General features: G+C 43.4%; 1 protein-coding gene, 1 long non-coding RNA gene and 2 pseudogenes across 4 annotated transcripts; 2 read left to right on the top strand and 2 right to left on the bottom strand.

Moving 5' to 3' along the window:
- Nucleotides 1-33,466: 33,466 nt before the first annotated feature.
- On the bottom strand, nucleotides 33,467-36,056 carry LOC141410137 (uncharacterized). Its single transcript, XR_012434052.1, has 2 exons — nucleotides 35,855-36,056; nucleotides 33,467-34,030 (listed from the first exon to the last, which is right to left on the bottom strand). It is a non-coding gene; the product is annotated as an uncharacterized lncRNA (long non-coding RNA).
- Nucleotides 36,057-36,549: 493 nt separating this feature from the next.
- On the top strand, nucleotides 36,550-39,144 carry LOC102145054 (patr class I histocompatibility antigen, A-2 alpha chain-like). Its single transcript, XM_065544252.2, has 3 exons — nucleotides 36,550-36,692; nucleotides 37,182-37,423; nucleotides 38,869-39,144. The coding sequence occupies exons 1-3, from the start codon at nucleotides 36,652-36,654 to the stop codon at nucleotides 38,961-38,963; spliced, it is 378 nt and encodes a 125-aa protein (XP_065400324.1). The 5' UTR covers nucleotides 36,550-36,651; the 3' UTR covers nucleotides 38,964-39,144.
- Nucleotides 39,145-39,568: 424 nt separating this feature from the next.
- Nucleotides 39,569-40,252, bottom strand: LOC102141837 (nucleoside diphosphate kinase A pseudogene; annotated as a pseudogene). Its single transcript, XR_012434046.1, has one exon. The product of XR_012434046.1 is annotated as a nucleoside diphosphate kinase A pseudogene (transcript).
- Nucleotides 40,253-49,890: 9,638 nt separating this feature from the next.
- LOC102142486 (HLA class I histocompatibility antigen, alpha chain G) lies at nucleotides 49,891-57,448 on the top strand (annotated as a pseudogene). The gene is made up of 5 exons (XR_012434505.1): nucleotides 49,891-50,458; nucleotides 51,589-51,859; nucleotides 51,973-52,089; nucleotides 53,036-53,143; nucleotides 56,967-57,448. The product of XR_012434505.1 is annotated as an HLA class I histocompatibility antigen, alpha chain G (transcript).
- Nucleotides 57,449-61,024: the final 3,576 nt, after the last annotated feature.

Raw genomic sequence — 61,024 nt, 5'->3', positions numbered from 1 at the left:
ATCAAATCCTAAGGCTTAGGAGGCCCCTACGTAGGACTCTTGAGAGTGCAATAATCCCCTTTGCACCTCTCGAGACCCCTCACTGCCCAACTCTGGCCTTGTGCTGGATCAGGGTCCGAGGGCAATTTGAGGCGAAGGTGGCGCTTGCCAGGTGCTCAACATTAAATACGAAGTCCCTTCCCCTAACGTGGCCTAAATTTGCATCCAGGACAAAGCAGGATTTTAGCAAGCTAATACTCTGAGACTTATTTACTAAAATTATAACTTCCTAGGTAAAATAACGTTCAATCAGACAGCCATTGTCGCCATTCGACGGAAGGAAAAACTGAGGTTCCAGGAGCTTAAGGGTCTGGGCCCAGTTCAGGGGGGTTGTTTCCGCTCCTTGACGCTGAATTTAGAAACCAGAGGCTGCAAAGCGGGCCGAGACACGGGTTCCCAGGGTCCTTGGTGGGGAGGTTTCCACGAGGCTCGGGCGCGCCCCCGCCCACGGCCCCGGAAGCTGACGCCGCCAAAGCGTACGCCGCTGCCCAGCCTGCGCTCGCTTCCTGCTCTGCCTGCAGCCGCCGCGTCCAGTCCAGCTGCAGGGCCATGCCCTGTGCTGCTGTTGCCGTATCCCAGGCACCGCTGCGTCAAGATCCCCGTCTTCCCCGGCCAGCCAGGCGGCAGCGGCGTTCAACTCGTGCACTGGGCTGGCAGCAGGCTGGGAAGAGGCGGCGCAGGTTCTCCGGGTCAGCCAGTGCCCTGCTCCTAAGGGTGGAGATCTAGCTGAGGACACTGTTCGCCCGCCTAGGCAGTGGTGAGAGGGTGGGCTACAGTTGTTTGGGTATTCATGAATGGAGGAGCTCAGGGTCCTAGACCCTAAAACCTGCCGAATCTTCACCCCTCCTCCGCTGGGGGTAGGGAAATTTGCACTGTATTTAAGCAAAGTGTGGTGGAGTGGGCGGGACATTCAGAAGAAACCACGCCCACATTTAACATCCCTTGTCCTTCCCTTCTCCCTCAGCCCTGCATTTTGTCTTTTTCCCCTTGGTCCAGCAGTATAACTCACGCTGCCTCTCCAGGTTGGGAGTAGTGTAGACTTCACCTGCTGAGTGCAACTCTGGCGGGCCTGTGCTCTGGAGGTGGTCTCAGCACGTCCTACCTAGACCCTCTTGATACCTGCTTTTTTAGTTGATGCTGTGGGAAGAAAGTGTGTTTAAGATGCTCCTTAAATAATGCTGTGCCGCCGGGCGCGGTGGCTCACGCCTGTAATCCCAGCACTTTGGGAGGCCGCGGTCGGCGGATCACGAGGTCAGGAGATCGAGACCATCCTGGCCAACATGGTGAAACCCCGTCTCTACTAAAAATACAAAAATTAGCCGGTTGTGGTGGCACGCGCCTGTAATCCCAGCTACTCAGGAGAGGCTGAGGCAGGAGAATCGCTTGAACCCGGGAGGTAGAGGTTGCAGTGAGCCGAGATCTCCCCACTGCACTCCAGCCTGGGGACGGAGCAAGATTCCGTCTCAAAAAAAAGTAATAATAAACTTTAAAAAATTGCTGTGCCACTAAGCATTGTCTCCCTGTTCCGAGGTCTTTGGCCCATTCACAGGCCATTCTGGGCAGATTCCAGCCACAAATCCACCACCCCCCTTAAAATTCTCTATCCTCTCAGCACACTTAGAGGGGCATGGAAGACCCTTGGAGGGGCTGAAGCTCCTGACATAACAGCCCCGCTTAACTCTCTCTGACCTACCTCAGGCCACTTCTCCCTTGGTACCTGTGCTTTCATCTTTCACCTGGTCTTGAAACTCCCTGCCCCAGCCCCTTTCATGGCTGCCTGCTTCTTGTCAGTCATGTCTCTGTTTAATTGGCATCTCAGAAAGGTCTTCCTCCCTCACCCAGTTGAAACCAGTTCCCCATCATGCATTATTCTGTTTCCCTTTCTTCATGCATTTGTTACCACTTGAAAGCACCTTGTTCATTTCTTTGTAAATGTGTTTATTTTCCATCTTCCTCCCCCTCAATGTAACCCCCAAGAGAGTTGAGACATCACCTGTCTTCCACTCACATGGCTTCCATGTAAATAAATGTATGTTAAATGAAATGTGGGCATTTCTAAAGCTGCCTGGCCCTGCTTGGCTGGGTATCAGTCATGCACTGAGTCCCTCTCCCACCACACTACATCATGATTGGTGCAGCTTCTCAAGTCCAAGTAAGGGTAACAGCAGTGGACGCTGGGAACACAATTTCTGCTTTGTGGTGGAGGAGACAGCTTTGTAGCAGCTTCGTAGCTTTGTGCCCCTCTACAGCTTCCTGCTTCATTTAAGGTTCTGAAGCAGAGTTGAAATTCCTTCCTCTAGCTCTCCAGTTCTGTGGTCATGCCAGATGGAGGCCAGGGCAGCATATGGGGCTGGGTAAGAGCGAGCTAAACTACATGGGGTTGAATTCTCCAGTCTGCCACGTTCTGTGAGGCTTTGGGGCAGTTGCTCAACCTCTGTGTGCCACAAGTTCTTCTTCTGTAACATGGAAGTAACTAGATCTGCTTCGTACGGTTGTTATGAGGCTTAAATGTAAAGCTTTGAAATAGTGAATCAGTGCTGACTAGGCCAAAGGGTATGGTATAATTATTTGCATTTGAAATAAATATCTTAAATGGAGCAAGATGATTTAGTAGTTACATTCCTTGAGCAGCTCTGGTTTAATCTAAGGAGGAACTAAAGGCTGCTGTCTGAAAATGGGTTTGTATATGACAGGGTACAGGAAGTGCTACCCCAAAATATGGCACCTTGGAAACTGAGAAAACAGCAGAAACAGGAAGGTTTCTCTGACCTTCTCTTGCTCGATTCTCCCCTGAAGCAGGCCATAGAAACTAGAGTTCCCCTTGCCCCTTCTTCCCTGAAGCAGGCCACAAAATCTAGGAAGGTCACTGTCTGACCTGCTCCCTCCTTCTCCCTCCTTAATCTGAAGGCCCTCATGTGACAAGCATCCTCTCCTATGCCCTGAGGGAGGGACTGTCACACAGGTATGCCAAGAAGAAACTGAATAGACAGGCCTTGCTAACTTTTCAGTTTATCACCGTTAGCTCATACACTTTTGTCCATGCAATCATACATCTGCCTGACTGTCCATACCACTACACAAATGTCCCCATTTCTTTGGGTTTTCGTTTCTGAAAGTTCCCATGTCATGTAAAACTTGAATAAAATAAATGTGCATGCTTCTCTCGTTAGTCTCTTCTTTTTTATTGGAGTCTCCACATAGACCTTATGATGGGTAAGGAAAACATATTAGTTTTTTCCCCTACGTTTAGCATAAATATATTGAGCTAAAATATAGCATTCAGAATCTCAGGATTTTAAGAATACTAGAGTGCTTGGAAAGAGGCCTCCAAACAAAAAACAAGCAAACAAAAAACTTGAAAACATGAAACTTTCATTGGTAAAGATGCAAAGAATCTGTTTGAATCTTTTGTGTGAAGGATACCTTGGTATTAGGGCCAGAATGAATAAATGAATATCTGTAAAGGAAAAAGTAAAAGTTACATCAATGAAACAATTTTAAGCCAACATTTCTGTTTTCTGGTAGAGGCATAAGCTAATAAATAACTTTTGTGCTGCTAAAATCTGCCTGCTTTGTGCTAAGAATTGGCTGCAGGGTAAAAAATAACAGGTTTAACTGTCCTTTTTAAAAGGAAAAAAAGGCATTTTGAATGCTAATAGCATTAACTACTGGGTTTTGAACAGAAAGCGTAGGCTGAACCAATCTCTTATATGACTTGGAATGTCATTTAAAATACTTTGTATTCCAAATTTGGTGACTTTTAAATGTCTATTAGCTCAAAAGTTAGTGAAAATATATTGTATAATATATAATGACAAATTCAACTTTAAAAAAATTTTTTTTGTTGTTTTTGAAACAGGGTCTCACTCTGTCACACAGGTTAGAGTGCAGTGGTGCAATCATGGCTCACTGCAGCCTCTACCTCCTGAGCTAATGTAATTCTCCCACCTCAGCCTCCTGAGTATTTGGGACAGGTGTGTGCCACCATGCCTGGCTAATTTTTGTATTTTTTGTAGAGACAAGTTCTGGCCATGTTGCCCAGGCTGGTCTCAAACTCCTGGACCCAAGCAATCCTCCTGCCTGGGCCTCCCAAAGTGCTGGGATTACAGGCTTGATCGCCTGAACGACACTGTAGCATTTTCTAGTAGGCCTACATAAAAATTATCAAATTCTCTAGGGTAGTTTAACTTTGATTTAGTATTTTAGGGTATTTAGAGTACTCTTTAGGGGTAGACATGAACTTGTAGAAAAGTGATGTCAATGCAAATGATTTTTGATCAATAGCAATGTCAATGAATTTTGTTCAGTGGAGGTATAGAAGATGTATGTCCAGTGTATGTATATTCAATCTTCTAAATTCTCTTTGAACTAGTTCTTTTTTACTAGTCTCTTGTTAGTACATCTTTGATACATGCTCACTTTTTCTTTGTATAGGATACTGTCATTGACTCTTAAAGATTATACTTTGGCAATATGTTGCATTTTATTATTATGTCTCTTAATCTTATTATAACAATCTACCCTTCCCTTATTTTCATTCCATTAATTTGCTGGAGAAGCCAGTTCATTTATCCTGTAGAATGTTCCCCATACTGGATTTAGTTGATTGCTTCCTCATGGTATCAATTAACTTGTTCCTCTATTTCCTGTGTATCTTAGATTAAGTTTCATAAGATAATAAAGGATGCTATGTAGTCATCTCTCATTCTAAGCAATCAAACATTTTCAATATTTTTCACCGTGTGTCCCTAACCCAGATACTACTAGTCGATCTCTCTCTGCTGTAGAGGTAAGTGTCAATCTGCATTTTTGTGATCATCATTCCTTAGCTTTTATTTTTATTTACTTAAGAGGCTTTATCAGATTTGAGCTTTTGTGTATGTATGGTTTTTTTTAGATGGATTCTCGCTCTGTCACCCAGGCTGGAGTCCAGTGGAGCGATCTTGGCTCACTGCAATCTCCACCTCCTGGGTTCAAGTCATTCTCCCACTTCAGCCTCCTGAGTAGCTAAGATTACAGGCGCCCGCCACTACGCCAGGCTAATTTTTGTATTTTTAGTAGAAACGGGGTTTCACAATGTTGGACCAGGCTGGTCTCAAACTCCTGACCTCAGGTGACTTGCCCGTTTCGGCACCCCAAAGTGCTGGGATTACAGGTGTAAGCCACTGCTCCCGGCTGGGTTCAATTTTTTAAGGAGAATACTTCAAAAGCAGTGCTGTGTACCTATTGTATCACATTTAGAGGTATATGATCTCATCCCACTTTTAGTTATGGTAGATTTGATGGAAGATTCAGGTATTGTCAGCCTGATCCTTCCATTCCCCAGTTTGTCAGTTATGGATTTACTGCCTCTCAGCTCCAAAAATGATCCTGAATATGTTAAATATGTTTTCTTTGCAAACTGGCCCTGAAGCTTTGTCCGTAGAGGGCACTGGAGAGTCATTGCAGGGAAAAACGATTTTGCTTCCTGGTTCTCGTGTGCTGTTTGCCAGGTTCCTGCAGCGAGTACATGGTTTCCCAGCACCTGCTCCAGCAGCACCCAAAACTTACCTAGTATCCAGTTACTTCAGTCACAGTCAGCAACACCCAGCAGCGAGCAGCTTCGTTAGGCACCCCTCCTGAAGGGGTTTTATACTGGAGTGTGTCTGGTATGAACAGCTTTTGCCTGCACCCTAGAGAGTGGGTTTCCAGCAAGTTCTGCCATAGTAGAACTACCTTGATGTCTCTACTCTCCCTGACGAGGTTAGATCCCATCCTCGCTTGTTTTCTCAAAAAACTAACCATCTATAAATATCTACTCTCCTGCTTCAGCAATTTTTTTTTTTTTTACCATTTCACTGAATTATTCTCATGAGCATACAAACATATTATAATATATTGCATTAAAAAACAAAACAAAACAAACTCCTTGATACCATACTTTTTTTTTTTTTTTAAATGGAGTTTTGCTCTTGTTACCCAGGCTGGAAAGCAACGGCACAATCTCAGCTCATTGCAACCTCTGCCTCTGGATTTCAAGTGATTATCCTGCCTCAGCCTTCCCAATAGCTGGGATTGCAGGCGCCGCCCCCGCCCCTGCGTCCACCACTCCCGGCTAATTTTGTATTTTTGGTAGAGACGGAGTTTCACCATGTTGGCCAGGCTGGTCTTGAACTCCTGACCTCAGGTGATCCGTCCCCCTCCCGCGCCCCTCCCCCCCCCGCCCGGCCTCCCAAAGTGCTGGGATTACAGGCGTGAGCCACTGCGCCTGGCCAGTAACACCAGTTTTTAAAAGGATTTTGCTTCAGGTACTCTCCTACTTTCCTGCTCTACATTTACAGCAAAATTAGAAAATACTGTCTGTACTTGTTCTCTGTTTCCTTTTCTGCCCTTCTCTACTCAAAAACTGTGAAATATGTGTTCAAAAGTGTACATATAATCCATATACACATTTTAAAATATTGAGATAATAAAGGATATTATGTAACCATTCTCACTCTAAGCAATCAAATATTTCCAATATCTTTTATTATGTGCCCCTAACCGATAGATCACTTTCCCTCTCTCTTTGCTAGAGCTGCATTTTTTCGTGATAATCATTTCCTAGCTTTTATTTTTATTTTTATTTTTTGAGACAGAGTCTCGCTCTGTCACCCAGGCTGGAGTGCAGTGGCGCGATCTTGGCTCACGGCAACCTCCGCCTCCTGGGTTCAAGCAATTCTCTTGCCTCAGCCTCCTGAGTAGCTGGGACTATGGGCACGTGCCACCACACCCAGCTAATTTTTTGTATTTTTAGTAGAGACCGGGTTTCACCGTGTTAGCCAGGATGGTCTCAATCTCCTGACTTCGTGATCTGCCCCATCAGCCTCCCAAAGTGCTGGGATTACAGGCATGAGCCACTGCGCCCAGCTTTTATTTTTATTTTTAAGAGATTGGGTCTCACTTAATCATCCAGGCTGGAGTGCAGTGGCACAATTATAGCTCACTGCAGCATGTGAACTCCCGAGCCCAAGGGATCTTCCCACCTCAGCCTCCAGAGTAGCTGGGACAACAGGCTCATACCACCATGCCTAGTGAGCTTTTCTTTTCTTTTCGTTTCCTTTCTTCTTTTCCTTCTTTTTTTTTTTTTTTTTTTTGAGACAGAATTTTGCTCGTCACCCAGGCTGGAGTGCAATGGCGCAATCTCTGTTCACTGTAACCGCCACCTCCCAGGTTCAAGCAATTCTCCTGCCTCAGCCTACCAAAGTAGCTGGGATTACAGGTGCTCACCACCACGCCCAGCTATTTTTTTTTTTTTTTTTGTATTTTTAGTTGAGACGGAGTTTCACCATGTTGGCCAGGCTGGTCTCCAACTCATGACCACAGGTGATCCACCTGCCTCAGCTTCCCAAAGTGCTGGGATTACAGGCATGAGCCACCACGCCTGGCCCCAGTGAGCTTTTCTTATTGTTATTATTATTGTAGAGATGATGTCTAGCTATGTCACCCAGGCTTGTCTCAAACTCCTGGCCTCAAGCAATCCTACTGCCTCAACCTCCCAGAGTGCTAGTATTAAAGACATGAGCCACCATACTGGCCATCCTAGCTTTTCTTTATACTTCCTTGATACATGTATGTATCCCTAAACAGGATATTGTCTAGTTTTGCCTATTTTTAAACTTTGTATACATGGAATTGTAATGTACGTGTTCTTCTGTGACTTGTCTTTATTTTTGAGATTCACCATCTTGATGCATATAGCTTTGGCTTGTCATTTTCACTGCTGTGTAGTATTCCAAATTTGAAAGTCCCATGTTTTTTTCTTCCCCATTTTACTACTCTTAGAACTTGGTTTGTCTTCATAGTTTTGCTGTTATAATCAATGATGCTACGAACATTCTCCTACGTGTACCCTGGCACATACCTGCAAGACTTTTTAGAATATGTAACTAGTAGTGAAATTTCTGAGTCTTAGAATGTGGTTGCAATATATATAGTGTTATTTTGTGAGGGGAGACTATTTCCCAGTGGTTGTATAATCTACATTTCCTTTACTGGCAGATGAAATTCCCATTAAACCACATCTGCAACTTCACTTGAAATTGTCAGACTTTTGACTTTTGCCATCTTGATGTGTGTGAAATGTTATTGCATTTAGTTTTAATGTGCATTTTCCTAATTACTAATGAAGCTGAGCATTTTTCTTTTCTTTCTTTTTTCCCTTTTTTTTTTTGGCCAGTTGTATTTCTCTTTCTGTATAATGTCTTTTATGCTTTCTATACGTTCTTCTATTGGCTATTTTTAGTTTTCTTTTGGATTTGTTACCAAAATGCCAAGGATTTGGTCTAGGTTGCTCACTGCACAGTAAGCCAATCACTGAGACAACAACTATTGCGAGGGAAGAAGGCTTTATTTGGGTGTTGCAACTGAGGAGCTCAGAGATCACTCTTAACTCTTGTCTCCTATTATCAACTGATTAAAATTAAGGGTTTATATAGCCAGGAAGAAATGTAACTACATATGGGAAAACAGGATTTAGGGAGGGGTAAAGAAGGGGAGTTGGTCAACAGGCAGCCTGGGGTCAGTTAGGCAATCATGAAGGGTGAGGGGTCTGGTGTCTTACCAGATGGCAGTGATCTGGTAAGTTTCAGTTTCCTGATACTACCAGGGAGCCCTGATGGTCAATTTCCTGAGAAAGGAAGTCAGATAAGACAAATGTGAGTTTCTCAAATTTTAAGACTTGTAGGGTAAATTTCTACGTTTATTTAAAAAAAAAAAAAAATCAGTCCTACGAGTTAAAATCAATCAAACGAGTTAGTTTCAGATTTATGGGAAGTATTTGTTTTTTGTATATTTTGGACACTAATTCCTTGTTGGTTTTATGTGTAACAAACATCTTCTTGGAGTTTCTGGCTTGTCTTTTCTTTCTCTTTATGTCATCTTTTGAGAAGAGAGAAGCATTTTTTTTTCCACTCTAAAATAACTAAATATATCAATCTTTATGTTTTGGACTCTTAGTCTAGTTTAATAAGTCCTACCTTGTCTCAAGATTACAAAGGTAATCTATATTATTGACTAAACATTTTTCAGTTTAGCTGCTATAGACTGAATGCTTGTGTCCCTCCCAAAATTCATATTGTTAAAACCTAATCCTCAGTGTGATGGTATTTGGAGGTGGGGCCTTTGGGAGGTGATTAGATCATGAGATTAGAGCACTACTGAATGGGATTTGTGCCCTTATGAAAGAGACCCCAGAAAGCTCCCTTGTCTCTTCTACCATGTGAAGACACAATGAGAAGTTAGCAGTCTGCGACCCAGAAGAGAACCTTCATCTGAAACTGACTGTGCTGGCATCCTGAGCTCAGACTTCCCCTACCTCTAGCACTATGAGAACTAAGCGATTGTTATTTAAGCCACCCAGTCTATGGTATTTTTGTTATAAAGCCCTGAACTAAGACATGTGCCTTTCATATGTAAATCTTTATAGATCTGGAATTAATTTTTGTGTTTAGAGCAAAATATATATATGTTTCTCCCTTTTTTCATATGGTTGACTTATTATCTCAGTGTCCTCTAATGCACAGTCTCTAATTTTCTCCACTGTTTTGCACTTCCAGCTCTGTCATATGTTATGTATTCATCCATGCCCTCACCAATACTTATTGAGCATCTACTTTATGCTAATTGCTCTTCTGGGTGTGGGAATAAAGCGGTGACAAAACAGACAAAAATCCCAGTGAAGCTTGTGTTCTGTTGGAGGAAGGCAAACCATGAACAAAGTAATAAAAAATTTGTAACATGCCGGACACAGTGGCTCATGCCTGTAATCCCAGCACTTTGGGAGGCCAAGGCAGGTGGATCATGAGGTCAGGAGATCAAGACCATCCTGGCTAACATGGTGAAACCCTGTCTCTACTAAAAATACAAAAAATTGGCAGGGCATGGTGGCACACACCTATAATTTCAGCTACTTGGGAGGCTGAGGCAGGAGAATCGCTTGAACCTGGGAGGCAGAGGTTGCAGTGAGCCAAGATTCTGCCACTGCACTCCAGCCTGAGCAACAGAGCAAGACTCGGTCTCAAAAAGAAAAAAAAAATTGTAATATTAGATGGTGACAGGTACTATGAATTAACACAAACCAAGAAGGGGAATAGGGAGTGGGGAGAAAATGTCACAATTTTAAATAGAGAGGTTAGAGAAGTCCTTACAGAGAAAATTATATTTCAGCAAACACCTGAAAGAGGTAAGAGAGCCAGCTTTGAGAATATCTGAGAGAAATGTGTTCTAGGCAATGGGAAGAGTCTGCATAAAGGCCTTGAGGCAGAAGCATGTATAAGGAGCAGTAGGGATGCCAGTGTCTGGACCAGAGTGAAGGAGGGGTGAAGTGCAGGACATGAGGTCATCAGCTCAACAGAAGTGAGTGGGTCCAGACTGGGTAGGACCATGTGGACCATTCTAAGGACTTTGATTCTACTTTGAGTGAGATGGATGGCACTAAAACGACAAAGGACTGATAGGCTCTGACTATAGGCTTTAACTCATGTTTTAATTCTCTGGCTCCTCTGTTGAAAATGGAACCAAGGAAACAAGAATGGAGGCAGCAACACTTCTCAGAAGGCCATTGAAATAAACTAGGCAAGTGACGATGGGGGTTGTGGGAAGTAGTCAAGTTCAGAATACATTTGAAGATAGAATCAACACGATTAGGTATGGTGTGACAGGAACAATAAAGACAAGGATGATGCCCAGGTGTTTGGCTTGAGCAACTGGAAGGATGCTGAGATGGGAAAGACTTGACAGAGGGTAGGGGCATGGGCAGGGACAGACCAGGGGAGAGGATTTGGATCTGATTTTGGATATGCTAATTTTGAGATGTCTATTAGACATGCAAAACGTAGACAAGACTCTCAACTCATTTAAGCTATTATTAGTGTCTACCCTTTTATCTTACCTTCCAGATTTCTGGGCAACACTCCACTGTTCCTGATGCACACTCTAGCGTTGCAACCTGGGACTCTACATTTCAAGCAAGATATTCTTACACATAACAAAACTTGAAAAACATTGCTTTAGGCTTTCCTTTTTCTCTCCAAGTACCTCCAAATGTGCATTTAATGCTTTTATAATCAGAAAAGTGTCACAAAATCAAATACCCAATACAAATTCCCTATTTTCACAGCATACCATACAAGTACTTTATACAGAGTTTCCAGCATTTTGCAATAAAATCATTGTTCACAATTTTTCTGGGTCAGTTTTTGACAAATGAAGCATGGTATAGGATGCCTGGGACTGCGGAGTTTCCCAGGACACAGGACTTTCCATGCAAAACCCAGGAAGGTTCCAGACAAATCAAGAAGAGTTCTTCACCCCAGATGTGTGAAACCAGTGGCAAAGTGCCTGGTTTAGGCACTTTAGGGAGGGCAGAATGGGTCAGTGAATCAGAGTGGACACTGATCCTGGGTCCATTTGTGGAAAGTGGTCCTGTTACAGGAAAGAGGTCCCAATCCAGACTCCGAGAGCGGGTTCCTGGATCTCGTGCAAGAAATAATTCAGGGCAAGTCCGCTGGAGTGCACAGCAAAAGCAAGTTCATTAAGAAAGTAAAGTGGTGAAAGAATAGCTACTCCATAGACAGAGTAGGGCATTCCAGAAAGTAAGAGGAGGAACGTGTTCACTCTAGGTACAATGCTTAAATATATATATATAGGATAAAATAACATCATGGGAAGATGTGCTCTGCTACAAGAGTTTGTGATAAAGGATTGATTTCCTTAATTACATATTTTGCAAGAATCAGTATTATTATCTTTAAAGCAAAATTAGGAATGCCTTTGTTCTCCAGATATCAGGATTATCTGGACATTGCTAAATCTGGGTCAGTGTAGTAAACTTTTTTTTTTTTTTTTTTGAGACAGAGTCGCCCTCTGTTGCCCAGACCAGAGTGCAATGGCACGATCTCAGCTCACTGCAACCTCTGCCTCCTGGGTTCAGGTGATTCTTCTGCCTCAGTTTCCCCAGTAGCTGGGACAGGCATGTGCCACCACACCCAGCTAATTTTTGTATTTTTAGTAGAGACAGGTTTCACGATATTGGCCAAGCTGGTCTCGAGTTCCTGACCCTGTGATCCATCCACCTCGGCCTCCTGAAGTTCTGGGATTATAGGTGTGAGCCACCTTGCCTGGCCTAGTAAACATTATTAATCTATTCCCTTAACCATAAACGTTTAGAGGCTAGGAATACCTATGTTTCTGGAAATGCAGCCCAGCAAGTTGCAGCCTCATTTTCCTAGCCCTCACTCAAGATGGAGTCGCTCTGGTTCCAATGCCACTGACAGTCTCTATATGAATGATAAAAAGTATAGTCAATCATAAAGCTCTGACTCCCTCCCAGTTTGCCCTTTCCTTCCTAGAGAATGTCTTTCAGGCCCCTCCTCCCCTCAGAAGCTTTCAACATCCACCCCATTCCCCTAAACTGGGGACCCAGTACATTGCAGCTTTGGTGCTTCTAGGGACTGGAACAGGGCTTCTTTTAGTTGTGGATTAGGTTTTTATTGCTGCTGTAACAAATTACCACAAACTTAGCTGTTTAAACAACACGAATTTATTCTCTTACACTTCTGCAGTGTTGTGGGTGGGCCAGATTCAAACTCTGGGCCACACAAAAGAATTTGAGAGTGAGTCCAAAATAAGACTAGGCAAAGGAGTTTATTGCAAAGTGAAAATACACTCTGAGAGGCAGAATGGGCTGCTCAAAGCTAGCTCAAAGCTAGAGGCAGCAGTTAGTGCCTTAAGGGGAATTTCCTTTGTGGAAACTGTACATACATATTAATAAAATACTGGTGAGGTCAAAGTAAGCAAAGGCAGACCTGTGGTTGGCACATGAGCTACATGCTGTAACACGCATCCCATGTATCATTAGCGTATAAAATCCCCACCTGGTGGTGTGTTTTTTCCTATTACAATGAGGAAAAGGTCACCATAAGCTAAACCTTGAGCCTAGCTGTATATGCAAGACCCTGGAGAAGTTCCCAGTCACGCCTCCACCCCCACAACCAAGGCAGGAATTTGTAGCTAATAGCTTCTTGGGCTTTTGGTGCTGATTGGCTGGAGATGGGGTAGCTACCTCACGAATAAAGGGCTTTTGTTCTGTTTCCCAGGCTGTATAGGGTATCAAGAACTTGTAACCACCTGGCAGAATCCTGTAGGACTGCTTATCTTGTAAAACACTTAAGTGCCGATGCGGGAGGGTGCAAGTGAAAATAATTCACTGTAAAAGGAGCCCTGGGGCTTCACACGTGGGACAAGTTAGTATGGCCTCCTAACATTACTTATCTTGCCTCAGTAGGTCAGAAGTGTGAAACAAGTCTCAATGGGCTAAAAACAAGTTGTTAGTGTGGTTGCATCTTTTTTTTTTTTTTTTTGAGATGGAGTCTCGCTCTGTTACCCAGGCTGGAATGCAGTGGCGCGATCTCGGCTCACTGCAAGCTCCGCCTCCCGGGTTCACGCCATTCTCCTGCCTCAGCCTTTCTGAGTAGCTGGGACTACAGGCGCCCGCCACCACGCCCGGCTAATTTTTTTTTTTTTTTTTTTTTTTTTTTTTTTTTTTTTTGTATTTTTAGTAGAGACGAGGTTTCACCATGTTCTCGATCTCCTCACCTCGTGATCCGCCCACCTCGGTGTTCCAAAGTGCTGGGATCACAAGCGTGAGCCTCCGCGCCGGCCCGTTGCATCTCTTTTTGAAGGCTTTAGGGGAAAATCTGTTTTCTGTTCATTCTGGTTGTTTGCAGAACTCAATTCCTTGTAGTTGGAGGACTGAGGTTCATGTCTTTTTATTGACTTTAAACAGCTCTGTTAACAACTCAAAGGGCTGTAGAATTCCTTGGCTCTTTTCTCTGTATTCAAATCCAGCAACAGCTTGTTATGTCCATTTCATGTCCTCTCTCTCTGACCTACTTTCTGCTGCTGCTTCCTTCCATGTTTATTAAAGACTGGTGCGATTAGGTTGGACCTCATAGGGCCTAATGATCTCCCTTTTTAAAAAGTCAACTGATTAGCAACCTTAATTCTCTTTTGCCATATGACATAACATAGTCAGGTTCTAGGGATTAGGACATGGACTTCTTGGGGAGAGGGACATTCTTCTGCCTTCTACAAGTTATATGGGATATATTGAACCTCTAATATGTGCCAGGTGCTATCATAGGTTCTGGGGATACAGTAATGAACCAAACAAAGGCCCCAAACTTCATGAGCTTATGTCTCAGTGAAATTCCATATGCAAAACTATGAGTATATCTCTTTATTTTTTAGTACACCTTTAAAAATAGCTTTATTGAGTCCAACTGATATTCAATAAACTGCACATATTTATGTTTTTCATGCTGTCTCAAGATGTGGAACAAAAAAATAGCACACATATTTTTGTACCTGCCTGGCAAAAATTCCCAAAGCTTTGCTTAATTCTGTTCAGGTTGTTGAACAAAATTTACATTAGCAACAAATACCAGGGAATGAAAATAATGCACTTTTGTTGATAAAGTAACAGATTTTGCTTGGTTGTCTTTGGAGCTGTCACTCTTTGTGTGTGTTTCTGCTTCCAGAATTCTTTTTTTTTTTCTGTCCAACTTGTATTTTAGGTTCAGGGGGTACACATGCAGGTTTGTTACATGAGTACGTTGTGTGTCACAGGGGTTTGTTGTACAGATTATTTCAATCACCCAGGTAATAAGCATAGTACCTGATGGGTAGTTTTTTGATCCTCATCCTCCTTCCACCCTCCATCCTCAAATAGACCTTAATGTCTATTGTTCCCTTCACTGAGTCCTTGTGTACTCAATGTTTAGCTCCCACTAATAAGTGAGAACATGTGATGTTTGGTTTTCTGTTCCTACATTAATTTACTCAGGATAATGACCCTCCAGGTCCATATTGCTGCAAAGGACATGATCTTATTCTTTTTTATGGCTGCACAGTATTCCATGGTGTGTATGTACTACATTTTCTTTATTCAGTCTACAGTTGATGGGCAGTTAGGTTGGTTCCATGTCTTTGCTATTGTGACTAGTAAACTGCATGTTTTTAAAGTATATAATTTGATGAGTTTTGACATAGGAATCCACCTGTGAAACCATCACCACAATTAAAATAATGAATATATCTGTCACCCCCCATAGCTTTTCCCTGCTCCTTTGAATTCAACCCATCCTGCAACCTATCCCCAGGCAAATACTGGTCTGCTTTCTGTTACTAGAGGTTGGCTTCCTTTTTTAGAATTTTACATAAATGAACTCATAGTATGTACTCTATTTTTGTCTAGATTCTTTCATCCAGCATAATTATTTTGTGATTAATCCATGTTGTTGAGTGTATAAATAGTCCATTCCTTTTTATTGCCATATAGTAGCTTACTGTATGGATGTATGACAACGTGTCTATTCATTCAAATGTTGATGGAAATTTAGATTGTTTCCAGTGTTGCCTGCTTCTTGTTGCATTTAGCAAAATATTATAAGAAAGTGCAAACTCAGGCAAGAAATGACCAGATTGTAAGCAGAGATTGAAGGAAATAGAGTCCAGAGATATGAGTCCTTACAAGATTGAGAAATGCTTTTATATGTCAGATAACAGGAAATATGGCTTTAGTTGCTTGTGGTAGGCCAAATAATGACTGTCCCCCCACCAAAATGTCCACATTCTAGTCCCCAGAATCTGTGAATATGTTACTGTACATGGCAAAAGGGACTTTGCAAACGCAATGAAGGACCTTGAGATGAGGAGATCATCCTGCATTATTCCAGTGGGCCCAATTTAATCACATGAGACCTTAAAAGCAGAAGATCTTTCCCAGCTGCAGTGAGAGAGAGACATATGATGATGGGACAAAGGGTCAGAGGAATGTGTGATATTGCCGATTTTGAAGGTGGAGGAACAGGACCATAAGCCAAAGAATGCTGACAGCCTCTAGAAGTGAAAAAGGCAAGAACACAGATTGTCCCTGTGAGCCTCTAGAAGTAACGCAGTCCTACTGATACCTTGATTTTAGCTTAGTGAGACTAGTGTTGGATTTCTGACTTACAGAACTGTAAGATCATCAATTTATATTGTTTTAAGCAACTAAGTTTGTGGTAATTTGTTAAGTCAGTGATAAAAAACTAATACCTTCCTCTAAGCTTTTCCCAAAGGCCTTGTATTAAGGCAAACAGCAGGATGGAGGCCTAAGGAAACAATTAGATTAAAGGAGTTTTCTTCCCACTCAAAGTTGTTACCATTAAATTAAGAGTGGCATGAATCATTCAAGAGAGCTTAGAACAAAAGATTTAAGAATCAGTCCTAGAAAAGAACTTTGGTTGTGGTCATTCATGCATGAAACAAATAAACAAGAAGCCCTTTTAGTTTTTGAAGAAATTGTATTCCCAAGGAAGCCATAAAGCCATAAAAAAGTCTGTGGTTAAGCTTGAAATAACTCATAGGCCCCCAAAATTGCAACCAGAGAAGTCAGGCTACAAAGTCTGTATAGGGCAATCCTAAGAAATGGATACTCCTCATTTCTTCTTATATTGGCTATGGTAGATAATGGAGAATAAAGAATCTTCCAGAAGGCAAAGCCAGTGGTCAGACAGGATGACAAACAAAGGAGTTCCTCCCACAGAGAGGACCAGTGATAGCCAGATGGACTAACCTTGGAACTTACTCCATTGAGAGGGCAAGGATTATTTAGCATTCCCACTCAGTAACATTTAATCATTGCTATGGGCCAATGATTGTGTGTTTCTGTTTTTTAAATAAGAGTTTCTATTATCCTGTTCTCACTTCACCATTGTATATTATCTGTGTTTACGTGGTAGGGGGTAATAATTTGGATTTTATTACTTTACAGGTCTCTGGGCCATGAGGACTCACGTGTGTATCCAATAGAGAACTGCATGTCACCTAAAGATCCTGGATTTTGAACTGGATGTCATAACTGGAAGAGATATTTCCCTAGTGGGTGAGATGAGTTTTTTTTAAATGTGCAAATTAGAGTATACGTGGATTGTTGGTGACCATTGGTGGTCTGTGTAATGACTTCTAACTGACCACAAAATCCATTTTCCTTCTTTCAAACAAATGGAGTATAGCTGAGACCTGGCTGGATGACATTTCCTAGCCCTCTTTGCAGTTAGATGTAGCTATGTGACTAGGGCCTTGACAAAAGAATATAAGCTGTGGTAAATGAAACAGTCATCTCACAGATTAAAGAGACCTTGAACTTCAGCCCTTCTTGACACCTTTCATCATTGATTGAAAGCAAATTGATCTTGTAATCACATGTTGAAGATGGAAGAACTTCTAATAGCATGCGTCCCTAAGTGACTTCATAGAGTACAACCACTCACCATCTTGATAAATCTACCTCAGACTGTGAAGATGGAAATAAACTATTTTGTTTGAGTCATCTCATTTTTAGTTTTCTCCATTATTATAGTTTTGTTTTCTACCTAACATACAGGATAAAATATCTATAAGAAGTAGTAAATAGTTTTCATGTATCTAAATCAACATATAGGTAGAAGATATAACAGAAGAAAAGATACTATTTACAATATCAACAAAAAGATAAAATACTCAGGAATGAACTTACTTTGAAATGTGTGATATCTATATGTAACAAACATTTAAATAGTTTAAAAACCTAAAATAGTTATTGAATACATAAATTGATCATCATAAAGCTATCTGTCATCCCTCCAGGCTAATCTTAATTTAACTTGTAAAAAATAAGAAACCAAAGGTGTTCTTTTTTTTTTTTTTTTTTTTTTTTGAGACAGAGTTTCGCTCTTGTTGCCCAGGCTGGAGTGCAATGGCACAATTTCAGCTCACTGCAACCTCTGTCTCCTGGGCTCAAGTGATTATCCTGCCTTAGCCTCCTGAGTAGCTGGGATTACAGGCACGCACCACCACCACAGCTATTTTTTTGTATTTTTAGTAGAGACAGGGTTTCACTGTGTTGACCAAGCTCATGACCTCAGGTGATCCTCCCGCCTCAGCCTCCCAAAGTGCTGGGATTACAGGCGTGAGCCACTGCGCCCCATCAGATGTTCTTTTTAACTAGATAAACTGATTCAAAGATTCATGTGAAAAATAAAGAAAGAATACCAACTAAACCTCAGGCAAGAGGAGCTTGAGAAAAACTGGCTTTGCCAGGTATGAAAACATTCTAAAGCCTCAATAATGAAAAGAATGTGATGTTGGTAGATAAACAGATCAATGAAAAAGAAAAGACAGTCTAGAAATAGACCCAAGCATACAGTAATTTGGTGGACGATAAAAATGGGATCTCAGATCAGTGGAAAAGATAGATGACGATTCAATAAATGCTTTTGGGATAACTGGATAACTACATGGGAAATAATATTTAAAGCTGGGCACAACTCCAACTGTGTAGCATGATAAACTCCAAATGAGTCAAAGTTTTCAATGAAAAAAAAGGAAATATTCCTTTATAACTTTGGAGGAGGGCTATCTAACTGTAACTCCAAATCCTAAAAGCTATAGGACAGAAAATTAGTAAATTGAACTACACAAAATAAAAAGCAGTTCTGAGTAGCAGAAAATATCATTAAAAAATCAAAAGACAAATGAAAAGCTTATACAGATATTTTCTTTTTTTTTTTTTTTTTTTTGAGACGGAGTCTCGCTCTGTCACCCCGGGCTGGAGTGCAGTGGCCGGATCTCTGCTCACTGCAAGCTCCGCCTCCCGGGTTTATGCCATTCTCCTGCCTCAGCCTCCCGAATAGCTGGGGCTACAGGCGCCTGCCACCTCGCCCGGCTAGTTTTTTGTATTTTTTAGTAGAGACGGGGTTTCACCTTGTTAGCCAGGATGGTCTTGATCTCCTGACCTCGTGATCCGCCCACCTCGGCCTCCCAAAGTGCTGGGATTACAGGCTTGAGCCACCGCGCCCGGCCATATACAGATATTTTCATGCATATCACATCCAAAGAAATGATCTCTTTAGCAATTAAAATGCGCCTTAAAACTGAGAAGAAAGAGACTAGCAATCTGAAAGAAAAAGTAAAAAGAATTTCAACAGACAATTGTTGAAATTCTGTCTGCTGAAATCTTTTTTCCTTTGTCTGGGGAACTGTGAAGAAACTCAGAAAAGGAAACAAAAATAGTTATTAAACCCATGAAAAAACACTTAACCTTCCTCTTACTAAAAGAAGAAGAAAAACTACAGGAGATACCATGTCTTTCCTGTCAGATTGGCAAAAAGCTAAAAATTTGGCAACACCCTCTGTTGACAAGGCTATGGAGAAACAAGCACTTTGATTTATTGGTTATAGGAGTCCAGTTTGGGACAAACCTTTTGGAGGACAATTAGGCAATCAAAACCTTTCAAAATTGTTTGTGAATACAGCCTTAAACCCTTCAATTTCATTTTTTGAAATTCATCCTACAGGTATAATTATACACATGCAAAAATATTATGTATAAGTTTATTCAATACAGCTTGCCTTAACAAAAGATTGGAAAAATTCATGCACCTATCAATTTGACACTAACTAAACACACACACACACATGAACAATAGAATATTATGCAATGAAAAGCTAATCACAACGCAGGAGGTCTCTGTGTGCTTTTGGTAAGATCTCCAAGATATATTGTGAAGTGAGAGAATAAGGTGAAGAACACTGTATAACAGGCTACCACTGTGTAAAAAAAGAGGAGGGAATGAAGAGTCATTATTCATATTATCATGAAAAAACTGGAAGATAACCAAGCAATTCATAAAAGGGATTACCTCTTTGGGGATAAGGTGTAAACTGGACAGATGGTGGACAGGACCAGGAGTGAGATCCTTCACTGTTTATTCTCCCTTGCATCAATAAGTGTCTCTTAAAGTAAATGGACAAGTGGAGGAATGGTGTCAGCATAATGTTGAAGCTGCATTGTGTAATATACAATTTCCCCCGTATGTTAATGTTCTGCACTGAGTAATAGCAGCTGTACGAAAATAGCAGCGAAGTCCCAAACATGATTTAAGGGAGTAAGCTATGAATACAATGCTGTGCACAATGCCATTGACTCCTTCTCCACTTTACTCATTTTGGCTACACTCTCTATCTTGAAGTGCTTACTAAGTAGTTCCCCCAATTTTCATGCACTTTTTCTGAACTATTTTGAGCATGGGAATATTAAGATGCTGCCCAGTTCCATAACAACTTGTTGCTGAGATACCCCTTGAGAGTGGGGAAGAAAAAATCCATTAGGCTTTAGAATAATTCCACAAGAGCTTTCTTTTTCTACTTTAGGTGTGATTGACATGCATTTGTAGATGCGTTAGTGCAGATTGCACTTCATGGCACAAGGTCCTATTTGGAGCCATAACAGCAGCTTCTTAATGAAAGAAGGAAGGTGGCAATACAGAAAAAAAAAAAAAAAAAAAAAAAAATCAGGTTTTTTTTAAGCAGATGCAAAACAAACAAGCAGAAAATAACCATCCAGAGCTACACATCTTTGTCATCTACATTTTGTGCAAAGCTTTAACTGCTTATCCTCCTACAGCTTCTCATGGTGATGTCCCTCCACCTTTTCTCCATAAAGCAGCAGCTTCCATCTTTCCTTATCCCCTTGTATCTTTAGTTCCCCCTTATTTTATTTTTTCATTTTTTTAATTTTTTTTTTTTTTTTGAGATGGAGGCTCGCTCTGTCGCCCAGGTTGGAGTGCAGTGTGGTGCAATCTCGGCTCACTGCAACCTCCACCTCCTGGGTTCAAGCCATCCTCCTGCCTCAGCCTCCTGGGTAGCTAGGACTACAGGCATGTGCCACCATGCCTGGCTAATTTTTTGTATTTTTAGTAGAGACGGGGTTTTACCATGTTAGCCAGGATGGTCTTGATCTCCTGACCTTGTGATCCACCCACCTCAGCCTCCCAGTGTGCTGGGACTACAGGCACGTGCCACCATGCCCAGCTAATTTTTGTATTTTTAGTAGAGATGGGGGTTTCACCATCTTGGCCAGTATGGTCTCTATCTCTGGACCTCATGATCTGTCCACCTCGGCCTCCTAAAGTGCTGGGATTACAGGCGTGAGCCACCACCCAGCCTAGTTCCCCCTTTAAAAAGTCTTTCATCTATTTAGAGTTTAACAAGTCTTTTTTTTTTCTTTTTAAAAACTATGCTAGTATTTTTATTCGGATTGTTACTGTTTTGTTAGTGTTAGGGGTATGAAGATGAATAGATTTTGAGTAGCCTATCAAAACCCTGTTTTTCCTACAAACACTGTTTTTTTTTGTGAACATTTCCATATGAATCCAAGGACCTGCTTTTCCATATCTGTTTAAAAGGTTGTTGAAATTTTTTCAGAGATTAGTTGAGTCTGTAGATCACTTTGGATATTATTGACAACTTAACAGTTTTAAGTTTTTCTACCCATCAACACAAGAAGTCTTTCCATTTATTTAGATCTTCAATTTCAGCAATGTTTTTTAGTTTTCAGTGTACAATTCTCACTTCAGTGTAGATCCTCACTTCTCCCTCTCCTCCTCAGTCTCTGGTAACCACTATTCTCCTCTTTCCTTCTGTGAGATCGGCTTTTACAGTTCCACATATGAGTGAAATAATGTGCCATTTGTCCTTCAGTGCTTGGCTTATTTAATATAATGTCCTCTAGGTTCATCCATGTTGTTACAAATGACAGGATTTCATTCTTTTTATGGCTGAAAAGTATTCCATTGTGTATATAAGCCACATTTTAAAAAATCTATTCATCCTTTGATGGTCACTTAGGTTAATTTCATACCTTGGCTATTGTGAATAGCGCTGCAGTGAACATGGGAGTGCATGTATCTCTTTGATGTACCAATTTCATTTCCTTTGGATATATAACCATTAGTGAGATTGATGGATCATATAGTAGTTCTACTTTTAATTTTTCGAGAAACCTCCTTACTGTTGTCTATAATGGCTTGGATAATGGGGTGGCTGTTGGTACCTGTTCCTGAGGAATAGGAAGAATGAGAGGGACAGTGGATTTGGATGTGTGAGTTTAAGATGCAAGTAGTACATTCAAGTGATGGTTCATTAGGCCTTGGTAGCTCCCCAGTTTGCATCTGTAGGTAGAGGTCAGTGTTAGTGATAAAGTCGTGGTTTGATTTGTTTTTCAAAGTGTAGGTGATACTATCATGAAACCAATTTTGCAGGTTATAACCTGCATTTTTAAAAGACTGCAATTTAAAAATCAGAATATATTACAAATAATAAAGAAAAAATGGTACCCAACAAAATTTGTATGTGTGTGTGCGTGCGTGTGTGTGTCTGTGTGTGCATATGCATGTATATTAGACTGGGGCATGAGTGCCTTTTTTACTGTGACGTTTCAAAACATGTTTGAAAAAATTAGTTTAAACCATGATGATGATATTTCTCAGGCAGAGTATGAATAACAGACCTGTGGATGAACCTAGTGGTTTCTAATATGTAGGTCTCATGTTTTCAGATGAGTTTTAAGATATAGACCCAAATTTTGTTAATTTTTATTCTTTACTTTTGAATTATTTACAGCAAATATATTTTACTGAGTTGATCTACTGAGAGGTGGGCACAAATCCTTTAGACTTTATTGAGAAATTACTTGTCCAAAATCTTCTAGGATACTCTGACTTAATTACATGTATGAGGCCAGGCGCTGCGGCTCACGCCTGTAATCCCAGCACTTGGGGAGGCCAAGGAGGGTGGATCACGAGGTCAGGAGATCGAAACCATCCTGGCTAACACGATGAAACCCCGTCTCTATTAAAAACACACAAAAAGTTAGCCGGACATGGTGGCGGGTGCCTGTAGTCCCAGCTACTCGGTAGGCTGAGGCAGAAGAATGGCATGAACCCAGGAGGCAGAGCTTGCAGTGAGCTGAGATCGCACCACTGCACTCCAGCCTGGGCGACAGAACGAGACAGAGTATGTCTTTTATTACATTTATGTAATAAAAAATTACATATATGATCACCCTTTGAAATGCTTACGGCAGAGCTAGCTGCCTAAAATTAACATTCATCTAACACTGCAAGCCAGAACCTGTTCTGAGTAGTACTCTGGAAGAGACTTCGGATTTTGAGAAAAAAGGTTGGGAGCAGTTTGAACATAGAAACTATTTTCTCATGGGTTCCATTTTGATGTTTATTAAACTCACAACTTCTTTGTTTTCTTCATGTCTTCTTAGAAAGTGATTTCTCACTTTAAGAGTGAACTCTTTGCAGGACTTGAGCATAGTGATCACGACTGCTGCCTCCCCTCTGAGAAATCTGGAGGATGAGATAATGGGCTCCATCTGTCTTGACAACTTGAGAGACCCAGTGACCATTGACTGTGGTCATGTCTTTTGCTACCACTGCATCATTAAGGTCTGTGAATCTACTAGGCAGCCATTATATTGTTCTCTGTGCAAGACAGCTTTTAAGAAAAAATATGTGCCATGTGTGGCAGATGGCCAGCCTGGTGGAGAACATTTGGAGGATGAAAGTGGATGAGGAGAGACAACCCAGAGAGGAAAGACCACCTGAGCAAAAAGCAGAGAAGCTGTGTAGGCGACATCTGGAGAAGCTCCATTACTACTTCAAAGGATGACCAAGAGAGATGTTGTGTGTGATGTGTTGGGAGTCCTGAGAACACAAGCACCATTCTGCTGTTCTCCTAGAAAAGGCTGCACAGCCTTGTAAGGTAAGAATCGTGTTGGACCCCAGCTCTGTTCTTTTAGCCAGAAAGTTCCATGGTACCTTCAGGATAAGGTGTAGTTTTTTTGCATTACTTTATTGAGGTATAATTGACATGTAAAAGCTATACATATTTAATGTATACCAATTAATGAGTTTGTAGATAAGTATACACCTCTGAAACCATTATCACAGCAGAAACACATATCTATCACTTTCCAAACTTTCCACACACCCTCTTTATTGTTATTATTTATTTGTGTGTGTGATAAGAACACTTAGCCAAAGATCTACTCTTTTAGTAAATTTGAAGTATATAATACAGTGTTTTTAGCTATAGGCATTATGCTATATAGTAGGTCTCCAGAACTTCTTTATCTTGTATAACTGAAACTTTGTAACTTTGACCATCAACCCTCCATTCCCTGCCCCCACCAGCCCCTGGCAACCACCATTCTACTTTCTGTTTATATAAGTTTGACTGTTTTAGATTACACATATAAGTGAGGTCGCACAGTATGTGTCTGGCATATTCACTTAGCGTAATGTTCTCAAGGTCCATCTATGTGGTCACAAATGGAAGAATTTCCTTCTTTTTAAGGCTGAATAATATTCCATTGTATGTATATACCACATTTTCTTTATTCATCCATCAATGAACATTTCGGTTGTTTTTATATCTTGGTTACTGTGAATAGTGCTGCAAAGAACATGGGGAATATATAGACTATAAATACCCAGACGTGAGATTGCTGGATCACATGGTAGTTCTGTTTTTTAATTCTTTGAGGAACTTCTTACTGTTTTTATAATGGCTGTACCAGTTTACATTTACACCAACAGTGTATCAGGGTTCCCCTTTCTCCACATCCCTACCAACACTTCTTATCTTTTAAAAAATATAATAGCATTTCTAAGAGGTGTAAGTGACAGTTCAAGTTATTTAGCATGGAAGATTCTTGGTAAAGTACTACCCTTTGCATTTGGATAACAAAGCCGGTTTGGTTTTATATCTTTTATGGAAGAAGGTCTATCACATTGCCTTGATGGTTTCATCTCTGAGGTTCAGATCAAGTCTTATCAGCAATACAGGACACCAGCACTCCTGATAGCTCTTGTAGTATATAGATTCAAGTGGTATGTACATAGTTGTTATAAAAATATTTTTGAAAATATTTCACCCTGTATAAAATCTATATAATTTCTCTTTCAGAATTCAGTAACAAGGAAAATATTATTTCCTCTGGGGTCCTATTGTGTTTCTTCTTATCTGCTAAAGAAACATCAGGCTGGGCGTGGTGGTTCACACCTGTAATCCTAGCACTTTGGGAGGCTAAGGCAGGTGAATCACTTGAGGTCAGGGACTCAAGACCAGCCTGGTCAACATTAAACCTCATCTCTACTAAAAATTCAAAAATTAGTCAGGCATGGTGGCATGCACCTGTAATCCTAGCTACTTGGGAGGCTGAGGCGGGAGAATCTCTTGAACCCAGGAGGCGGAGGTGGCAGTGAGCCAAGACTGTGCCATTGCACTCCAGCCTGGGCAACAGTGTGAGACTCTGTCTCAAAAAAAAAAAAAGAAAAAGAAAAGAACAGAAAAGAAGAAAGAAACATCAGGCAATTCATTGTTTCCCTTTTCTCTTTGCCTGCCAACATCCTCTTAATAATTTGGAGTTGCTGCCAGGTGTGGTGGCTCATGCCTGTAATCCCAACACTGGGAAGCCAAGTGGGGAGGATAGCTTGAGAACAGGAGAACAGCCTGGGCTATAGTAAGACCCCATCTCTACAATAATAATAATAATAATAGTTATTATTATTATTATTTGGAGTTGGCGTATATGCTTTCCTTGACTTTTTGTGTTAATTTTTTGTTTCTTTTTTTTTTCTTTTTACGAGACAGGGTCTCACTATGTTGCCAAGGTATGCCCTTGAAGTCTTGGGCTCAAGAGATACTTCACCCTCAGTTTCCCAAATAGCTGGGACTATAGGCACATACCACTGCACCCATCTTCTATTTCTGTTTTATTAATTAATTTTAATTTTAATTGTCTGATTTTTGGAAGAAAAGGACAGTGTAAATATAAATTAGAAACTATACCATAAGTCTTGTTAGTTGTAATCATAGTACAATATTATTTTATCTTACTTCTGAGAAATTGCTTTAGGCCAATGTATCATTCAAAGTATCTTCCTTATTTACTAGAATGGAAATTGTTCCACACGACCATTATTAAACTACATAGGGTCAAATGCAGTCTGATTTCACTCTGGAATCACTTTGCCTCTCCCTTTTTTCATTGAGGCCATTTTCATCTTGATCTTGAGACTATCCATGTTTCTTTTCTTTTTCTTTTTTTTTTCTTGAGACAGAGTTTTGCTCTTGTCGCCCAGGCTGGAGTGCAGTGGCGTGATCTCGACTCACTGCAACCTCTGCCTCCTGGGTTCAAGTGATTCTCCTGCCTCAGCCTCCCAAATAGCTGGAATTACAGGCGCTCACCACCACGCCCGGCTAATTTTTGTATTTTTTAGTAGAGACAGGGTTTCACCACGTTGGCCAGGCTGGTCTTTAACTCCTGACCTCAGGTGATCCACCTGTCTCGACCTCCCAAAGTACTGGGATTACAGGCATGAACGACCACGCCCAGCCTGAGACTATGTTTATTTTCATAGGGCAAAATTCTAAACCATCTGAAGATTCTGAAGAGAAACAAGGATAGGATTCAGAATTCTCAGTCTAAGGGAAAAGATGAGATTCAGGCCTTGCTGGTAAGAGAGGTCTCTAGTAAATGTTCTGTATGAATGTGTGTGTATAGGGGCAGGGGTGTGTGTGTAGGCAGTAGTGGGGCATAGGTTAGGGAGAGGAAGGGGTATGTGTGTAGGGGGAGTGTTGAGGAATGGGGAGGGGGAGAGTGATCAAAGAGATTTCTGTTCTGAACTCATCCTCAGAAGATCTCACACGTGTTCTGGTGTTTCCTAGCCTCTCAAAGAAGTCACTTTTCTCTTTCTGCATTTACTGTAGACATTTCAGAACCACAGGCAAGATATTGTATCAGTGTTTCAACAGGGCCATCAGTTTTTGAGAGAAAGGGAACAGTAGCTGTTGGAGCAGCTGGTAGTGCTAGAGCAGGAACTCACCAAAAGGAGGAATAGCCATGTCATCAAGGGTTCTGAGGAGGTGGTCCAGCTTGGGACCCTGATCTCTGAGTTGGAGAAGAAGTCTTGGCAGCCAGCACTTGAACTTTTGAAGGTAAGGGACCAACCAAACTGTACCTGAGTCCTCTTGTTCCAGACTATGGTGTGGCCTATTTGCAAGAGATTTGGACCAGGAGTCAAGAGAGACAAGGTGTTATTCTCATTTACTGAGTTCTTTAATAAGTGAATTAGCAAACCAATAGGTTTTAAGACCCAAAGTGCAGTGGGCAGGGGTCTATAATATGCACAGACCATATAATGGAATATTAAGATCTGTATATTTATAATTACAATAAATAATCTGATGTTAAATCTTTTGGTCAGATTGGAGGCCACAAGAATTCTGGAAACAGCTAGTGTTTAGTCAGAGAAGGCTTCAAAGAGGCTTTTGATGTTGGCCTTGAAGGAAATGGAAAGATTTATTTTATTTTATATTTATTTATTTATTTATTTGAGATGGAGCCTCCCTCTGTCACCCAAGCTGGAGTGCAGTGGTGCAATCTCAGCTCACTGCAACCTTCACCTCCTGGGTTCAAGTGATTCTCCTGCCTCAGTCTCCTGAGTAGCTGGGACTACAGGCACCCACCACCACACCCGGCTAATTAAGATTTAGATTGTCAGAAAGCAGCTAAACATTCCACTTGGTAGGGGATGGGGACACTCTAGTTACAATTAGATAAGTAAATGTGATAATAAACTTGGTATATGTGTGGGCAGGTGGGTGTAAGCGCTGGGGAAGATAGCAATAGGAAGATAGATAAGATGATAGGAAGGGGACATAGAATGAAGGTAGCTACCTTTCTGAAGAGTCAGATTAAGTGAGGGAGAAATGAAAAGTACGATGGGGCCAACTGAGTTGAGGCCTTCCAAAGCCTCATGGAAGAGCTGGTTGTTCAAAAGAGCATGGCATTTCTCTTGCTCTTGCTCTCACTGTGTTAACAGGCCGGCTCCCCCTTTGCCTTCTGCCATAAGTTTAAGCTTCCTGAGATCTCACCAGAAACTGAGCAGACGCTGGTGTTATTCTTCTTGTACAGCGTGCAGAAATATGAGTCAGATAAACCTCTTTTCTTTACAAATGACCCAGCCTCGGGTATTCCTTTATAGTAATGGAAACAGACTAATATACTAGCTTATCCCAGGTCACAAGCCCCACACTCAGCAAGTCTTGCAGGGTCCCCTGGCACTCTGGATTTGGCAACCAGCCCCATGTTGAAGAGATAAAATCTGACCACCAGCTGCCACCATGGCCTCTTAGACTCTGGAAGGGGAGTCCTGGCCAGGTCACAGGATGCCGAGATGGTAAAAAGTCTTCCTCATCCCAGTTTTAGCTCCAGAATTTGATGATGCTCCCCATTTCTCCCTGGCTCAGCTTGTGGAGTCCCTGGGGCTTCTCCTAGCCCACAACCCCCAAACTCTGTAGCCAGGTGGCAGGGCCCAAAATTAGAATTGAGTTCAGGATCACAGGACCATTAATCTCAGGGATTTGAGGTGGCAGAAGGGCAAGGTCTGAGGAATCTGAACAACAGGCCTTTATCTGCTTAGGTCCCCAGAAGGGAAGAAAAGAGCAAGACACCAGGGTCCTGGAATCTCAGAGTAGGAGGGGTGCCTTCCAGGCTCTCTGAGGGTGGGTGATCTGATGCCCTGGAGAAGGGTTCATCCTTGGTGTCCAGGGTGATGGTGGTTGGACACCAAGGTCTGGGGAGGTGGAGATAAACCTCCTTTGGGATATTGAGAAGATGCTTGAGCTTGAACTCATCATTGATCTCACTGTAAACTGATATGGCCTTCAGCTCCTATGGCACACCCACCCTTGACCCTACAGGAACTGTGTCCCCATCACTGCCAGCAGCCCTGTGGTCACTGCAGCAGTTCCTACTGTCTCAAAAGATGTGCGTAGTCAACAGTTGTGACTGCAGGTTGCTGGGGCTGGACTTGGAAAGGATCATTAGGTTGTGGCATGGAGAAGTGCCTGGAAACACTGGAATCAGGAACCAAGGCTGGCCACTTTGTGATGGCACAGGCCTCACTCTCCTCTCCTCTCCTGATTCTCCGTGACACCCAGCATTTGGGGGTTCTGGCTCTGGAAAAGAGGGAATGCCTTTCATCACCTCCTCTCTCTCATCTTCTCTTCTTTTCCCATTTCTTCCATGTGTGTTTCTGACTTACATTCCTGTCAGTACAGAAAACTTCCTAAAACTTAAGGGTAGCCTACCAATGAGTTATAGAGCTAACACCCGTGCAATTACCATCCAGCTGAAAAAACAGAGACCTCTGCCAAATCCCCCAGCCGGAAGCCCATGTGCCTCCCTGGAAACAGAACCCATCCCTCTTGCACAGGTGTCCACTAAACTGACCCCTTCCCATCTGACTCCTCTCCCTCCACTCCACTGGCCTCTGTTCCCTTCATGTCATGATTTCCTCACTATTTTGGCTTCTCCAGGAGCCTCCCTCATCTTCCTCGGCCAAAGCTCCAGGGCCTTTCCTCCCCTCCCCTCCCCCATCCTAGGATTAGAGAATCCGGAGTTAATTCCTGGGATAAGGCCATTTCATCCTGAGAGCAGTAGGATCCCATCTAGGATACCACATTACATTTAATCCCATTATGTCTCTTAAGGTTCCTCTGGCTGTGAGGATTTCTCAGATTTTCCTTGTTTTTGATGACCTTGACATTTTTGGAGGAGTATTGGTCAGGCATATTGTGGAATGTCCTTTGACTTGAATGTGGTTGGGGTTATGGGTGTTGAGGAGGAACAGCACAGAGGTGAAATGCCACTCTCAGCACATCGGGGTACACGCCACCCACTTATCACTGATGATGTCAGCCTTCATCACCTGCCTAAGGTAGTGTTTCCCAGTTTCTCCCGTCAAGTTCCTTTCTTAGCTTTCCCTTTTCCATAATGGAGTCTTTGGAAGGAAGTCGCTATGTGCAGCCCACGGATAAGGGGTGTTCTTCTACAAACATTCACATGCAGGTTTTTATGGAAAGTAAGTTTTCAAATTCATTGTCAGGAGTGTGATCACGGTGTTGTATGGCAAGTCTTATGTTTAGCGTTATAAGAAACTGCTCATATTGGCCAGGTGTGGTGGCTCACGCCTGTAATCCCAGCACTTTGGGAGGCCGAGGTGGGTGGATCATGAGGTCAGGAGATTGAGATCATCCTGGCTAACACGGTGAAACCCCGTCTCTACTAAAAATACAAAAAAATTAGCTGAGAATGGTGGCGGCACCTATAGTCCCAGCTACTCGGGAGGCTGAGGCAGGAGAATGGCGTGAAACCGAGAGGCAGAACTTGCAGTAAGCCGAGATCCTGCCACTGCACTCCAGTCTGGGTGACAGAGCCAGACTCTGTCTCAAAAAAAAAAAAAAAAGAAAATGCTCATACTTTCTAGAGTGGCTGTGCCATTTCCATTTCTGCCAGCAGTGGATGAGGGTTCCTGTCATTTGGCATCCTCGTAGCACTTGGTACTACTAGATTTTTGGGTTTTAGTTATTCTAGTAGATGTCAAATGGTATATCATTGTTGTTTTCATTTGCATTTCCCTAATGACAAATGACATTGAGCATCTCCTCACTTGCCATCTGTAGATCTTTGGAGAGGCATCTTTTGGACGTTTGCCCATTTTTAAATTGGGTAAATGTTTTCTTATTGTTCAGTTTTGAGGGTTCTTTCTATATTCCAAATATAAGTCTTTTATCAGATATGTAGTTTGAAAATATTTTCTCCTAGTCTGTGTCCTTTACTGACATAGTAACACACATTAATGCATAGGTATATTTTTCTAGGAGAAGAAATGAGAAGTTTCTAACTGTGAAGGTTTCTGGGTAGATGACCTGAGGGACAAGCAAAGGTGGTGGGGGTGCAATGGGAATAACTTATCTTTGTATATTTTTGGATATCTTTTGAATTTTCTTGTGTGTGCATTAATGTTTTAAAAAATAAATTACGTAAAAATCCCTTACACTTGTCCCACCTTTGACAGATCATGTCCCGAGCATGTGTTAAGACTCAGATATTGATCCTCTATTCTAGAACCAAAATGGTTCTCACTGAACTATTTTGCCTTAAAATTTCCATTTCTTGAAAAGGTGGTTAAATGAATAAATCCTTTCACCAAAAAAGCTAAAAATGCCATGTATAACAAAATTCAAAAAGCATCTTCTTAAAAGCATCAAATTGCTGACAAGATGGTAATAAATGACCACACCCCACAAGGAAAGGAAAGATACTGCTTGGCCTCATAGACAGCAGTGGCCTGAGGAAGGGAGAAAAGGCTCAAGTTCATTGCCCAGAGCTGAGACATAGGGGCCCCGCACTTCCAGCTCTTTTCTCTGAACACCTCACTTTGTACCCATGTGCCTTCCCTTTAAAAACTTTATAGTTTTTCTGATATAGTGTAATGTAAGTGTATAATATATGACATAATGTATATTCACTGTAGAAGCATTATAAAATTCTGGAAAGAATAAATGACAAATTAAAAATAACCCCTAACCCTTACACTTATATTTGGGTTGCATTTCCTCCAAGTCTGTTTATATTCTCCAACTGCTGCATGAGTGCTAGATCTCTCTCCCCACCACTCTCTGTTCCCCTGTCCCTCTGCCCCTCCCCCCCAGTTGATGAGCACAGACCTCAGTGTCCACCCCCCAAAGCCCTGCACTCTCCACATGCCATTTCCTGGATCACTTTACTCTGACATCTCCTGAGAAGGGTATTTCCTACTTTCTTCTCCACTCTTTCTGCACTCCCACCTTGAGGTGATGAATTTCTCTTTGACTTAGGAAAAAAGAACTCAGGTGAGAACTGCATTATCATCCCACTACTATCCTCACATTGCACCTGTCTCCTCAGCCTTCCCACCAGCACCAGTGATGATGGATGGCCAGGCCCTCCCTCTTCTGTATCAATTTCTACTTTATTGATTCATTCATTCCTGCATACAAACATGCTGTAACATTTCCCATTAAAACAACTAAAATAAAATCTTACCATAAAAATCCACTGCCTGATCCCCTATCTCCCTCTACTACCCCATCTTCCTGACACTCTTTATAGAAAAATTAGTGAGTCAATCCTCTCCTGTCTTTGTAAACATCAGATGGATATATAGACAGTATTTGAAATTTTTTTAAATATCTACAAGGCTTGTTATGAAGAAACACATCTCCGGTGTTCATGCATGCCATTTCCTGAACCCCAGAGGCAACCTGCTTGACTTTTTTGCCTAATTCTTTTATTGTGACTTCTGTTCCTCTAAATAGCGTGCTTATAGTGCGCCTTTTTTTTTTTTTTTTTTTTTGAGACGGAGTCTGGCTCTGTCGCCCAGGCTGGAGTGCAGTGGCCGGATCTCAGCTCACTGAAAGCTCCGCCTCCCGGGTTTACGCCATTCTCCTGCCTCAGCCTCGCGAGTAGCTGGGACTACAGGCGCCAGCCACCTCCCCCCGCTAGTTTTTTTTGTTTTGTTTTGTTTTGTTTTTTTAGTAGAGACGGGGTTTCACCATGTTAGCCAGGATAGTCTCGATTTCCTGACGTCGTGATCCGCCCGTCTCAGCCTCCCAAAGTGCTGGGATTACAGGCTTGAGCCACCGCGCCCGGCGGCGCCTGTTTTTTGTTTTCAATTTTTTTTTGAGACGGAGTCTCGCTTATTGCTAGGCTGGAGTGCAGTGACCTGATGTTGGCTCACTACAACCTCCACCTCCCGGTATCAAGAAATTCTCCTGCCTAAGGCTCTCTAGTAGCTGGGACTATGGGCGTGCACCACCACGCCCAGCAAATTTTTGTATTTTCTTTAGTACAGATGGGGTTTCACCATGTTGGCCAGGATGGTCTCGATCTCTTGACCTCATGATCCACTCACCTCGGCCTCCCAAAGTGCTGGGATTACAGGTGTAAGCCACAATGCCCAGCCTGTTGTTTATTTCTGCGATGGAGTCTTGCTCTGTTGCCCAGGCTGGAGTGCAGTGGTGCAACCTCGGCTTACTGCAAGCTCCGCCTCCCAGGTTCACGCCTTCTTGCCTCAGCCTCCTGAGTAGCTGGGACTACAGGCACCCACCACCATGCCCAGCTAATTATTTTTGTATGTTTAGTAGAGACGCGTTTTCACCTTGTTAGCCTGGTTGGTCTCAATCTCCTGACCTCGTGATCTGCTGGCCTTGGCCTCCCAAAGTGCTGGGATTACAGACATGAGCCACCACACCCGGCCCATTGTTTATTTTTTATCAATCATCCATAGGGGATAGCTCCGTTCCACATTCCCTTGTCCTCCCAATGTAGTTATTTTCTTATTTTGGTTAGCTCAGTGTTCAGTGTTTACATTATTATGACCACGTAAATGGTATTCACAACTAGGCTAGCAGCTGTGATTACTTTCCCTCTGTCAAATTTACTTAATTTGCCTGAGGTTAATAAATGTCTTGTTCCTTCATGTGCTTAGTTTCTGCCTTACTCATTACAAGATCTCTCCCAAACTTTCCCCAGCAGCCTCTGCTATGGTTTGAATGTGTCCTGCAAAGCTCATGTGTTGTAAATTGGATCCCTGTATCAGTCCATTCTCGTATTGCTGTAAGGAAGTAACAGACTAGGTAATTTATAAAGAACAGTGGTTTACTTGGTTCATGGTTTTGCAGGCTGTACAAGCATGGTACTGGTAGCTGCTTGGCTTCTGGGGAGGCCTCAGGAAGCTTTCACTTATTATGGAAGAAGCAGAAGCAGGCATGTCACTTGGTGAAAGCAGGAGGAAGTGGGGAGGGAGGTGCCACAGATTTTTAAACAACCAGATCTCAGGAGAATGCACTATGACAAAGACAGCACCAATCTATGAGGGATCCTGCTCCATGACCCAAACACCACCTACCATGACCCACCTTCAACATTGGGGATTAAAATTCAACATGAGATTTAGAGGGGGGCAACACCCAAACTATATCAGCCTCCAATGCAGTGGTGTTGGGAGGTGGGATCTAATGGAAGGTGTTTGTGTCACCAAGGTTTTGCCCTCGTGAATTAATACCATTATTGCGGGAGCAGGTTCACCCCTTTTGGCTTCTCTTGTCCTCTCTCTTGCCCTTCCATCTTCTGCCATGTGAAGACACAGCAAGAGTGCTTCAACAGACGCTGGTGCCTTGATCCTGGACTTCCCAGTCTCCAGAACTGTGAGAAAATAAATTTCTGTTCTTAACTGACTCAGTCTGTGACATTTTGTTATAGCAGCATAAACAGACCATATAGTTCGTTCTTGCATTGCTACAAAGAAATACCTGAATCCGGGTAATTTATAAAGAAAAGTTTATTTGGCTTACGGTTGTTCAGAGTCTATGGAAAGCATGATTCTGGCACTTGCTAGGCTTACTGGAGAGGCCTCAAGGCCTCAGGAAACTTAGTCATGAGAAGGCAAGGCAAAGCAAAGAGCAAGGGGGCAGGGGAGGTGCTACACACTCTAAAACAACCAAATTTTGTGAGAAAAACAGAGAACAGCACCAATGGAATGGTGCTAAACCATGAGAAACGGCCCCCAAATCACCTCCCATCAGGCCCCACCTCCAACAATGATACAAGTTGACATGAGGTTTGGGCAGGGACACAGATCCAAACCATTACACAGACTAAAACAGTCTCCCTGACTATATTCAAGCACATCTGGGATTCCATCAACCTCACTGTTGTGAAGACATCTGGCCCACAGGCCTCAGTCCTGCTACCTGTGGACTGGTGCCCACACACCTGGGGCAGTTCTGGCTTCCTGGATCTTTCACCTTATCTTTGGTTATTCCTTTGCTAATGTTATTTAAAAAAAAAAAATCCTACTACAAGTTTGGGTAAGGCTGGATTTTTTTCACAAACTTCCATCAAAGTAACAGATTACATGCAGAAACAGCTATGAAAATCCACTAGTCTAACGAGAGACCGGAAAAAAACTTGTAAGCATGTGAAATGCAAAAAAAAAAATACTCTTCTCGCTGTATTATTTTGGTAGTTATTTCTCATGAAAATATTTCTAACATGTAATGGGTTACTAACACTCTATATCAATTAACTAAAGTTTTAAATTCTAATATGGTAAATATTAACAGATGAAAACAGAACTACCTTTGACATCTTCACTCATTCCTAAGAGCATATAGGGATCATAAAACCAAAGCTTTTGAGAACCAATGACATAGCTCCTGGGCCACGACTACAGGGAGACGGTGTGACAAGGACCGCTCGACGCAGAAGGGTCAGGGCGAAATCCCAGGTCCTCTGGCAGGACCACCGCTCTCAGGGTCTCACGTCCTGCCTGAGAGCCGTGTCTAGATCAGGGAAACCCGGCCTTACAGATTCCCCATGCCCGGAAGTTTCTTCCGCCTGTCGCAACGTATGGGGCTGAGACTCTGCAGATCCCGACGACGGGCTCGTGAAGCCCCGAACCCTCCTCCTGCTGCTGCTTCCCCCAGGAACTCTGGCCCTGACTGAGACGGAGACCTACGTGGGCGAGTGCAGGATCAGGAAGGAAACAGCTTTTGTAACTAGGAGCGAGAGACCCGCCCAGCCCGCGGAGCCGCGCCAGGAGGGTCGGGCGGGCCTCAGTCCCTCATTGCCAGGCTCCCACTTTTTGAGAGATTGTTTGGAATTGGTGTGCTGTGGTTTCACTGATGTCACGAATGAATCCGTACACCCTCGCGGTGTTAGCAATCCCTAAAAATTGGTGTAGCTGCAGTTTGTTTCTTCAGACGTTCAGACTGATCTGAAGCTTTTTCTATTCTGATTGGTTTGTGGCCTATGCTGTCCAGAGTGAAGCCGCACATCCTGGCTAACACAGTGAAAACCCCCCTTCTCTGCCAAATATACAAAAAATCAGCCGGTCAGGGTGGTGGGCGCCTATAGCCCCACTTACTCAAAAATGAGGCAGAGGTTGCATTGAGCCAGCATCTATGCCACTGCACTCCAGCGTGAAACAAAATAAGACTCCACCTCAAAAGAAGTGAAGCTATAAACCTTCATGGTGAATGCTACAGCTTTCAAAAGCAGCGCGTCTGGACTTGTTCATTCGTCTCGGCAGGTTCGTGGTCTCATTCCTTTCAGTAGTAAGACTGCAAACCTTCGCCTTGGTACAGCTCATGAAGCGGACACAATAACACAGCAAAACACCAAGCATTATCTCCCCCCCCCATCATGGAAACGGACCCAAAAAACCTACAGCTAGTCTGCCCAGGCAGCCTGCTTTTATTCCCTTATCTGACCCCACCCACATCCTGCTGATTGGTCTATTTTACAGAGAGCTGATTGGTCCTTTTTACAGAGAGCTGATTGGTCCATTTTGACAGAGTGCTGATTGGTGCGTTTACAATCCTTGAGCTAGAAAGAGTCACGCAGTGCTAGTTAGCTAGCTACAGAGTTAGCCAGATACAGAGTACCAATTGGTGTATTTACAAACCCTGAGCTAGACACAGAGTGCTGATTGGTGCATTTACAATCCTTGCGATAGACACAGTCACAAAGTGCTAGTCCTCCAAGTCTCCACTAGGTTAGCTAGATACAGAGTACCAATTGGTGTATTCACAAACCCTGAGCTAGACACAGAATGCTGATTGGTGTATTTACAAACTCTGAGCTAGAAACAGAGTGCTGATTGGTGCACATACAATCCTCTGGCTAGATATAAAAGTTCTCCAAGTCCCCATTCGGCTCAAGAGCCCAAGTGGGTTCACCAAGTGAATCCTGCACTGGGGCTGCAGGCGTAGCTGCCAGCCAGTCCGGAGCCGAGCCTGCACTTCTCAGCTCTCGGGCTGTCGATGGGACTGGGCGCCACTGAGCAGGGGGCAGCTCCCGTCGGGTAGGCTCAGGCCGCGCGGGAGCCCACCGCTGTGAGGAGCTCACACACGGCGGGTTGCAGGTCCCGAGCTCTGCCCCGCGGGGAGGCAGCTAAACCTGGCGAGAATTTGAGTGCAGCGCCGGCGGGCCAGCACTGCTGGGAGACCCGGCGGAACCTCCACAGGTGCTGGCCCGGGTGCTAAGCCCCTCACTACCCTGGGCGGGCGGCGCCCGCCGCTCAGTGTGCGGGGCCCGCCGAGCCCGCGCCTGCGGCTGCCGGAACTTACGCTGGCCCGCGAGCGCTGCTCGCAGCCCCGGCTTCCGCCCGCGCCTCTCCCTGCACACCTCCCCGCAAGCAGAGGGAGGCGGCTCTGGCCTCAGCCAGACGAGAGGGGCTCCCACGGTGCCGTGGCGGGCTAAAGGGCTCCTCAAGCGCCACCAGAGTGGACGCCGAGGCCGAGGAGGCGCTGGGAGTGAGGATTGCTAGCACGTTGTCACCTCTCTATTTTAGCACCACCGTGTCCCGGCCCGGCCGCGGGGAGCCCTGCTTCATCGCCGTGGGCTACGTAGAGGCCACGCAGTTCATGCGGTTCGACAGTGACGCCGCGAATCCGAGGATGGAGCCGCGAGCGCCGTGGGTGGAGCAGGAGGGGCCAGAGTATTGGGACCGGGAGATACGAAGCGCCAAGACCCACGCAGAGACTTTCCAAGGGAACTTGCAGACCCTGCTTCGCTACTATGAGAGCGAAGCCGGTGAGTGACCCCAGTCCGGGACGCAGGTCACGACTCCTCCCCGTCCCCTACGGACGGCCCGGGTCGCCGTGAGTCTCCAGGTCCGAGATCCACCCCGAGGCTGCGGGACCTGTCTGGAGCGTCGACTTGGGAGAGCCCCAGGCGCGTTTACCGGGTTTCATTTTCAGTTTAAGCGAAAATCCCCGCAGGTGCGTCGGGTGGGGGCGGGGCTTGGTGAGCGGGGCTGAGCGTGGGGGAGCGGCCAGGGTCTCACACCTTCCAGAAGATGTTTGGCTGAGTAGTAGGTTCCAAGGACCGCTTCCTCCGCGGGTATGAGCAGCATGCCTAAGACTACAAGGATTACCCCGCCCTGAACGAGCACCTGTGCTCCTGGACTAGGACGGCTCAGATCACCGAGCCCAAGTAGGAGTAGGTTGAAGAGGCAGAGCAATCCAGGGCCTACCTGGAGGGCGTCTGTGTGTAGTCCCTACACAGATACCTGGGGTACGGGAAGGAGACCCTGTAGCGTGCGGGTGCCAGGGGCGATGAGGCGTCTCCCTGATTTGTAGATCTGGCTGGCCTCCCACGAGGAGGGGAGGAAAATGGGATCAATGGTAGAATATCGCTCTCCCTCTGGGTTTCATATCCTGAGATGTGACTCTGAGGGACAATTAAGTGATGAAGTCTCTTGAGGGAATGGAGGGGAAGACAATCCCTAGAATACTAATCAGTGACTCCCTTTGTCCCCTGCAGCAGTTTTGGGTACCACAGGGCGATTTTCTCTCAGACCTTCTTCTCTGCCTCACAGTCAGTGTCTTTGGAGGTCTGATTGCAGCCTTTCTGCGTCTCTTGGCTTCTACCTGGGTCAGAAGCTTAAGTCCTCAGAGACCTGGAGCCTCTCAACGTAGGCTGCATTATCCAGATTCTAGACCTTTCCAAGGAATAGGAACATTATCCCAGATTCCTGTAATAATTATTCCTGTGATAAATCCCAGGCTGGTGTCTGGGTTTTGCGCTCTCTCCCCGACCCCAGGTGTCCTGTACATTCTCAGGATGATCACATGGGCGCGGAGTGCAAAGTGTCTGAATTTTCTGACTTTTCCTCTCAGACCCCTCAAAGGCACACGTGATCAGCCGCCCCATCTGACCATGAGGCCACCCTGAGGTGCTGGGCCCTGGGCTTCTACCCTGTGGGGATCACACTGACCTGGGTGTGGGACGGGGAGGATCAAACTGATAGTGAATGAGTCTCATGAGATCTGATGGGGTTTTTCTGTTTGTTTTGTTTTGTTTTTTCTGAGAGGGACTCTCGCTCTGTCGCCAGGCTGGAATGCCGTGGCGCAGTCTTGGCTTACTGCAACCTCCGCCTCCTGGGTTCAAGCGATTCTCCTGCCTCAGCCTCCCGAGTAGCTGGGACTACAGGCACATACCACCACGCCCAGCTAATTTTTGTATTTTTAGTACAGATGGGGTTTCACCGTGTTGGCCAAGATGGTCTCGATCTCTTGACCTCGTGATCCCCCTGCCTCAGCCTCCAAAAGTGCTGGAATTACAGACGTGAGCCACCGCGCCCAACTGAGACCTGATGGTTTTTTAAAAATGGAGTTTTCCTGCACGAGCTCGCTCTCCTTGCCTGCTGCCATCCACGCAAGATGTGACTTGCTCCTCCTTGCCTTCCACCATGATCGTGAGGCCTCCCCAGCCATGTGGAACTGTTAACTCCGTTAAACCTCTTTTGTAAATTGCCGGGTCTCCAGTATGTCTTTACCAGCAGTGTGAAAACAGACTAACACACAAGTGAAACATATTATACATTTTAATCGATTAAAGACTAGTAGGCAGCTTTCACCATGAGCTGATACAAGAGCCTGTGAGCCTTGAGGGAATATTTGTTGATAGTCAACTACAAACGGTTAGTCTGACATCCCTTCTTCCTATTTAGATGCCCTTTATTTCTTTCTCTTGCCTTATTCCTCTGGCCAGGACTTCCAGTACTCTGTTCAATAAGAGTGATGAGAGAAGGCAGCTTTGTCTTGTGCTAGGTTTCAAGGGGAATGCTTCCCTCATTTAGTATGATGTTGGCTGTTGGTTTGTCATAGATGGCTCTTATTATTTTGAGGTATGCTCCTTTAATACCTAGTTTATTTTATTTTATTTTTTTAAACATTGGGAGGAAGCATTTTAATCAGATGGTAGGGGATGGTAACACTGTACAGGGAGTACTCACAGCTCCAAGAGCTTCCTTCCAAAGTATGACAAAGTTCCTTTAAATAACTAGATTGCTTGCAGCCTGGTCCTCTGCCCATGGGAAGGAGGGGAAATGGATGTGAAAAGCATTGTGGCCTGCCCTCCTGTCATTCATAGATCCAGTTCTGAACACAGCTCGTGTAGTCTACCAGTTCCTCAGGGTGAAACCACAAGCTGATCTCGTTCTCTGCACTCTCCACGGAATCACTGCCATGTATAATGTTCCTGCCAACTTGTATGCAGAAGTCTCCATGGATGGTCCCAGGCTTGGAGTCTGCAGAGTTGGTCTCCCCGAGCATGACTCGGCCTGTCTTCACCACATTCAGCCCCTCCCAGACCATGGCAACCACGGGCCCTGAGTGCATGTATTTCACCAGGCCAACAAAGAATGGACGGTCCTTCAGGTCAATGTAGTGTTCCTTGAGAAGGTCTTCAGAAGCTTGCATGAATTTCAGACCAACAAGGCGGAATCCTTTCTGCTCAAAATGCTTGATAATCTCTCCGACAAGACCCCGCTGGACCCTATCTGGTTTGATCGCAATGAAGGTACGCTCACAGTTGGCCATGGTCCCTTCCAGCTGCTTAGGTTTGAACTCCCGCTGCAGCTGCCAGGACCCAAAACGCTCCAGGGACCCACGTGGTTCACAGCACTTGCTATTGAGTGTTTTTAACATGAAGGAATGTTGAATTTTATCAAAAGGCTTTTCTGGATCTATTAAGATAATCATGTGATTTTTGTCTTTAGTTCTATGTATGTGATGAATCACACTTAATTGATTTGCATGTGTTGAGTCAATCTTGCATCCTGGATATGAAGCCTACTTGATCATGGTGGATTAGCTTTTTGATGGGCTGCTGGATTTGGTTTGCAAGTACTTTGTTGAGGATTATTGCATCAATGTTAATCAAACATAGTGACCTGAAGTTTTGTTTTTTTGTTTTGTCTCTGCCAGGTTTTGGTATCAGGATGATGCTGGCCTCATAGAATGAGTTGGGGAGCTCCTCCTCTTGTATTTTTTGGAATAGTTTCAGTAGGAATGGTACCAGCTCTTCTTTGTCCATCTGGTAGAATTCAGCTGTGAATCCATCAGGTTCAGGACTGTTTTTGGTTGGTAGGCTATGTATTACAGATTCAGTTTTGGAGCTCATTATTGGTCCTTGCAAGGAATCAATTTCTTCCTGGTTCAGTCTTGGGAGGGTGTATGTTTCCAGGAATTTATCTCCTAGGTTTTCTAGCTTGTGTACATACAGGTGTTCATAGTAGCTTCTGATGGTTATTTTTATTTTTGCAGAGTCAGTGGTAACATCTCTTTTGTCATTTCTAATTGTGCTTATTGGGATCACCTCTCTTCCTTATTAGTCTAGCTAGCAGCCTATCCATTCTATTAATTTTTTCAAAAAACCATCTCCTGAATTTGTTGATCTATTATTTTTTTGTGTCTTGATTTCCTTCAGAACTTAACTCATTCTTAACATTTCACAGCCCACTTTCAGTTGATAATGTACTAGTTCACATAAATATAGAAATCTTGCAACCATTTATCTTCTATATGATGTCCATCTTTTATGCTAAAAATATATGTAATACATTTACATAAATTATAAGCCCCATAAGAAAGGCTTCTTACTTTACCTTTAAACAGTTCTATATATATAAAGTAAGATTAAATCAGGGGAGGGGGGAGCAAGATAACCTTTTGCATTTAATATCTACTATTTCTGACATCTTAATCTTTTCTGATAATTTCATTTTCCACTTGGTATCATTTGTTTTTAGCCTGAAAAATTGTCTTTACCAATTTTTATTGTACAGATCTGCTGGTGACAGATTCTCTTAATTTTCTTCTACCTGAAATATCTCCTTATTTTGCCTTTATCTTGAAGGACATCTGTACTGGATATAGAATTCTTAGTTGACCTTTTTTTTCTTCCAGCACTTTAAAGATGTTATTCTACTTTGTTTCTCTGGTTTCTGATGAGAAATCATTGGTCAGGACGAGAGAAACAGAGAAATGAGAACTGAGAAAATAACATGGTAGACCTAAAACCTATCATATCAATAATGACAAAAACCTGTATAAATCAACACTCCAATTAAGGGCAGAGATTCTGTGACTGAATTAAAGAAAAAACCCAATCATATGCTCTTTTCAAGACATGAACTTACTTTCTTTTTTAATTTAATGTTTATTTTTAGTTCAGGGTACATGTGCAGGTTTTTTGGGAGTTTGTCATGTAGTTTCTGTACCCATTAGTACCCACCCAGGTATTAAGCCTAGCACCCATTCATTATTTTTCTTGATCCTCTCCCTCCTTCCACCCTCTACCTTCAAGTAGGCCTCAGTGTGTGTTGTTCTCCTCTATGTGTCCATATGTTCTCATCATTTAGCTCCCACTCATAACTGAGAACATGTGGCAATCGGTTTTCTATTCCTGTATTAGTTAGCAAAGGATAATGCCCTCTAGCTCCATCCATGTTCCTGCAAAGTACATGATCTCATTTTTTTTGTGGCAGCATAGTGTTCCACAGTACGTATGTGCCAGATTTTCTTTAGCCAGTCTACCATTGATGGGCATTTAGGTTGATTCTATGTCTTTGGTATTGTGACTACTGCTGCAATGAACACACATCTGCATGTTAAACATGCAATTTCAATATGAAGACACAGATAAATAAAAATTGATGGAAAAAGCAGTGCCATACAAACAGTAAGCATGGGGGATTGAAATGGTTATTTTACTACCAGTAAAAGACTTTCAAATAATATATATTACCAGAGAGAAAAAAAGGCACTTCATAAACGAAAGGATAAATTCAACAGAAAGACATGCAACCAGAAATGGCTCCAATAGCAAGTCTTCAGAGTTCATGAAGAAAAATTAACAAAATTAGAGAAGTGGAGAATTCTACAAACATGATTATAGATTTTAAAGCTTTCTTTGAGCTATAAATATAACTAAGAGAAATTTAGCAAAGACATAGAAAATTGAAAAGCATTAACAAGAATCCAGACTTAATTTCTTTATATACGTATGCACTTCAATGAAAAATACATATTATCTCAAGTATGAATGATATATTTACCAGGAGAAACAGTATTTCAGGCCATAAAACAATAAATTTGAAAACATTCAAATCATACAGAATATATTTTCTGGCCGTAATGGAAATACATTAGAAATCTCTAACAATAAGATGATCCTGTGGGACTGAATGCTTTTGTCATCCTTAAACTCAGAATTGTAAACCTAATCTCTAATGTGATGGTGTTTGGAGGTAGAGCCATTAGGAAGTGATCATGCAATGAAGGCAAAAACCCTCAATGAGATGAATGCCCTTGTAAAAGGGACCCCAGAGAGCTCCTTGCCCCTTCCACTATGTGAGGACACCAAGAGAAGAAAACATCCATGAATCAGGAAGCAGCCCTTACCATACACTGACTCTTCCTAGGCCTTGATCTTTGACTTCCCAGCCTCCAGAACTGTGAGAAATAGATTTCTGTTGTTTGCAAGCCACATAGACCATGGTATTCTGTTATAACTGCCCAGATTGACTAAGACAGATGATCATGAATATACCAAGTGTTGGAAATAAACAAAAAAATTCTGAATGACAGTTTATTCAAAGAGGAAATCACTAGAGAAATTAGAAAGTCTTCTGTATTCTGAAGGATAATGAAACACAACATATCAAATGTATGAGATGCAGCTGAAGGTAGTACTAGAGAAAAAAATCGATATCCTTAAATGACTATATTAAGAAAGAAGGTAGGTCTCAAATTAGCAAATTAGTTTCTGCTATAAGAAACGAAGAACAAATTAAACCAAAGCATGCAGAAGGAAGAAAATAATAATAGAAAAAATGAAGCAGAAAGATAGAATTTTAGTGAACTCAAATATTGGTTCTATGGGGAAAAATCAGTACACTGTATAAATTTCTAGCTAGACTGGTCAAGACAAAAAGATGCACATTAACAGTGTCAAGAAAAAATGAACATCAGTGCACATTCTGTAGATCTCAAAAATACTGATAATCTCATGTCAGTAAGTTTGACAAGCAAATGAAATGAACGATTTCCTTGAGAGAGAAAACTTATGAAAACTGACCTGAGAAGAGAGAAAAAATGTGGCCAGTCATATATTGATTGTAGAAATTGAATTTGTAATCAAAATCCTCATATGGGAACTCCAGGTCCAGAAGGCTTCACTGATGAATTGTATCAAATAATTTAGAAATAACATCAATTTTACACATACCTTTTAGAAATTAAAGGAGGCAACAATTTTGAATTTATAGTGAGCTGTATTAGTCCGTTTTCATGCTGCTGATAAAGACACTGGAGACTGGGAAGAAAAAAGTTTAATTGGACTTACAATTCTACATGGCTGGGGAGGCCTCAGAATCGTGGCAGGAGGTGAAAGGCATTTTTTACAGAGTGGCAAGAGAAAATGAGGAAGATACAAAAGCAGAAACCTTGATAAAACCATCAGATCAGCCGGGCAAGGCGGCTCACGCCTGTAGTGCCAGCACTTTGGGAGGCCGAGGTGGGTGGATCACCTGAGGTCAGGAGTTTGAGACCAGCCTGACCAAGATGGTGAAACTGTGTCTCTACTAAAAATACAAAAGAATTAGCTGGACTTGGTGGAGGGCACCTGTAATCCCAGCTACTCATGAGGCTGAGGAACAAGAATCACGTGAATCCGGGAGGTGGATGTCGCAGTGAGCTGAGACCACGCCATTGTACTCCAGCCTGGGGGAAAGAGCAAGACTCCATCTAAAACAAAACAAACCATCAGATCTTGTGAACCTTATTCAATACCACAAGAACAGTATAGGGGAAACAGCCCCCATGATTCAAATTATCTCCCACTGGGTCCCTCCTACAACAAGTAAGAATTATGGGAGTACAATTCAAGATGAGATTTGGGTGGGGACACAGAGCCCAATCATATCATTCTGCCCCTGATCCCTCCAAATCTCATGTCCTTACATTTCAAAACCAATCATGTCTTCCCAACAATCCCCCAAAGTCTTTCCTCATTTCAGCATTAACCCAAAAGTCCACCATCCAAAGTCTCATCTGAGACAAGGCAAGTCTCTTCTGCTTATGAGCCTGTAAAATCAAAAGCAAGCTAGTTACTTCCTAGATAAAGGGGGGGTACAGGTATTGGGTAAATACAGGTATGCCAAATGAAGGAAGTGGCCAAAACAAAGGAGTTACAGGGCCGATGCAAGTCCTAAATCCAGTGGGGCAGTCAAATTCTAAAGCTCCAAGATGATCTCCTTTGACTCCATGTCTCATCCAGGTCATGCTGATGCAAGAGGTAGGTCCCCATATCTTGAGCAGCTCTGCCCCTGTGGCTTTGCAGGGTATATACTCCCTCCCAGGTGCTTTTACAGTCTGGCGTTGAGTGTGACTTTTCCAGGTGCACAGTGCAAGCTGTTGGTGGATCTACCATTCTGGGGTTTGGAGCATCATGGCCCTCTTCTCACAGCTCCACTAGGCAGTAAAACTCTGTGTGGGAGATCCAGCCCCACACTGCCCTAGCAGAGGTTCTCCATGAAGGCCCTGCCCTGCAGCAAAGTTTTGCCTAGGCATCCTAGCATTTCCATACATCTTCTGAAATCGAGATGGAAGTTCCCAAACCTCCATTCTTGACTGCTGTGCATCTGCAGGCTCAAAACCAAGTGGAAGCTGTCAAGGCTTAAAGCTTGCACCCTCTGAAGCCGTAGGCCAAGCTGTACCTTGGCCGCTTTTAGCAACAGTGGGAGCATCTGGGACGCAGGGCACTGAGTCCCTAAGCAACACACAGCATGGGGACTCTGGGCCTGGACTATGAAACCATTTTTTCCTCCTGTGCTTCTGGATCTGTGATGGGAGGGGCTACCATGAAGACCTATGGCATGCCCTGGAGACATTTTCCCCATTGTCTTGGGGAATCAACGTTTGGCTCATTGTTACTTAACGCAAATTTCTGCAGCCAGCTTGAGTTTCTTCTCAAAAAATGGGTTTTTTTTTCTACTGCATCGTCAGGCTGCAAATTTTCTGAACTTTTATGCTGTTTCCCTTTTAAAATGGAATGCTTTTAACAGCACCCAAGTCACCTTTTAAATGCTTTGCTGCTTAGAAATTTTATCCACCAGATACCCTAAATCATCTTTCTCAAGTTCAAAGTTCCACAAATCTCTAGGGCAAGGGCAAAATGCCACCAGTCTCTTTGCTAAAATGTAACAAGAGTCACCTTTGCTCCAGCTCCCAACAAGTTCCTGATCTCCATCTGAGACCACCTCAGCCTGGACCTTATTGTTCATATCACTATCAGCATTTTTGTCAAAGCCATTCAACAAGTCTCTAGGAGGTTTCAAACTTTCCCACATTTTCCTGTCTTGTTCTGAGCCCTCCAAACTGTTCCAACCTCTGCCTAATACCCAGTTCCAAAGTCGATTCCACATTTTCGGGTATCTTTTCAGTAGCGCCCCACTCTACTGGTACTAATTTACTGTATTAGTCCGTTTTCACGCTGCTGATAAATACCCAAGACTGAGAAGAAAAAGAGGTTTAATTGTACTTAGAATTCCACATGGTTGGGGAGGCCTCAGAATCATGGCGGGAGGTGAAAGGCACTTCTTACGTGGCGGTAACAAGAGAAAATGAGGAAGATGCAAAAGCAGAAACCCCTGATAAAACCATCAGATCTCATGAGACTTATTCACCACGAGAACAGTATGGGGGAAACCGACCCCATGATTCAGATTATCTCCCACTGGGTCCCTCCCACAACACGTGGGAATTATGGGAGTACAATTCAAGATAAGATTTGTCTGGGGACATAGAGCCAAACCATATCACCAGCGTTATCCATATAAAAATCCCAGACAAGAACATCACGAGAAAAAGAATCAAGAACAAATATTCCTCTTGAATACAGACTCACAATTCTATACAAAATGTTATCCAATTAAGATATACATAAATTGAATAATATGCCATGCCACATTGGTTTTCTTCATGGGAAAGTAAGGTTGGTTTAACATCTGAAAATTAAACAATACAATTCACCTAACAACAAATGTTGCATAATTATAGTTGATGCAGAAAAAGCACTTACAAAATCAAGACTTTCATGACAAAATATCTCAGCAAACTAAAAATCGAAAGCAATATCTTCAGTGTGGTTAAGAACATCCACGAAAAGTTTACAGCTACCCTCATATTCAATTATGAAAGGCCAGATGCTTACTTCCTAAGATCAGCAACAAAGCAAAGATGTGGCTCTCCTCATTTTTGTTTAAAGCACCTTACAAGCATCCTAGCCAGTGCAATATGGCAAGAAAATGAAATAAAAGACCAATAAAAGGACCAGGTGTGGTGCCTCATGCCTGTAATCCCAGCACTTTGGGAGGCCAAGGTGGGAGGATCACTTCAGGAGTTAAGAGACTAGCTTGAGCAACATAGTGGACCCCTGTCTTTACTAACTACAAAGAATTTTTAAAAGAAAAAAAATAGGAAAGGAAGGAATCTTTCTCAGCTTAATTACATATGTAGAAAACAAGGAATTCTGAAAAACTCTCTGGAATTAATAATTAAATTTACAAAATTGTTCACAAAAGCTACGTAATAAATCTCTTAGACAAACATGACAAGTTAGCAACGATACTAATCATCAAAGAAGTGCAAGTTAAAACCACTGTGAGAAACCATCACACATCACCTAGAATAAGTAAAGTTAAAAAGACATAATTCTAAATACTGGTAAGAATATGGAAAAAATAAAAATCTCTTATATTGTTGGTAGGAACGCAAAAATAAAGTTGCAGTCAATTTGTAAAATAATATGGCAATTTCTTAAAACAGCTACCCATCCATTTATTGTATCACCCAACAATTCCACAAATATTTATTTATCCAAAGGAAATGAAAGTGTAAGGCCATGCAAAGACTTGTAGTCAGTTATTGATAGTGGCTTCATTAATAACAGACCCTAACTGGAAATAACCCACATGTTTATCAGCTGGAGAATAGACAAACCAATGAATAAACTGGAATTCCAACAATACTCAGCAGCTACTCAGCAACAAAAATGAATGAAATATTATTACTCTTAACTACATGGAAAGATCTCAAATACTGTTATGCCAAGGGAGAGACTAAACAAAGGACTACATAACATATGATTGCACGTCCATGAAATTCTAGAAATTTCATTATTACAGTAACAGAAAGCAGAGCAGTGGTTGACCGAAGGGAAGCAGGTGAGGGTAGGAGGCAAGGATTAACTAGAAAGGGGCATGAGCAAAGTTTTTAGGGAAAAGAAACTGTTCTCTATCTGGGCAACGTGGTAGTTACATGACTATAAATAATTACCAATATTCATAAAACATTGCAGCTAAAACTGGTGAGTTTTATTATACATAAATGCCCCAATAAGGAAAAAAAAAAAAGTGGGGAAGAAGGCAAAAATGAAGACACTTTTACATCATCAAAAATCAAAAAATTCATTTCCTAGGGGTCTTGTACTACATATAATTTTGAAGGAAGTTCTTCAGGCTGAAGGGAAATGATACTAGATGGTGACCTAGGTATATAGAAAGGAACAATTAACAACAGAAATTATGCACATACACAGATCACATACACACTCATTTTCTTAATGACTTAATGTGAATGCTTAAAGTATTACTGTATTATTGAGTTTATAAAGTATATTGATGTAATATATACAACAATAGTAACAATGGTAGGTTAAATGAAACTACACTATTACAAGTGTCCTTTATTTTGCTGGATGCAGCTGCTTAATATTATGTGAACTTCACTGTGAAAAGTCAAGGAATTGGGTTTCAATTCTTAAACAATAAAAAATTAGTGTAAAGAAATATAGCTAAAAGCCACTAGGAGAATTAAAACCATAAACTAACAAACGTTTACTTAACACATAAGAAAGTAGGAAAGGAGGAATAGAAACCAAAAAAATGAGACAAATTGAAAACATATAGCAAAGTGGTAGACCAAAACCCAGCCATTTTAAGTGAAGAAATGACATGACCTGAGTCACATTAGCAGGACCGCTGAGCACTGTGGGGAGAACAGACATGGGCAGGAAGTGAGGGACAGTGTTAGTGCCACAATTCAGGAGTGACAGGGTGGCAGGGACTAAGAGGAGAGGAGGGTGTGAGGAATGAGAGGGGCAGAGAGAATGGCTGGAGAAGCAGGAGGTGAAGAAAAGGAGCAAAGGGAAAGAATTCTAAAGCAGTGGAAGATCCTAGCAGGGGGTTCTTTGCATTCGGTATTTAATACATTTTGTGGGACTGCCAAAAACTAATGACCTCCTCATGATTAAAAACATAAGAGTAAAAATATACCAAGTATGCAAATAAAATATGCACACTGCTTAGATGTGCATAATTCATAAAAACAAGCAGTGCTTAAGCATTGATGACAGGCATTTTGACTTCAGTGCAATTTTGAGGCTCCTTGTTGCAATATGCAGTAACAAATCCTGCTGCTTTGTATTGAGATGTTCTGGACTCACACAGGGAAACTCGGGCTATGGAATGAAGATAATTTTAAATGCAACAACCCAGAGTCATGGATCCACAGTCTGGGAAAGTAAACTTAGAAGCTTTGTGACTCGAATTGCAGTGCTGTTTGGATACACTTATATATGAAGCAAGCAAAATTAGGTCTTTTACAGATTAGAATCCTGATCATTCAGGGGTTAGATTGTGCTAACCACTGTATTAATAAACAAACAAACCTGGTCACTATGAGAATCTCTATCTTGTGCCTTCAGCCACAACTTCACCAGGTTTAAAGAGAAAACCCTTTTCTCTACACCGCCATTCCCAGGGCGAGCGCACTCTCTGGCATCAAAGTTCCCTGGGGTGAGTTTTCTTCTAGGGTAACCCAACGGGAGAGGTAAGGAGTGGGAAGTCCAGTTCAGGGATGAGGATTTCAGGATGAGTGAATGGGAACGGGCTGGGCCCAGCCTGGGGGTTCTCTCCCCGGTTTCCACAGACAGATCCTTGACCAGGACTCAGGCAGACAGTATGACAAAGAGGCTGGTGTAGGAAAAGAGGGATCAGGACAAAGTCCCAGGTCTCAGGCGTGGCTCTCTGGGTCTCAGACCCCGAGGGCGATGACTGCACTGGGGAGGCACAGGGTTGGGGATTGTCCACTCCCCTGAGTTTCTGTTCTCCCAACCTTTTTCCTGGATACTTGTGATGTGATCCCACTTCTCCCATTGGGTTCCGGGTTTTTAGAGAAGCCAATCAGTGTCGCCGCGATCCCGGCACTAGTGTACCCGCGCACCCACCGGGACTCAGATACTCCCCAGGCGCGGAGGATGCAGGTCACGGCGCCCGAACCACCTTCCTGCTGCTCTCGGGGGCCCTGGCCCTGACCGAGACCTGGGCCGGTGAGTGCAGGGACTGGAGGGAAAGGGCCTCTGCAGGGAGGAGCGTGGGGCCCTCCCGGCGGGGGCTCAGGACCGGGAAGCCGCGCCGGGAGAAGGGTTGGGTGGGTCTCAGCCCCTCCTCGCGCCCGGGCTCCCACTTCATGAGGTATTTGAGCACCGCCGTGTCCCGGCCTGGCCGTGGGGAGCCCCGCTTCATCTCCGTGGGCTACGTGGAAGACACGCAGTTCGTGCGGTTCGACAGCGACGCGGTGAGTCCGAGGATGGAGCCGTGGGTGGAGCAGGAGGGGCTGGAGTATTGGGACCGGGAGACACGGAACGCCAAGGGCCACGCACAGATTTCCCGAGAGAACCTGCGGACCCTGCTCGGCTACTACTACCAGAGCGAGGCCGGTGAGTGGCCCCAGCCAGGGGCGCAGGTCACGATCCCTCCCCATCCCCCACGGACGGCCCAGATCCCCCAGAGTCTCTGGGTCCGAGATCCACCCAGAGATGGGTGGATCTGGACCTGGCCAGACCCTCGACCAGGGAAGAAACTCGAGCGCCTTTACCCGGTTTAATTTCCAGTTTAGGCCAAAATCCTTGCGGGTTGGTCGGGGCGGGAGCGGGGCTCGGTGTTCAGGGCTGACCGCGGGGGCGGGGCCATGTTTCTCACACCATTCAGAGGATGCATGGCTGCTACGTGGGGCCCGACGGGCGCCTCCTCCGCGGGTATGAACAGTTCGCTTGCGATGGCAAGGATTACATCGCCCTGAACGAGGACCTGCGCTCCTGGACCGCCGCGAACACAGCGGCTCACATCTCCCCATGCAAGTGGGAGGCGGACAAATACTCAGAGCAGGCTGGGGCCTACCCGAGGGCGAGGGCGAGTGCATGGAGTGGCTCCGCAGACACCTGGAGAGCAGGAAGGAGACGCTGCAGCACGCGGGTACCAGGGGCCACAGGGCGCCTCCCTCATCTCCTGTATATCTCCCAGGCTGGCGTGCCACCAGGAGGATCGGAAAATGGGACCAACGCTAGAAAATCGCCCTCCCTCTGGTCCTGAATGGGAAGAATCATGGGTTTCCAGATCCTGCACCAGAGAGTGACTCTGAGAGCCCACCCTGCTCTCCGGGACAATTAAGGGATGAAGTTCCTGAGGAAATGGAGGGGAAGACAGTCCCTGGAATACTGATCCGTGGTCGCCTTTGACTCCTACAGCAGCCTTGGGCACCAGGACTTTTCCTCTCAGGCCTTGTTCTCTCTCACACACTTAGTGTGTCTGTGGCTCCGATTCCAGCTCTTCTGAGTCCCTCGGCCTCTACTCAGGTCAGGACCAGAAGTCCCTGCGTCCCCATCAGAGACTCGAACTTTCCAAGGAATAGGAGATTATCCCAGATTCCTGTGTTCAGGCTGGTATCTGGGTTCTGTGCTCCCTTCCCCACCCCAGGTGTCCTGTCCATTCTCAGGATGGTCACATGTGTGCTGCTGGAGTGTCCCATGAGGAATGCAAAGTGCCTGAATTTTCTGACTCTTCCCCTCAGATCCCCCAAAGGCACACGTAACCCAGCACCCCGTCTCTGACCACAAGGCCACCCTGAGGTGTTGATCCCTAGGCTTCTACCTTGCGGAGATCACACTGACCTGGCAGCGGGATGGGGAGGACCAGACCCAGGACATGGAGTTTGTGGAGACCAGGCCTGCAGGGTATGGAACCTTCCAGAAGTGGGTGGCTGTAGTGGTGCCTTCTGGAAAGGAGCAGAGATACACGTGCTATGTGCAACATGAGGGGCTGCCAGAGCCCCTCACTCTGAGGTAGGGTAAGGAGGGGTATAAGTTATCTCTTCTCAGGGAAAGCAGGAGACCTTCAGCAGGGTCAGGGCTGAGGCCTGGGGGTCAGAACCCCTCACCTTCCTCTCCTTTCCCAGAGCTGTCTTCCCAGCCCACCATCCCCATCGTGGGCATCATTGCTGGCCTGGTTCTCCTTGGAGCTGTGGTCACCGGAGCTGTGGTCGCTGCTGTAATGTGGAGGAAGAAAAGCTCAGGTAGGGAAGGAGTGAGGGGTGGGGTCTGAGTTTTCTTGTTCCACTGTGGGTTTCAAGCCACAGGTAGAATTATGACTTGCTTCATCACTTGGAAACACCATCCACACACAGGCCAACCCAGCCTGGAGCCCTGCCTGCCAACACTTGCTCTTTTGTGAAGCACATGTGAAAACAAAGGACAAATTTATCACCTTGATGATTGTGGTGATGGGGACCTCCCAGCAGTCACAGGTCACAGGGGACAATCCCTACTGAGGACAGACCTCAGGAGGACAGTTGGTCTAGTCCCCACACCTGCTTTCCTCATGTTTTCTGATCCTGCCCTGGGTCTGCAGTCACAGTTCTGGAAATTTTCCTGGGGTCCAAGATTTGCTGTTTCCTTAAGGACCTTATGCCCTGTGTCCTCCCTGACCTCTCACAGGTTGTGTTTTTCTCACAGATGCAACAAGAGGGAGCTATGCTCAGGCTGCCTGTTAGTATAGGAGATTAGAGGGCTGCTCCCTGAGATCACTGGGACAGTGTAGACAAGATTCCTCCTTTAGCCACATCTCCTGTGGGCTCTGACCAGTTCCTATTTTTGTTCTACCCCAGGCAGCAACTGTGCCCAGGACTCTGATGCGTCTCATGAGACTTATAAAGATGAGACGCTGGGGGGCCTGAAGTGGGTCGGGGTGAGGCAGAGGGGACATGACTCTGTTGAGGGGTTCTCTAGATTTGGACATCTCAAGCATGTGGTAGGCTGTTCAGAGTGTCACCAGGTACAGTGACTGCCCTGGATTTGTTTATGATTATTTTCTTCTGTAGCTTGAGACAACTGCCTTCAGTGGGACTGAGATACAAAATTTCTTCAAGTCCTTCCTCTGACACACACCATTGTAATGTCAAGAGCTCCTGACTTCTCTATCTGCACCTGACATGTGAATATATCTACGTTTCTGTGTTCCAGTTATCATCATGTGAGGCAATGGGCGACTGGTCCACCACTGCCACCAGAACCACCACCCCACACTGACCTGTGCTCTCTTCCTCAGTCAAGTTTCTTGTTTCAGCAGAGGTGAGGCTGGGACATTTCTATTCAAGTCTTAACTTTAAGTTTCATTGAGCTGCAACTTATTTCTCTATTCAAAATAAGAACCTAGATATGAATTTTTCAAATTCTTGCCATGAGGTTGGGTTGATGGTTTAATGAAAGGAGAACAAGGCTCTTAAAACCTGACAGCCTTCCAGAATCCATTTTTGCTATGATGGGCCTGTTGTAGATGGAGACAGGAGAGAGGGTTGTGAGGAGCTGAGTGTGGACAGCCTATGCTCAGTTGGTGCTCAGTACATCATGGAATTTGATGTGGTCATTCGTTGGGTTGGTCATCTTTACTGCTCCTTTGTTTGTGTGACTCCAGTAGAACCTTATTTCACCAGAACCTGTGATCACAAGGACACAGATGTTGCCTGGGCCTTGTCCTGTCTCCAGGACTGTGGGCAGCGAGGGCTTTGTGTGGCTGGGTCAGGCTATGGTATGGCCCTAATATTTTGTATCATTATTTTTGGTTTCTTTGTTTCCGTGGAGGACTATGCCTATTCCTGTTCTGGTGTCTGAGTTCTGATCTCTTTCTCCCCTGGGTGTCCCTCATCTCTGACAGCAGCAGGAGTCATTTTTCCTGTCATTGTCCCCACAAGGTGGAAGGCAGCCACTGCATACAGAAGTCTGTGGTATTAAGAGATGAATTTTCAAGCCCATGCAGCTTTTACCCTATTTCCAGGGCTCTTTCTTGGATTGTATTTTCTATCTTTTCCCCCAACCTTTTTAAAAGAACTAGATTCTGAAATTAGCAGACGGGAGTAATGCCACAAGTGCTCATCTTAGGTAACTTTCTAGAGGAACTCCTCTTCTGCTCAGCTCTCCTACCCACTCTCCCTTTCCTGAGTGTAGTAATCCTAGCACTGGCTCTAATGCAAACTCGTGGATTTATAGAGCAGTCTAACTTAGATTTATATTTCTTTGGAAATTGGGATTCATAGTCTTAAGATTGTTCTTTCCTAAGAGGGAAATATAATTGCATGCTGCAGTGTGCAGAGGGATTGGTGTGGGAGGAGGGATGCAGGGAGGGAGGGAGGACACACAAGCAGCACTGCTGAGAAAAGCATAGGCGACCTCGATGTCAGCGTGAGAGGGCCTTGTGCTGTAGCTGCCGTGAAACAGCATTTGGCCTGAGGCTATTTAATAAAGATATTGCCTTTAGAATAGCGAGGTGCTCTACAGCAGTCATTCATTCAGCCAGCCTTTGTTGTCTGCCAGACATGTGACAGAATGTTTTTGCATCTGGCGAAAGTCACTGAAGTAAAATCGGAAAAATCTCTAGCCTTGTGGGGCATGTGTTGCAGTGGGAAGAGGCAGACAGTACATACACTCTAATACATGCAGAGTAAATGAGGAAAGTAGAAGGTGGTAAGTGATGTGGAACAGGTGATCAGAGTGTGGGTTGTGGGACAGAGAAGGTAGCTATTGTGCCGGGGTGGTCAGCGTGGGCCTCGTTGGGAAGGTGACCTTTGATGAAATATTTGAAGGACATAAAGGTATTCGTCATGAGGGTATCTGGAGGAAGTTTTTTCTAGGGAGTAGGAACCTTCGGTGCCAGTGTACCAGGACAGGATCATGTCTGTGTGTTCTGGGAAGAACAAGTGACTGGGTATGGCTGAGATAAGGTCACTGAGATAAGGTCAGGGGTTTGGTCAGATCATGTGGGTTTAGGGCTGGAGTATGTGGGAAGGATTTTGACTTTGAATGAGATAGTTTTAAGCAGAATAAAGACATGCCACAACTTCTTTTTTAAAAGGATCCCTCTAGCTGCTGTGCTGAGAACAGAATCCAAAGGCCAGAGATGAGCAAGGCAGGTGGGGAGACTGGAGGAAATGAGTGCAGTATTTCAGGCTGGAGATTTTGGTTACTTAACTGAGTGTGAGCAGTGGAAATATTGGGAAGTGATTGGATTCTCACTATTTCCAATCACTTTATACAGCATTTTCTAATGGACTAAATCTGGGGTATGAGAAAGAAGAGCAAAGGATACCAAAAATGTCAGCCTGTGTGACTAAAAAGAGTTGCCATCAGCCGAGAATGAGAAGACTAGCAGGAGCATATGAGAGGAGGGGACATCGCAGGCGGTCACTGTGGGAGATGTGGGATCTGAGATGCCGCTGAGAAATACCAGTGAGGTAGTCGAGTTGGCAGTTGGACAGATGAATCTAGAGACATTTAGGAGAAACAGACTTGGGAGATGATGTCATACAAAAGTTATTTAAAGCCTTGAGTCTGGATGACATCTCCAAAGGAGTGATTGGCTATAGAAGAGAACAGGAACAAGGACTGAACACTAAGCCTCCGTTGCTAAAGGATCTGATCAGACAACACACCTAGATCAGACCGCACAGTCCTGACCCCACGTCTAGAAGGTACATAGACCAGGGAGTTCCAGACTTTCCTGTACAGAGGAATCACCTGGACATCACCTTAAGTCTCAGCTGATCTGGAATCGAGTATGAGATTTCCTACTTATAAAATGTTGCTGTTGGCGCTGATGCTGCTGGTCTTCAGATCCCACTTTTGGTGGCAAGAACACAGACCAGGATTCCTAGGCTGTGCATCAGCCTTGCCTGTGGGGCTTGTTAAAAAGCAATTCCTGGACTCCGTGCCCAACATTCTGACACAGGGGATTTGTGGAGAGGCCTGAGTGTTCTGTAACAAGCCCACAGCAAACCTGGTGCTCAGCCACATTTGATATCACTGAGATCAATAGTTGGAGAATGCCCAGGATGGGGAGGGGTCTCAGATCCACATTTAAGTATTGCTTTCTTCTGTTTTTTGTTTTTTATTTTTTATTTTTAAGGAGGATGTGTTTCTTTAATTATAAGACAGGATGCTGAGAAATAAATGTCATTTTCCCTACCATGGAGTATGGCCAGATAGAAGATTTAGGAAGTGGCTCACAGCTCAGCATGATAAAAAAATAGCTGAATGCTGCTCTCTGAAACTACTCCCCAGAATGATTTCACATTCATTCCTTAGAGCAAACAATTGCTTGCAAATTTCTCTAATTTAAACATAAAGGAGTGTACACATTGGTATTAGTATTCATTTTATTTGGGGGAAGGGCACTGAATTAGTCCGTTTTCACACTGCTGATAAAGACATACCCGAGATTGGGAAAAAAAAAGAGGTTTAATTGGACTTATAGTTACATATGGCTGAGGAGGCCTCAAAATCATGGCAGTAGGTGAAAGGCACTTCCTTTTTTTCTTTTTTCTTTTTTTTTTTTTTTTACATGGAGTCTCACTCTGTTGGCCCAGGCTGGAGTGCAGTGGCATGATCTCGGCTCACTGCGAGCTCCACCTCTCAGGTTCACGCCATTCTCCTGCCTCAGCCTCCTAGTAGCTGGGACTACAGGCACCTGCCACCACGCCCGGCTAATTTTTTGTATTTTTAGTAGAGACGGGGTTTCACCGTGTTAGCCAGGATGGTCTCGATCTCCTGACCTCGTGATCCGCCCACCTCGGCCTCCCAAAGCGCTGGGATTATAGGCATGAGCCACTGTGCCCAGCCAAAAGGCACTTCTTACATGGTAGTGGCAAGAGAAAATGAGGAAGAAGCAAAAGTGGAAGCCCCTGATGAACCCATTGGATCTCATGAGACTTACTCACTATCATGAGAATAGCATGGGAAAGACCGCCCCCAATGATTCAATTACCTCCCACAACACATGGGAATTCTGGGAGATACCATTCAAATTGAGATTTGGGTGGGGACACAGCCAAACCACATTAGGCACAAAACCAGGTTTGAGGCTACACAGCCAGGAACATAATCCACAGCCACCCTAATTCAGATCTCTCGTAGAAACCACTGCCCCTGCTCCTGGGCACAGATGCTACTACTTATACCTCTGATACCCTGATGGTGGACACCGGGCCCTGTGGCGAGGACTGCTCTCACCGCTGCTCCTGAGAACTGCTTTACCATCTTTACCAAAATTAGTCTTCACTGTCCCAGCCTCCCTGTGCCATCTCGTCCCGGTTAGAAGCCCACGTGTGGTCATCTAAATTATGCAGCCATAGCCTCTTGCAGTGTTTAGGTGCAATAATGTTGGAGAAAGTGAATTTTTCTCTTTTGTAGAAGGAGGTAGTCCCTGCTTTCTAATAAGACTCTTCAACTTAGAGAGTTCGGGTGCTGGAGGTAGAGGGGTGAGGGATGGAAAAACAATGACAAATTTCAATTCCTAGAATCATGATCTGAGCCTAGAGCTTTATCTAGTACATTGCAGGAACCTGGGTTTGGTTAAGTGTATAATAAATGACATAGTTCAACTTATTCCCTTGATAGTATTTTGTTCTGTTGTTCTATCGGCACATGCTCCTAGGAAGAGTATCTATACATTCACCAGTTTTAATGTGCCTGTCCCACAAAACCCTAAAAGACCATCCTAATTTAGATGCCGTGCTACTGAAACTTGTATGAACAGCTGATAACCATACTGTTTGTAGCAGACCCAGTGACATGGTATAAATGCTCATCTTTTGCTTGACTGTTACTAGTCTGGGATGAGATAAAATAGAGGTTTACTTGCATAGTTCACTCACAATTTTTATATGTATATTACTGTGGGTTGCTAACTAACAGTCCACAGACCAGTGCTAGCCCACAGACTATACTTTGAGAGTAGCATTGGTATAGATGTACTTGTATTCCAGCATCTACCTTTGTGTCAAATTAATAGCAGGAATTAATCAGTAGTGAATGGGGATTCCATTTCCAGTAATAGGGTGAACTAGGTGTTAAGGCTGCCTCTTCTACCAAAAACAACTAAAAAAGAGATGAAATGTGAAAATCACCCAAGAGTATAGAAATATAAAAAAGGGAATAATCTTTTTGGTCAAAATATAAATGTGGGCAGGATTTAGAAAAAGAGAAGTTGCTTTTATCTTGAGGGCATTTACCAAATCTTGAAAAATCTTAGCTTTGGTTTTCTCAGCTTCATATGGTATAATGCAAAGGAAATAATTCTCAGAACTTGTTTGTGTAGGGAGTATACGAGGAGACACTTTCATGTACCCCATAAAATCTGGGAAACAAAAGATGTGTTTCCTCCGAGTAAGAAACGAAAATCTGTTTCATCCCCCAACACAAGAGTATTCTAAAGAAATTTGTCTTTGAGCCGGCAAAAACTGTTTTTGAGAATTTATAACCACCAGCCAGCACTCCTGCAGATTTTTTGCCCAAACTAGCTTTACCATTTTGGGCCCAAATAACCTCAAAGCATGATTTTGATTAATAATTGTCCTGGATTAGCAGTGATTCATAAATTGGAAGAAGGAAACAAAAATCTCTATAGGAATGCATATTTAACCCATATGTCAAAGAATTTGCCCAAATAATTCTGCAAGGAAAAAGCCGCTCAGAGCATGAACTGTATAAAGTACAATTGGAGAAAAGTCAGTCTGATTGAGAACTAGTGGAAACAATAGATAAGAGGTTCATAAAGCTTCGATATTTGAATTATGAAACAACGTAACCAGTATTACATTTAAAATAATTATGAGCTGGGCATGGTGGCTCACATCTGTAATCCCAGCACTTTGGGAGGCCGAGGCAGGTGGATCACCTGAGGTCGGGAGTTCGAGACCACCCTGACCAACATGGGGAAACCCCGTCTCTACTAAAAATACAAAATTAGCCGGGTGTGGTGGCTCACGTCCGTAATCCCAGCTACTTGGGAGGCTGAGGCAGGAGAATCACTTGGGAAGCAGAGGTTGCGGTGAGCTGAGATTGTACTGCTGCACTCCAGCCTGGGCAACAAGAGCTAAACTCTGTCTCAAAATAATAATAATAATTATTATTATTATTATGACAAGTTTGAAAATGCCTACAGACTGTATTAACCTAAAAATGACCTGTTTTTCAAAAGAACTGAATTTAGTTTTTAGGAAGTAAAATTAACCTTGATTTTAAATTTTTAATTTAGTTGAATTAAAAATTTTAAAAATCATAGTCTATTGACTTTTGCTTTGGACCATGATGGAATAACAAGGACCAGATTTACTCTCATGCCTTAAGCACAACAAACTCAAAATAATATATGAGTGGCTATTTAGCTATGTACTCAGATACAAGACAGCAGGTATCTCAGAGACTGTGATCTCTGGGAGAAGGGGAATGGAAGAGGTAAGGTTTACAGTTGTCCACCTACCTTCCTGGACAGAGTTTCTGAGGCACAGTGCAGAGAGGCAGAGCCCTAACCAGGAGGTTCACTGAGGTGAGGAGACAGAGTTGTGAATCTGGAGACTCTAGGACATCCGGAATATGCAAGATGAAGGCACATGGAAAAGATAGCTGATGATAAAAAGCACTATAAGTCTGCAGGAGGTACCTCTCAAGTCTTCAGTTAATCAGCATATTATATAAGGGAACTACCCAAGGACAGGGAAAGAATTATCCAAAATGACTTAAGAGAATAGTACCCAGTGATATACAGGGTTGGAAATAATGCCCGTTCCCACTAACCAGACTGGAAAACCTCATAATTTGTTGAGCATTGGATAGAGTATTCTGAAGGGTCTAATGTCAGCAGTGGTAAATAATTAGCCCTGGACTAAACACTTCTTGTTTTTTTGCTAACAAATATTAAAAGTAAGACCTAAAATGATCAAACAGCTCCTGAATAACTTAATTTGTCCCAGTAAAAATAAAAAGCTTGGCTGGGTGCGGTGGTTCATGCCTGTAATCCCAGCACTTTGGGAGGCCAAGGTGGGCAGATCACCTGAGGTCGGGAGTTCAAGACCAGCCTGACCAACATGGAGAAACCCCATCTGTACTAAAAATACAAAATTAACTGGGTATGGTGGCGCATGCCTATAATCCCAGCTACTCGGGAGGCTGAGGCAGGATAATTGCTTGAACCCGGGAGGCAGAGGTTGCAGTGAGCTGAGATCATGCCATTGTGCTCCAGTGTTGGCAACAAGAGCAAAACTCCATCTCAAAAAAATAGATAAATAAAAGTAAAAATAAAAATAAAATAAAAAGTTCAAGAATACTTATAGAATGCAAAAATATCTGGCACCTAACCTGGTAAAGTCATAATGTCTGGCATTAAATAAAAACAATCACCAGGCATATAATAAAAACAAGAAAATACAACTCATAAGGCAGAGAAAACAATCAATCTAAAGTTACCTAGAACTGACATAGATGTTAGAATTAGCAGGCAAGAACATAAAACAGTTATTGTAAATGTATTCTGTATGTTCAAAACATTACACAGAGACATGAAAGATATATAAAAGGTCAAAATCAAACTTCCAAAGATGAAAATGTCAGACATAAAATACACTGGATGTGAGATGAGATTAATGGTAAACTTTATGTTGTAGATTAAACAATGACTTTGAAGACATATAAATAGAAACTTCCTAGGCTGGGCGCGCTGGCTAAAGCCTGAAGTCCTAGCACTTTGGGAGGCTGAGGTGGGTGGATCACTTGAGGTTAGGAGTTCAAGACCAGCCTGGCCAACATGGTGAAACCCCATCTCTACTAAAAAAAAATACAAAAATTAGCCGGGCGTGGTGGTGGGTGCTTATAATCCCAGCTACTTGGGAGGCTGAGGCAGGAGAATTACTTGAACCCGGGGGGCGGACGTTGCAGTGAGCTGAGATCGTACCACTTCATTCCAGCCTGGACAAAAGAGTGAAACTCCATAAAAAAAAAAAAAAAAAAAGAAAAAGAAAAGAAATAGAAACTTTCCAAAATTACAAAAAAAGCAAGACAGTGGAGGAAATAGAAGTATAAAGTAAAACATTTCTGTATCTTTCTGAAATTAAATTAGTAGAAATCTTAGTTTCTGATAAGACAAAATGTATATGGTAAGTCCTACAGCAACTACTAAAAAACTGA

Source organism: Macaca fascicularis, chromosome 4 (assembly GCF_037993035.2).
Source record: "Macaca fascicularis isolate 582-1 chromosome 4, T2T-MFA8v1.1".
In the NCBI taxonomy this organism is placed as follows: Eukaryota; Metazoa; Chordata; class Mammalia; order Primates; family Cercopithecidae; genus Macaca; species Macaca fascicularis.
The sequence above is the reverse complement of the archived record's forward strand: the minus strand, read 5'-3'. Positions and strand labels throughout refer to the sequence as shown.

Excerpts from the sequence above, each read along its gene's own strand:
- LOC102145054 (XM_065544252.2), top strand. The coding sequence starts at position 36,652 with ATGGGACTGGGCGCCACTGAGCAGGGGGCAGCTCCCGTCGG. Across the intron at positions 36,693-37,181 it reads CAGGGGGCAGCTCCCGTCGG|CACCACCGTGTCCCGGCCCG; the intron begins GTAGGCTCAGGC and ends TCTCTATTTTAG. Across the intron at positions 37,424-38,868 it reads CTACTATGAGAGCGAAGCCG|ATGGGGTTTCACCGTGTTGG; the intron begins GTGAGTGACCCC and ends TTTTTAGTACAG.